We start from the raw sequence: 62,250 nt of genomic DNA on the forward strand, positions 1-62,250 counted from the left end.
AAGGCAAGGGCTTGGACAGCCATCTACCACCCCACTCTCCGCAGTTGCTGGCATCTAAAATAAAGCACACTTTCCTTTCTGCCAACCTGGCCTATTTATTGGCTTTTGAGCAGCGAGCAGCCAGACCCCACGTACTCTTTCAGTAACATGCTGATTCACAATTGTTTTAATAAGTAATTAGGTATTGGTTTAGGATTATTTTATTGTTAACTATCAGTGGGTTTATGCATTCTGATATAAGCTTTATGCAAGGAGAAACATTTCTTGTTACTAATATGAACAGTATTGCTTCTATTAATTAATAAATTCAGTTTAGTTCAGTTGCTCAGTTGTGTCTGATTCTTTGTGATTGCTGCACACCACACCTTCCTGTCCATCACCAACTCCCAGAGCTTGTTCAAACTCATGTCCATTGAGTCGATGATGCTATCCAACCACCTCATCCTCTGTTGTCCCCCTCTCCTCCCACCTTCAATCTTTCCCAGCATCAGGGTCTTTTCCAATGAGTCTGTTCTTCACAACAGGTAGCCGAAGTGTTGGAGTTTCAACTTCAGCATCAGTCCTTCCAATGAATATTCAGGGCTAATTTCCTTTAGACTGGACAGTGGGATCTCCTTGCAGTCCAAGGGACTCTCAAGAGTCTTCTTCAACACCACAGTTCAAAAGCATCAGTTCTTTGGTGCTCAGCTCTGTTTATAGTCTAACTCTCACTTCCATACGTGACTACAGAAAAAACCATAGCTTTGACTAGACAGACCTTTGTTGGTAAAGCAATGTCTCTGCTTTTTAATATGCTGTCTTGGTTGATTATAGCTTTTCTTCCAAGGAACAAGCAGCTTTTAATTTCATGGCTGCAGTCACCATCTGCAGTGATTTTGGAGCCCAAGAAAATTAAAGTCTCTCACTGTTTCCACTGTTTCCCCATCTATTTGCCATGAAGTGATGGGACCAGATGCCATGATCTTTGTTTTTTCAATGTTGAGTTTTAAGCCAGCTTTTTCACTCTCCTCTTTCACTTTCGTCAAGAAGTTCTTTAGTTCCTCTTCACTTTCTGCCATAAGGGTGGTGTCATCTGTATATCTGAGGTTATTGATATTTCTCCCAGCAATCTTGATTCCAGCTTGTGCTTCATCCAGCCTGCCATTTTGCATGAGGTACTCTGCATATAAGTTAAATAAGCAGGGTGACAACATACAGCCTTGATGTACTCCTTTCTCAATTTGGAACCAATCTATTGTTCCATGTTCGGTTTTAACTGTTGCTTCTTGACCTGCATACAGGTTTCTCAGGAGGCAGGTCAGGTAGTCTGGTATTCCCATCTCTAAGAATTTTCCACAGTTTGTTGTGATCCACACAATCAAAGCCTTTGACATAGTCAATAAAGCAGAAATAGATGTCTTTCTGGAACTCTCTTGCTTTTTCTATGATCCAACAGATGTTGGCAATTTGATCTCTGGTTCCTCTGCCTTTTCTGAATCCAGCTTGAACATCTGGAAGTTCTCAGTTCACGTACTGTTGAAGCCTGGCTTAGAGAATTTTGAGCATTACTTAGCTAGCTCGTGAGATGCGTGCAATTGTGTGGTTGTTTGAACATTCTTTGGCATTACATTTCTTCGGGATTGGGTTAAAAACTGACCTTTTCCAGTCCTGTTGCCACTGCTGAGTTTTCCAAATTTGCTGGCATATTGAGTGCAGCACTTTCACAGCATCATCTTTTAGGACTTGAAATAGCTCACCTGGAATTCCATCACCTCCCCTAGCTTTGTTCATAGTGATGCTTTCAAGGCCCACCTGACTTCGGACTCTACCACGTCTGGCTCTAGGTGAGTGATCACACCATTGTGGTTATCTGGGTCATTAAGATCGTTTTTGTATAGTTCTTCTGTGTATTCTTGTATAATTAGTAAATTAGCCTCGTATTAGTTAGTACGTGATGTGTTTATTATTCACATTTAGGTGATTGTGTGGTTGACCTTGAAGGCTTTCTTAATTGATGACTGCTCTTAAACTAACTGTGGTGTTGTATATGCTTATTCTCTAGAGACATTTGTTGTTGTTTAGTTGCCCAGTCATGTCCAGCTCTTTGTGACCCCGTGGACTCATGGCCCACCAGGCTCTGACCTGCCCTAGCCCACCAGGCTCGTCTGCCATGGAGATTCTCCAGGCAAGAACACTGGAATGGGTAGCCATGCCCTCCTCCAGGGGTTCTTCCCGACCCAGGGATCTTTGAGTCCGCTGCATTGGCAGGTGATTCTTTACCACTGAGCCACCAGGGAAGCCCAGAGATATTTGTACCCTGTAACTAAAAACCTGTATCTAAAAACTTATATCTTTTAAAATAACACTGAATGTTATGTTAAAAGTTATGTTTTTAAGCAATATTTAAAGTTGAACTAAAGTTCTTTTCAGAACAGCTATCACCAGGCTTATAAGGTTTATTAGCTCTACTCACAAATGACAGGATGAGTTTGTTCTTATAAACTGTCCATAATCATCTCCTCTGGCTCGAGGGTATGCAACTTCTTTCATCATCCTTTATGGTACTTTATCCACAGTACCAGCTTTAAATTTCTGTCTTCTACACATAGATGCTAAATGAGTCTTTTATTTACTTATGAGAGTTGAACCTGGTGGGAAGTTTATTCTGGTTTTAGCACAAAGTGTTCTTAGGTTTAAAATATCCTTTAGGCTTCACTTTGATCCATCCAAGCACAAGGATGCTCATCTTGCCAGAACTTATCTCCTCTTGTATGTTAGGAGCTTATTAATGGTTTATGAATTTATTGATATTGGAGGGGCTGACTGTGTGTGCTTCCTGACTCAATCAAGCTCTCTATTCTTTATTTTCTACTAAACTCTCCTTTGGTTTTTTTATTTCCTAAAAACTTTTGTAAAAGTTATGTTCCTGTGGTACAAAATGTAGCCTACAGCTTCCCCTCCCACAGGCTATGCCTTGGCCGAACATCTGATAATTATGGTAATTATGCTTTCTGCTGTTCCTCACCAGGGTTCCCCAAGGATGGGGTTTACCAGAGTCTGTCGATTATCAAACAGGCTCCTCTAGAGAAGTGTGAATCACCACCAAGTTCTCTGACTTTTAGGCTGATGCTCATCTTATTCTGGTGAATAATTTTGTTGTTATAATTATGTGAATGTAGGGCTAAGCATAGAGGGATATCTAATCCCAGTGTGGATCTTTGTTGTGGTGTAATCAGAAGTGTTAAAGTCCGCTTCATAGCTTATTTATATTTTTTATTATTTTATTTTTTAATTTAAAGGCTTGTCTTCCACTTTTATTGATATGTAATTGACATAAAGAGACTGTATAATTTAAAAATATACACCATAATAAGTCGACTTACATACATGATGAAATGATTATTACAAAAAATTTAGTGAACATCCAATCTTATATAAATACAACATTAAATAAATAGGAAAAATATTTTTTCCTTGTGTCGAGAACTCTTTAAGATTCTCTTAGCTTTCATATGGAACATATACAGTGTTAATTTTTTTTCTGTAGCTTATTTTCTTTTAGCTATGGATTTTTACAGCTTTGCTAGGACTCAACTTTACTTTGAGGTAATCCTTAACATGCTTTACACTGGCTTTCTACTGATATGAGTTAATCTTAGGACCAAAGTGGCTGACAAGGTGTGCCAACCCTAATTAGCTAATATAACTTACTCAGACTTCCTCTTGCATGTGCTTGGTCTCTAGTCATGTCTGACTCTTTGCTCAGTTGTGTCTGACCCCATAGGCTGTAGCCTGCTAGGCCCCTCTGTCCATGGGATTCTCCAGACAAGAATACTGGGGTGGGTTGCCATTTCCTCCTCCAGGGGATCTTCCCGACCTGGGGATGGAACCTGCATCTTCTGTGTCCCCTGCATTGCAGGCGGGTTCTCTGCCTGCTGAGCCTCCTCTTACGGCTCACGTTTCATCCCTGCCGTTTCCCATGAGGCAGAGTTATATAAGGCGTACTTTTTGTGCACCTGGTGTCTGCTCCTCTTAATCTTCTATCTTTAGAGACCATTCTCACCGGATGCAGATAATTGCATGTGTAATTGTATCAATATTAGACATTAGTAAACTGGAACTTGTGTGTTTATGGGATTATTAAATCCATCCAGGTATTTACAGGGCTTCACTTTAATTATTAAGTTACATCACCAGATTGAGTAGAACTTTGTATGACTAAGTTTTATGCATTTAAGTGATATATTGGTATTCAGTGTAGTAGTTTGGGTTAGGTTAAAATTAGTCCATGGGGTTGCAAAGAATCGGATATGACTGAGAGACTTTCACTTTCACTTTGTCAATTTATTACAACTGGTACACTCCACAACACTGATATACCATGGGTATCTCTGCCGTTTGCTATTGTAAACTCACGCAGAACCTATGGTGATCCAGCTCAGCTCAAGTGTGGCTTTCCATTAAACAGCTTCAATTTACTCATCCATATGATAAACTTTTATCCATGCTCAGAGTGGGCCTACCCAGCTCACCAGATAGTTTTAAAAATCAAATGAAGTGATTCATTTTTAATTAATTAATTAGCTTATTTATTTCTGGCTGTGTTGGGTCTTCACTGCTGCTCAGGCTTTTCTCCAGTTGTGGCAAGCAGAGACTACTCTCTGGCTGTGGTGTGTGGACTTCTCACTGCGGTGGCTTCTCTTGTCGAGGAGCTTGGGCTCTAGGGCGCAGGATCAGTAGTTGTACAGGCTTAGTTACTCCACAACATGTAGGATCTTCCTGGACCAGGGATTGAACCCATGTCCCTTGCACCGGCAGGAAGACTCTTCACCGCTGGACCACCAAGGAAACCCATGAAGTAATTTATACACAAGAGAATTTTATGGAAGCCATGTATGCAAACAATTCCAGTAGGTGAAATTCTTCAGAAGGAAGTAATGAACCTATCATTTCAGCTTTATATGTAAAGCTTTGCTTGCATAATAGTTGAAAATTGCTTCTTAAAAACACAGCAACACACTTGCCTCTAAGCAGGAAGTTGATGTAGTGGAATTCTGTGGAGAGATAGCAAGGAACTGTGTGTATACCTACACACACACTAATCAGAAATATCACTAGTGGCTGTTTTCTCTGGGTAGTGGAATCACAGAAAATGATTAAAACATTCTGATTGCTTTGCAGTAAGTTATGAATTTTTTCCCATATATGTAAAACTTTGACAACTTTAAAAAAAAGAGTTTTCTTTCTTGGGGAAACAAAAAAATCAATGCTCCCCTGTAAAATAGAATTTAGATAGCTCTCTGCAGAATTTTCATTCTACAGAATTCCATTATTCAAAGCTTGTATCAGTAAGTGCAAAGCCATTCCTGAGTGCTATCAGAAAATCCATTCAGCAAAATTACTGCCTTTCCAAGTAATCACACCAGCAAAAGAAAAGGATATCTTTTCCATTTCCCATCATTATAAGTTTAAATTAAATTCTGTCTTCTCTTTGTTTCCTTGTTCTCTTGTCTGTGTTGTTTCTTTGCGGCTTAGAAGAGGATCATTTTGTGAGACCATCTCTATGGAAACTCTAAGAAAATACAGAAAGAATTGGCCAAGTTGGAACGAACACAAACAGTGAAATCCATTTCATAGTCCTCTTGTGGACTGTGATTGTCCAGCGCATCTCTGTCTTTTCCTGTTCTGATGCTGAAACGCTTCGTCTCTCGTTTTTTGTTTTTTTTTTTTCATCTCTCGTTTTGTACAACCTCAGCCATCTCTGAGACACAGTGTCCCTCTGACCTCAGGAGGAAGGATTTGCTTCCTACATAACAGCACTAACAGGATAGTTGTTCTCATCCCTGCTAATGTGTCTGGGGATCCGAGGTAAAGGAAACGATGCTTTACTTGCTTCGTTTACTCCTTTTCTTTCTCCTTGATGGAAGCTAAGGCTCTGTAAATGTTATTGCATTCTATTTATTCTATAATGGCTACTTAGCAAAAGGTTTAGCCTTTCTTCTCTACTGAACCTCAAATGAGAGCCTTTAAGAAATGTAACTTCTTTCTTCAGGTAATGCAACAGCGACACATATATTGATGTGTGTGTAATATAGCATATACTTTGCCCAGATGGACAAAATCTCAATAGATTTTGCTAAAAAAAAATAGCACAAATCTCAATGAAATTATTTAATATGTACCATTTTTGAAAATATGCACTGGTAAGACCAACTCAGTGAAGACCAACTCAGTGGATGGACTGAGTAGAAGCTCCAAAGCACTTCCCAAACCACACTTGCAAGAAAAAAATGTCATGGTAAATGTTTGGTGGTTGGCTACCCGAACTAATCCGCTACAGCTTTCTGAATCCCAGCGAAACTACTGCATCTGAGGATCATGCTCAGCAAATCAATGAGATGCACCAAAAACTACAAGGCTTGCAGCCAGCACTGGTCCACAGAAAGGGTCCAATTCTTCTCAATGACAATGCCCCACCGCAGGTCACACAACTAACACTTCAAAAGTTGAACGAATTGGGCTACGACATTTTGCCTCATCTGCCATATTCACCTGACCTCTCGCCAACTAACTACCACTTCTTCAAGCATTTTGATGACTTTTTGCAGGGAAAACACTTCCACAACCAGCAGGATGCAAAAAAAGTTGTCCAAGAGTTCATCATATCCTGAAGCACAGATTTTTTTTTTTTGCTACAGGAATAAACAAACTTATTTCTAATTGGCAAAAATGTGTTGATTCTAATGGTTCCTATTTTGATTAATAAAGGTATGTTTGAGCCTAGTTATAATGATTTAAAACTCATAGTTTGAAACCACATTTATGTTTGCCCCAAACTAATACATGGACAAAAGGCACATAATAAGATGCTCAGCATCACTAATTATTAGAAATGCAAATCAAAATCACAATGAAATAACAACTCACACCAGTCAGAGTAGCCATCATCCAACCTTCTCATAGACAGGACACAAGTCTGGGATCTTATGTATCTTTGTACCTATTTGTATCTTTCATTCATAAAAATGATTAATGGCAGAGAGGCTGAAAGTAGCATGATGCTTTGAAAGGTTCTTAATTCTCACCAAATGAGAATTTCTAACAAAGTATTTATTTTACATAAAACTGAGAGATGGTATTAAATGTAAAATTATGAAAAAGAAGGAACTAAAGAAGCTCTGATGCAAACATTGTTGAATTCTTTTGTCAATCTCAGGGAAAGAATATTAAATGTTTAATGGCATTTTAATGATGATAACCTCGGAATTAGATTTCTCCAGCAGTGTTAATGCTGAGGGAGGCTATTTAATACATTTTTTAAATGTCATGTAGGTGGGATTTACATAAATAGAAGCAGTTATATACACATACAGATAACTAACATTTGCTTTGCTAATATGTATCACTGTAAATCTAATACAGGGCACAGAACAATAGATTAAAACATTTGTCCAACCAACAAAACAGGCAAATTGGCTAGTTGCCCTGGGATTTTTAATTGGAAAATTCCTGACTAGATCCAGGTATGTTATGGTATTTTAAATTAGTGTCTTCCTTTATCAGATAATTTCAATAATTTGAAGATGTTGAGAAAGAAGTAGCATGTCTTTTGTCTTCCATAGTTGGTGAATGCATGAAGAGGATGTTGGATATTCTACATCCAAAAGAGTGGAAGTCTCTTAGTCCTCAAGGCAACAAGCAGTATGCTGTGACTCTGTCCCCTTGGGCACATGGAGCTTTAGAACTTCCTGTAAACCCAAGTTCAGTGCGGTTTGTTTGCTTAAGTTTCATGTCTCTGGGTAAGACAGTCGCCATGCTACCATCAGGGAGCATGGGTAAGCCAGTTACATCTAGAGAACTAGAGTTCATGCCCACAGAATTTCATGTAAAAGAAAACAATCCCTCAGATCTGTCAGACCGGCTTTTACATGGAAGTTCCTGCACATGAACATGTGTGATTTAATCTGCTTCTTGAACTCAGGACATCTGAACATTTGCTTGAGATCCCCAAGGAAAACAGAGATCATGAAAGGACAAAGCAAGCTTCATCACCAACTCCGTTATGATGGTCTCTGGTGGTAGACATGACAACATGGAGAACATGCCTGTATCAGATGGACATGAGTCTGAGTAAGCTCGGGGAGTTGGTGATGGGCAGGGAAGCCCGGTGTGCTGCAGTTCATGGGGTCACAATGAGTCGGACATGACTGAGCAACTGAACTGAACTGATTGTGGTATATAACTATTTTTATACATTGTTGGGTTCTATTTGCTAATATTTTCATGTAGATTTTTGCACTTATGTTCCTGAGAGATATTGGCCTGTAGTTTCTTTTTTTAGAATTTACTTTTGGCTGTGCTGGGCCTTCATTGCTGTGTGGGCTTGTCTCTTGCAACAAACGGGGCTTACTCTCCATTGGTGGTACATAGGCTTCTCTTTGAGGTGGCTTCTCTTGTTGTGGAGCATGGGCTCCGGAGCACAGGTTCAATAGTTGTGGTGGATGGGCTTAGTCGCTCTGTGGCATGTGGAATCTTCCCGGACCAGACATCTAACCTGTGTGCCCTTCCTTGGCACATGGATTCTTATCCACTGTACCAACAGGGAAGTTCATTATATAATTTCTGCTGTTTTAAATTTGTTAGACTGTCTGTGGCCCAGAATGTGGTATGGTATATCTTTGTGAATCTTCCACATGAGCATGAGAATAACGTGTGTTCTGTTGTTGCCATAATTCATAGATGTGAATTGTATCCAGTTGACCAATGTTATTTCTTAAATATTTATTTGGCTGTGTCAGGTCTTAGTTGTGGCATGCAGGATCTTCATTGCATCATGTGGAATCTTCTGTTGCAGCTCACAGACTCTCTGGTTGTGATGTGCAGGCTCAGGAGTTGGGGGGTGTGGGCTCCAAAGCATGTGGCTTCAGTAGTTACAGCACATGGGCTTAGTTGCTCCTTGGCATGTGGGATCTTAGTTCCTGAACCAGGGTTTGAACTCGTGTCCTTTGCATTTCAAGGCGGATTCTTAACCACTGGACCACCAAGAGTTTCCTAGATATTATTGCTGAGTTTAACTCTGTCCTTCCTGATTTTCTGCCTGATGACCTGACCATTTCTGATAGACAGGTGTTGAAATCTCCAGCTCAGATAGTGGGTTTACCCATGTCCTTTGCAATTCTATTAGCTTCTTCTTCATGGTTTGTCTGTTGTTAGGTTCGTTCATATGAAGGATTGTTATGTCTTCCTGATAATTGGCTTCATTATTTATCCCTGATACCTTCCCTTGAAGTTTGTTCTCTGTGAAACTAATAGGCTGCTCCTGCTTTCTTGTGACTGCTGTTTACATGTGGATTTTCTTTCATCTGTTTGTCTTTACACCCAGCGTGAGCTTCCTATAGACAACATATGACTGAGTCTGCTGTTTTGATCTAGCTTACAATCAATTATTGGTCATTTAGATCACTGACTTGCAAAGTGATTATTGATATAGTTGGATTAGTATCTACCATATGTTACTGTAGTTTATTTGTTGCCCTTTTCCATCTAACTTTTTTTGACACTTTTTCTGCCTTTTGTGATTTTTACCTGCGCATTTTGTATGATGTCATTTTCTCCCTTTTATTAGCATATCACTTAAATATTCTTTTTACTTTTTTTAGTGGTTGCCCTAGAGTTTGCATCATACAGCTAATCATAGGCCACTTTCAAATAATGTCAAAATTCAAAGGTTCAAATACCTTAAAATAACAAAATAATCTTAGTCCCTTCCTTCAATCCCTAGAATCTTTGCTGTCACTTAAAAAATTTATATACAAGCATATTGTTGTTGTTGTTGTTTAGTCATTAAGTCATGTCTGACTGTTTGTGACCCCATGGACTGTAGCCTGCCAGGCTCCCCTGTCCATGACATTTCTCAGGCAAGAATACTTGAGCAGTTTGCCATTTCCTTCACCAGGGGATCTTCCTGACCCAGGGATTGAACCTGCATCTCCTGCATTAGCAGGCAGATTCTTTACTGCTGAGCCACCTGGGAAGCCCATATACAAGCATACACAAGCAAATATAAGTATATAATATATGCTTACATAATTGAATATATTGTTGGTAGCATTATTTAACAAAGTGTTATCTGATAGATACATAAGAACTAAGAAAAATAAGTTTATTTTGACTTCACTTATTCTTTCCTCAATGCTCTTTCTTCCTTTCTGTAGGCCTGAGTTTCTGGCCTTCTCTCTAAACAGCTATTTTTTCCTTCTGTCTAAACAACTGATAATTTTTCTTCTCTAAACAACTTATTTTTGCCATTTCTTCCAAGGCAACAAATTCACTCAGTCTTTGTGTGTCTGAGAAAGTCTATATTTCTCCTTCATCTTTGATAGATAATTTTTCAGGATATAGAATTCTAAGTTGGTCGTTTTTTCTCAACACTAAATACTGTTCTCTCTTCTCTTCTTGCTTTCATGGATTCTGAGAAATTAAATGTAATCCTTAGCTTTGTTTCTCTAGGGTATTAGAGAATGATTAAAGAAAATTCAGGAAATACAAACAAACTTTAACCCTTCATGAAGCAAACAGTCTCCATTTGGAAAACTGCAAAATGGGGGAGAAGGCAAGAAGCTTTTCTAAGAATGAATGAAGAACAAGATAGAGACAAATAGAAAAATTCTGATTGGTTGGGCAACACAGTAGATCTTGTTTAGGACAAGAAGGAGCAAGGTAAGAAGTATAGAGCCCAGAACTAGCTCAGCCTTTGGGGACTGACTGACTGGATATTGCAGTGTTTTTGGTCAAGAGGAACATGTCCAGAGACGCAAAAGTCATATAAGTTTCAATTTGCTGCCACAGCACCCTAGGCAGAAGCAGCTCCGTCTTGGACCTAGAAAGTTATTTCAACACCAGACAAGGTGTTTCCCCCCTCTGGTATCTCTCAGGATTTCTTGTTTATCTTTGGTCTTATGTAGATTGAGCATAAAATTCCAGCCAGTTTTCATAACCCTAAAAACAATTATGCTATTAAAGTGCTGCACTCAGTATGCCAGCAAATTTGGAAAACTCAGCAGTGGTCATAGGATTGGAAAAGGTCATTCCAATCCCAAAGAAAGGTAATGCCAAAGAGTGTTCAAACTACCGCACAACTGTGTATTTCATATGCTAGCAAGGTAATCCTCAAAATCCTCCAAACTGGGCTTCAGCAGTGTGTGAACCAAGAACTTCCAGATATACAAGCTGTATTTAGAAAAGGCAAAGGAACCAGTGGTCAAATTGTCAACATCTTTTGGATCACAGAAAAAGAAAAAGAATTCCAGAAAAACATCTACTTCTGTTTCATTAACTATGCTAAAGCCTTTGATTATGTGGATAACAACAAACTGTGGGAAATTCTTAAAGAGATAGGAATACCAGACCATCTTACCTGCTTCCTGAGAGGCTTGTATGCAGGTCAAGAAGCAATACTTAGAACCAGGCACGGAACAACAAACTGGTTCAAAACTGGGAAAGGAGTGTGTCAAGGCTGTATATTGTCACCTTGCTTCTTTAACTTCTATGCAGAGAACATCATGTGAAATGCTGGGCTGGATGAGTCACAAGCTGGAATCAGGATTGCTGGGAGAAATATCAATAACCTCAGATATGCAGATGACACCACTCTAATGCCAAAAAGCAAAGAGAAACTAAAGGGCCTCTTGATGAGAGTGAAAGAGAAGAGTGAAAAAGCTGACTTAAAACTCAACTTTCAAAAAACAAAGATCATGGCATCCAGTCCCATCACGTCATGGCAAATAGATGGGGAAATAATGGAAACAGTGACAGACTTTATTTGCTTGGGCTCCAAAATCACTGCATATGGTGACTGCAGTCAGTCATGAAATTAAAAAACACTTGCTCCTTGGAAGAAAAACTATGACAAACCTGGACAGCATATTAAAAAGCAGAGACATCACTTTGCCAACAAAGGTCTGTCTAGTCAGAGCTATGGTTTTTTCAGTAGTCCTGTATGGATATGAAAGTTGGACCATAAAGAAAGCTGAGCGCCGAAGAACTGATGCTTTTGAACTGTGGTGTTGGAGAAGACTCTTGAGAGTCCCTTGAACAGCAAATAGATCAAACCAGTCAATCCTAAAGGAAATCAACCCTGATTATTCATTGGAAGGACTGATGCTAAAGCTCCAATACTTTGGTCACCTGATGCAAAGAGCCAGCTCATTAGAGAAGACCCTGATGCTGGGAAAGATATAAGGCAGAAGGAGAAGGGATGATAGAGGATGAGATGGTTGGATGGCATCACTGACTCAGTGAACATGAGTTTGAGCAAACTCCACAAGATGGTGAAAGACAGGGAAGCCTGGAGTGCTGTAGTCCATGGGGTTCCAAAGAGTCAGACACGACTTAGTGACTGAGCAACAACAAGTTGTTTCATCTATTTCATTTGTTTCTTTCTCTTTGCTCCTTCAGTTAGGCTCTGATGATCCCCAAGTGGGTTAGGTTCTCATTCCTAGGTTTCCCTAAGTGCAGCCTTATTGAGAACAGAGTGCTCGCTCTGTTAGAGCATAAAGGGTTTTCTCACTGACATTTACTGTGAGGACCTGGTTGAGCTCCTCAGGGTAAACCCCACAATCTTGTGGGTGTCCCCCCCATCATTAGGTCCTTCTGGAGTTCTTAACACAGGTTGTCTCCACTGAGCCTCTGGCAACTCACAAATTACAGTTAAGGCTTTCCTATCCCAGGACTGGCTCCTGGGGTAATTTCCACTTGTGTGTCTCCACTCCAGATGTTTTGTTCTCACATGTGGGATGCAGGAGTGGGACAGAGGTGGGTAGTTCCTGGCCCTGGGGCAGCTAGGCAATGAGGAAACCTGAATAGGTTAGCCTCTGTAAAGCGGTTTCTCTTGAGGTCAGGTCTGGTGAAGACCTGGAGCTCTAGGAAAAAATGATACTCAAACATAAAAGCATCATGAAGAATTCCTTGGACCTTATAAGCAAAAGCAACATTCCTTAGTGTCAATAAAAAGGGCACATTAGGTTTTGACTTGATTTACTGATCATCAATCCTTGAGTTGAGAAAATCCCTTGGAAAATGGAATAGCTACCCACTCCAGTATTCTTGCCTGCAGAATTCCACGCACAGAGGAGGCTGGTTGGCTACAGTCCATGTGGTTTCAAAGAGTCAGACATGATTGAAGTGACTGACACACTTTTGCTTCTTATCCAGTGTAATGGAGCAAAAAGTCACCAGTGACATGTTTCCAATGATACTTATAATAACTTTTAACGCTTTGAAAATGCAGTTTTGTTAGTCTGACTTCATCCTCTCTATACTCAGAAACGACACCTTATAAGCACAAGCTGGGAGGACATCTGTGCAAGTAATTCAGGAAAGCTTGAGAACATGACTGTGTCAGCAGGATGTGAAGAACTCCGTGGCAGACAAGTGTGTGTGTGGTTGTCTTGGAGATGAGACATTCAAGGCCACATAGGAAGACAGTGCAGACATTGTCTTGACCGACGCCTTCCCAACAGGGCGATTCCAAATGACAAACTCTGAATAATAAGTAGCCTGTTCCTGGGAACCACACGAACGTCTCCTCATCAGATGTTTGTTTACATAACAAATCGTTGCCTGAGATACTGAACCACCCCGAATCCATGACACACTGTTTTTGTGCTACATAGAAACTCACAAGTGTTGTCTTACATGACTGTACAAGCCACCTAAAATATTTCAGCAGGTTCAAAGCCACTTCCACCTGATTCATTCTTTTTAGAGAGAGAGAGATCTGTTTTTAAGGTAGGATTTAAATGGTGCCTCTGGAGAAGGAAATGGCAACCCACTCCAGTACTCTTGCCTGGAAAATCCCATGGATGGAGGAGCGTGGTAGGCTACAGTCCATGGGGTTGCAAAGAGTCGGACACGAATGAGCGACTTCACTTTCTTCTTTCTTTCTTTAAATGGTGCATGAGACCAGAATCTCTTTAAGAAAAAAACAAAAAAACATTTATTGGAGTTTACTTGCCTTACGGTGTCTTCTGTTTATTTCTATTGTGCAGCAAAGTGAATCAGCTATATGTGTAACTATATCCCCTCTTTTTGGATTTCCTTCTCATTTAGGTCACCAACAGGGACAGAGGGGTGGGATGATTTGGGAGATTGGGATTGACATATATACACTATTGATAGTATGAATAAAATAGATAATTAATAAGAACCTACTGTACAGCACAGAAGCTTTAAAAAAAATTTTAATTTTTTTTACGGCTGTGCTGTGTGGGCATTTTTCTAGTTGTGGTCCATGGTGGCTTCTCTGCCGTGACTCCCAGGTTCTAGAGCACAGGCTCAGTAGCTGTGGCATAGGCTTAGTTGCTCTGCAGTAGGTGGGGTCTTCTCCATCCAGGGATCAAACTCATATCTCCTGCATTGGCAGGTGGATTCTTTAGCACTGAGCCTCCAGAGAAGCCCCCAGAATCTTTTTAGAATACTCTTCTCTCAGCCATTAACACATTCTGGCAATCAGATGGATACACTTTTTAAATAAATTTAAGTTTCTTTTTCTTTGAGTAGGGGAAGTTAATACTGCTTCAAATATTTTTTCTGAAGTTAGGTTTTAAATTTCACATTCATGTATCCCAGGAGGTAGGCAGGACTTTCTAATATATGACAGTAAGGGTCAATAACACTTAAATTCATGTTCAATCATAACATGCTTACATTGTGGAAATGTGCATAAATTATTAATTACTGCTCATTAAATTTTTACAAATGGCAACCCACACCAGTATTCTTGCCTGGAGAATCCTATGGACAGATGAGCCTGGTGGGCTACAGCCCATGGGGTTGCAAAGTGTCAAATGCAACTGAGCAACTAACCCTTTCACTTTCAACCTTTCTCAAGCAAAAAAAATCTAGGTATCTTCCGTTCGTACTCTCATAAATGAAGACTGTCTTGTTAAGATCTGTTGGGCCTGTATCTTGGTCTTCATGGTCTGAATTTCTGCAGCCTCTTCTCAAAATGTTTCCCGCTGTCGCCAGAGCTACTCCTGGTCTCTACTCAAAACTTGCCCCCTCCACTTTTAGCAGGAGTGAGTATACATCTTTAAGTTAAAGGGTCCAGAGATCTCAAGCCAGGCCCCTCAAGGAGTTTATAGTCAGTTTTTCAGGGGCTGTAAGCCTAATCCCAGCACACTGCCCAAGATGACGACTCATGCAGGAGACAGCTTCTCCAGAAGACCCAGGAAGCAAGCTCCCAGCATCAGAGGCAGGTGGTCCTCTTTCAGTCTGCTCTCCTGTGTTCTCTCCTTGCGTCCTCGCTTTCTTCTTCATTTACTTAAGAATCTAGACTATTAACAGATATGCAAAACTCTTACCTACAATGTGTTTGTTTCCCATCTTTAATTTTTCTTTTGATGCTTTGAGTCACCCCTTTGTGTGTCTTTTGATTAAGAAGCACATTCAGTGTAACTATTGTTTTTACTTGTGCTCCTTTGAATAACAACCCGCTTCCTCTGATGCTACTTCACTGCAATAAGAAAGGTGATATTCTCTGTAATTGGAATCAAGCAATAAGTGTTTTGGAAATGACAAAACACTGGGTCAAGTGGCCAGAAAAATCAAACTCCCATCAAACCTAGACATGAAGATGTCTGCCTGAACAATAACAACACTTAGCAACTTTGTAGCCCCTGTTTCACAGAAACAGAGCTTGGGCACCCTTAGCTTCTGCTGAGTACAGGACCACAGACCCCGGAAAGATGTCTTTCTTCGTATTATTCCATGTCACTTTGCTCAGAAGTGTCATCACCAAAATCTGAAATACTGAGAAATGGACTTTGTCCCTTCAAGTGATCCAACGAGTGATCTTTGAGCAAAAAGAAATAGCAAATCTGACAGTAATAGATTCTGGAAAACTGCTAGCAGAGCCTTATCATATATCTACAACTCACCAAAAAGCAGGGAAGATGGAAATTGCTTCTGTTTGCAGACAATGGTGTTATAATCCCCACCCTGGGCTGACATGGATATCAAGGGAGAGGGGCTGAGAGTTTAAACCCATGTTTTGGTTTTCCCCGTGATTAGAAACTATTCATCCCCAAGATACATTCCTGTCACTATGTGAAGGCTGAGAAAAATGAAAGACAGGGTAAGTCTGGCTCTGGGACATACTTATCCCTGAATATCAACTGTAAATCAGTAAAAACACCTGAATTATCAAGATTATTGAGCAAACTCGGCTCAGAACTTGATCTCGTATGCACATGAGTATAAAGCTATTGTGTCTTACACACTGCCAGGTCCCAAAGAGTTCCCGATCTCATAATACTCATCTGAGAATCTGTCACCTAGTCAGACCCTACAAACCCACCACTCCACTCTTTCTGTCTAAGCTGTTAAGATTCTGCCAGGGTGTTTTCCTTTCTTATTTCAGTAAATCCAGCAAAGTAAGCCTTGCCTGCTCAGTGAGGTTTTTTGACACTGTTTTGCTAAAGCCTAAAGTTGACAAAAGCTATAAACACAAAAATCAATAGTATATCTATAGGATAGCAAGGCATGCCTAGAAATAGAATTGGGAAACAATCTTTCCACGATATATAGAGCAATAATAAAATGCTTATAAACAATGTCCACAAGAAAGGCACAGGATCTATATAAATAAAGCAATCGAGTCATTCTGAAAGAAGTAATGGAAAATGCCAACAAAATGGAAAAGTGCGAGAAGAATAAAAGTATCAATTTCTCCCAAATTATCATAGAATTCATACAGTCTTAAAGGACCACAATACTTTACAAACATTTTGCCATGTTAAACAATTAGCACTGTTCTCAGATTGGTAGATTTAGATGGAATATGACTAGAGTGTTACATCTTTAATTTATTTTGGCAGGTAAATGATATTAGACTACATAAGCATTAGTCTTATCTTTATAAATATAAATAAGATTTAATTACATCTTCAAAAGCATTTACATTCAGCTTAATTTAAGTCATTCTGATTTCTTTATAGTTTTCATTCTAATTTATCTTTTAATTTTAAAGATAATGTTGAAGTAATATAATTTTCATTGAACAAATCTAGGTGATCTATTGAAGGGAAAGTAATGTTTAGAAGGAAAAAAATTTAGTCATATTTTGTAAAGTTTTATTACCTTCATTTTAGCAAAATCACTGTTTTCAATTATTTATATAAATATCCCTTCCCTTCAACAGAATATGAAAGCTATGCAGTGATAGTCAGCGGTCTTGGATATTTTGTCAAATTTCAGTCACATAGCACTCATAATTTCACACATTTTAAAGTCTTGTCTTGAAGATTCACATATTATTTGATAGTTTATTGGCATTTGTAATTTTATCTTTAAAAGTGTAAACACATCACACACTCACCTCACTTGTACTGTTGCTCACGACTGTTAGGAGGGGCTGCAGGAAGGTTCCTGGATTCATCTGAAAAGCTGGCAGGGGAGTGAGGAAGTGCAGGCATTCCAAGGAGGTGGAGTGGGAACGGGGCACAGGTGGAATCTGGAGGAGCTCTAGGTCCAGAGAAACTATGGAGGGACTTTGACCATGGTTTCTTGACCCCAGCACTTATTTATTTTATTTTTACTGTGGCATCTTTATGCTTTTATTTGTACATTTTACTACTGTAATACAGACACAACAAGATGGAAGACCAGTATTGGACTGTGATAAATTCAACAATGTCATATCACTTAAGATCTATCGGGTCTTTGGTGAGGATTATTTTCAACGTCATGCTCTATGAAGCTATAGCATCCATTATTGAAGAACCTGTTTTACAAACATATGAAAATACAGTATCATGGGTCTGAAATGTTTCTGGAACAATCTCATAAGAAATAGAAACTTTTATTTATTTTTTAAATATTTATTTTTCTGCACCTGGTCTTGTTTGTGACATGTGGGATCTAGCACCCTGACTAGGGATTGAACTGGGGCCCCTTGCATTGGGAGAAGAAATACTTTTTTCCCTGATTTTTATTTAGCTGTTAGCTCTGAATATGGCAACTAAGGCTCTATATAGGAAGAGTAGTTCTGGATATGATGAAGAATTTAAGCATAGAAGACTTACAGAGGGGTTTTGTTGTGATAAATAAAGCAAAACAGGGAAAAGGGCAAGTAAGACTGCTTTAAATGTGAGACAAGTGGGAGTTCAAAAACAAGAAATGTGGTGGAAAAGGCCACTCCAGTATTTATTGAGGAAATATTGTGTGATGGGCCAGGCAGGTTCCCATCCCGTGAACTGTACATTCTAGTGGGCAGATGGGACACCCCATTTTCTGAACCCCAAGCATGCCCTTGACATGTTTTTACTAGCAAATGTGGTTGGACCTATCTAAGTTGTTGTGTGAAGCAGCAGAATCTGGTGAGTAAAAAATGTGCAAGTTCTGACATTCTGCAGGTTATGAGGAAGGCCTTACAAACAGGTTTTAGTGAACAGATTTCACTCCTTGTGTTGTTTTCATTAAATATTAACATTTCTGTGATGAGGCAGAACTAAACAGGGTCAAAATCATGCATGGATCATTGGAGTTAAGACTTTTTAAAATATGTTTATTTGTGTATTTATTTATTTATGGCTGTGCTGGGTCTTTGTTGCTGCCTGGGCTTTTCTCTAATTGCAGCAAATGGGGGCTACTCTCTCGTTGCAGTGCCTGGGCTTCTCATTGTAGTGGCTTCTCTTGTGGCATGCAGGTTTCCGTACTTGTGGCACGTGGGCTCAGAAGCTGCGACTCCTGGGGTCTATGGTTTGTGTGCTTAGTAGTCGTGGCCTACAGGCTTAGCTGCCCCACCGCATGTGGGATCTTCCTGGACCAGAGATGGAACCCATGTCTCCCAAATTGGCAGGTGGATTCTTTACCCTGAGCCACCAGGGAAGTCTTGGAGTTAGTCTTTTAATAAGTAAGCCTCAAAAAGAAACAACAGAGCCTCAAGGATGACAATGGTCATCTTGCATTCATCTCCCTAACAATAATCACTGGTAATTATTGAGTGCTCTTTGTGTACCACACATCAGTATGTACTTTAAATGCATTATCCAATTTGTTATGGAATTGTACCAAAGATATGTTGGATATTGATGTTTAATGTCCCATTTTCAAGTAAAGTATCCTCACCACCATCTATTAATACTATGTCTGTTTCCATGAGCCCAGTTTCTCTGGCTTAATCCTGTTATGGAAGGCTTGCAAGACACACATCTCAGCAGGTTATAGCTGAAGGCTTTTCTTCTAATGTATTATTTTATCATTTACACTTAATATTTTTGTGTTATATCTACTGGTGTTGTTTCTAACTGAAATTAGTCCATTTTTATGTAAGTACATCTCATGATGTCAACATATTAGTTGTGATTCTTTTTCTCTGTTAAATTCTATAAGCATACTCTTTTATTTGAGGCAATTATAGAATTCTGCTCTCACAATGACACATTTAAACTGTTTAAATAGATACCCACACAAATTCTCATTTATACCAAGGAGCTGGTCATTTCTGAAGTCATGGAAAAATAAACAAAGAACAGCTGGTTGAGCCGTCCTATAAAAATGTTGACTTTCAAAATTTTCTCATATTTTCCTTTAAGTTCTCCATGTTTCCCATCCATGATAAACCAGATTATATAACAGAAAATTTCAAATTAGGCCTAAATTCCAAAATCAAGTTTCAGTTCAAATTCTTTCTCCAAGAGAACTAGTTTTCCAAACTTCTCTTTTTCTCAAATCTAATCAAAACATTTGAGATAGTTAAAATTCAAAACCTCAAGGTCTCATCAAGGTTACTTTTATGTGTCTGTCTCAATTAGGGAACCACAATTCTACCTCTGCATTTCTAGTGGAAGGACTTGCCATCAAAGGGCTATATCACAGGTCCCTTGACTAGGAGTATACAGCTTAAAATCCGGTGTTTATTAAATGTGCACAATATTGGGATGTAATTGGCATTTTAAAAAATTCAGTAATGCCCATTACAAATATCTGGACAGACTCAAAAATAACTGGTTAACCTTAAAATAAAGAGAACCACCATTTAATAACACATTTTTACCTTGGTAAGAATGAAACAGTGTGACCTAGGAGAGTCTAGAAATTCTTGGATTAATTATAATAACATGGTGATAGGTATCTCAAGGTACTTTCTAAACTCAGCAAGCCACTGGGCTCCAACTGCTCCATCCACAACCCGATGATCACAACTAAGTGTAACAGACATCATGCTAGCCACATCAAATCCTTTTTCATTATCTGCTGGAACCCGTTGATCCTCTGAAGCACCAATTGCCAAAATACATGCTTGGGTGGGTTAATAATAGCAGAGAAGTTCTTAACCCCAAACATTCCTAAATTTGAGATTGTAAAAGTGCCACTCTGGAACTTACGCGGCAGTAGTTTACCTTCTTGTGCTTTGGTTGCTACAGAAACAACGTCATTAGCAATGGTTTCCAGTCCTTTTATATGTGCATTAAATACAATAGGTGGGATAAGTCCCGCTGGAGTACTGACGGCAACACTGATATCAACAACATGATTTTGTCTTACAACTGTGTCCAGCCAAGAAGAATTTCCTTCAGGAACTTTTAAACATACCAAAGCTGAAGCTTTATAATGAAGTCATTGATGGAAATTTTGCTTTTTCCTTGTAACATCTTCTTTCCTACCAACAAAACTTCTCCCATATTTACATCAATAGAAAGGTAATAATGAGGTACTGTTTGCTTAGATTGCATTAACTGCTGTGCAATGACTTGGTGAAGGTTGGTGACTGGGATATCTGTGAAGACACCGGTAGGAACTGGAGCCACTCTTCGACTCAGGGGAGGCACAGCTGCTGCTGGAGTAGGGGCAGTCTTCATAGGCACAAAGGAGTTGTCCTTCTTAATGATTCTGCCGTCTGGTCCCTTTTACTTGTGTAAAGTCAACCCCTTTCTCTGCTGCCAACTTCTTTGCAAGCAGGCTAAGGAGCACTCTTTCCTTTGGTCCAGCTGGAGCTGGGTGGGGCGGGGGCGCTGAAGGTGGATGGGCTAGGCGGTTTTAAATCAGTTACTTCAGTTGGCCGATAGTCAGCAAACGCTGGTATATCTGCCTCTTTTTCTACAATGATACAGAGTAGGGTTCCTACAGGGACATCTCGTGTGCCTTCAGGGATCAGGATTTTGATCCCTTCTTCCTGTACTTCGAAACCTATAGAGGCCTTGTCAGTCTCTATCTCTGCCAATAAATCTTCGTTTAGCTTCTCACCCACTTTCCACCCCCACCCCCCACCCCCCCATCTCTGAATGTGTCCATGGTCACGATGGGAGAGAGGGCAGGGAGAACCACCTGCATGTGAGTAGGAGATGAGCTACCAAGAGCCTGAGCAGAGGGTGCACGTGACGGAGCAGCGGCGGCAGGGGTTAGTGCAGGGCTCCTTGTGGGGCAGGTGCTGCCAAAGAATCAAATGTGTAATTTTTAAAGATTTCAATACCTTCAGGCTCTTCAACTGTGATACAGATGATTGCTCCAACTGGAACATCTCTGTTACCTTCAGCAACAAGGATCTTTGCCATGTAGCACACCTCCACGCTCTCAAATCCAACAGTAGCTTTATCAGTTTCAACCTCTGCAATTAGTTCACCCTCATTGATTTTTTTCTCCTTCCTCCTTTTCCCAGCAGGCTATATTGCCTGCCTGCATTGAGGGAAAAGTGAAGGCAATGGAACCTTCTGATGCGGGGGTAGGCTATGCAGCGGCGGCTAGGCGATCCCCAGAGCTGCAGCAAGACGCGATTCCGCGGTGTGGCGCAAGAGATGGGGTTCCAGCCGCAGAGTGCCCGGACTCTGCCATATCCTGTGGTCTTGCTGCTGCAACGAGCCAGAGCCGAGCCAGCCTGCGAGGTCACGCACGGAGCTCCCGGCTCCTCCCGCAAGGCCATCCACCGATCCCCGAGTCTTGCCCTTGGGGCTGCATTCTGAGCCCGTCGCGCACGGACGCGCCACAGAGTGCCACGGACCTTACACCCGAAAAGCAGCGCCGTCTCCGGAGTGACCTCTCCAAGAGCAGCGCGGCGTTGCCGTCAGCCGCGCCGCGCGGCCGCAAGTTGCCGTAAAACGGGCTGCAACGATCCCCCACCCCCCTCCCCACCGCGGCTCCGCGGACCAGAAATGCGGTGAACGTACGGTCTTTCTTCGTGAAATGGGGCTAAGGATGACCCAGAGCGGGTCAGGGAGGCTGCTATAGAGCCACGCGGGGCAGCAGCGTTCCAGCAGGCCAAATCTGGGAGAATTAGGCTTAGAGAGGAGTGGAAGGTGGTGGGCTCTGTGGTGAAGGCGTCTCTGAGGAGGACAGGACCTGAGTGCTGTGATCCTTAATTGTAGCTTAAATTATGGATGATACTTTGGCGTGAATTAATTTTTAAAAATTTTGTGATCCCATTTTAATTTATTTTTTATGCAAAGACTTCCTCTCCTGATCCTCACTTTCTCCTTTCCTAGCTGTCTGTGATTTTTATCTGTTTCTTACAACTTAACTTGATTTGTTAAAAAATCACATCATCCAGGTGGTATGTAAAATACTTTCTATTATTTTTAGATAAGAAAAAAGAGAAATGAATTCCCTGGTGATCCAGTGGTTAGGGCCCCATGCTTCCCCATGCAGGGGGCTCAGGTTTGACCCGGGTCAGGGAACTAAGATCCCACCTGCCCGCTGGACAACTATGCCCACGACCACAACTATAGCAGAGCCTTGACCTGCAAGGAAGACCCAGCACAGGAAAAATATATAAAAATGTTCCCTCCGTCCTGCACCCCAGGGCATCCCACCTCTCTAGGCTGATACCTACCTATACTCATGGCTGATTCACATTGTTTTGGGGCAGAAACCAACACAACATGTAAAGCAATTAACCTCCAAACAAAAATAGGTTTTAAAAAGTAGTATCAGGCCCCCCCTCAAAAAAAAAAATCTGTGGAATATGTAATGAAGGTATACAGGTCAAAGTTCAATTATTTGAAAAAAATAATTTTATATAATTTAAGTGAAAAAAAAATTTTTAAGTCATGAACTTCGCTTTATCTTCCTGGCTTATGCATTAATCCTTTCCCTGCCCAGTGGTTGGAGGTGGAAATCTCACGAACTAAAGGAGAATATATTCGAGAACGGCAAGTATTTGAGAAGAATTGCATCAAATTTGCAAATATTTATTGGCTTGTGCATTCAATAGCTAAATCACTTTATGAATTTTTCCTTTTTCTCTCATGCAGCTGCTGCTAAGTCACATCAGTCGCGTCCGACTTTCTGTGACCCCATAGACGGCAGCCCACCAGGCTCCCTTCCCTGGGATTCTCCAGGCAAGAACACTGGAGTGGGTTGCCATTTCCTTCTCCAGTGCATGAAAGTGAAAAGTGAAAGTGAAGTCACTCAGTCGTGTCTGACTCTTCGGGACCCCATGGACTGTAGCGTACTAGGCCCCTCCATCCATGGGATTTCCCACGCAAGAGTACTGGATTTTCTCTCATGAAAACTTTCTAAATAACTCAAGACACTGTCATTGGTAGCTCACATGGAGCCTGACTGTTTTTAAACATTGGATCAGAATTCAGAAAGGCAAGTAAATACATATGCAAGTGTTTGTGTATTTATTAAAACTTTTAAAATTTCAGAATCAATAGCAAATGAATACATTAACTCTTTTGCTCTAGGGAGTATATTTCTATTTTCAATATTGGTGTTGGTTGCTTAGTCGCTAAGTCGTGTCCAACTCTTGTGGCCCCATGAACTGTAGACCACCAGGCTCCTCTGTCAATGGGATTCTCCAGGCAAGAATACTGACTTGGGTTGCCATGCCCTCCTCCAGGGGATCTTCCTGACCCAGGGATTGAACTTGCATCTCTTGCATTGGCAGGCAGATTCTTTACCACTGAGCCACCAGGGAAGTCCATTTTCAATAATAAATTTCTACAATTACTGTGCATTTTTTAGCTGAACAGGTAACACAGAATCAAATTTAGTTGTTTTTCTATTAATGAAACAATATTAATGTGATGAACTAAGGGTAAAGTCATCTTTGTAACTGTGTATCAGAGAAGAAATATCTAAATAAATTAATTTTTAACACAAGAAATCCCTGCAGTGGTGACCTGACATTGATTAAAGTTGTATTAAAACTACAAAGTTTTTGCACAAACTGTTTCAGAAGAGAGAAAAAGTTGTAACTGTGCATCTAGGGATATCTTCCCTTCCTGAAGTTGCAGTGCCTTTCAGAAATGCATGTCTTTACCCCTGTTCAGAGTCGATTTTCAAAAGTGCACAGTTTCAGTCATTAATCAATATGGAATCATGGGAAATAAATCCTTTCTTAGACGCACTCATCTTAACCACTAACATGGTTAAGATGACTGCAGTACGTCTTTAGTACATCCAAACATCAACCTTTCACCTCATTGTCATCTACCTTTGGATCCACATACATTTCTGGTATTTTTTGAGACCAGAAAAACCTAAGAAAAAAGAAAGCCCAGCAAATAAGTAATTATGTTGTTTTCTCCATGTATACTTGTGAATTTCTCATTTTTCCCATGACCTGAGTTTAGTTTTCCCTTAGTGACTTTTTCTTCACACCTTTAATATGTGCTGGGTTTTATCACAGAAAATGCTGCTTTTCAATGAACTCCAATCTCTTCTTTGAAAACTCTCCGAAATGTTTGGCCTTGTGTGAACAAAAGAGCAGAAACCACCTGGAACAAATCTGAAACTGTAATACCTGAATACTGTTCTCCACAAAGAACAGTAAGAGAACTGCTCTCCACAAAGAAATAAACAAGTGTTTTAGAATAGGAAAATGGTAATATAGTAAAAATAAGATTGGGAGTCACAGACAAATCAAGCAATAAAATTAGAAGACACTTTTTAGCTCCAGAAAGCAAACATAAGTCATGGATAATCCAATGTCTGTGCTCAAACAAATTAGTTAGTGTACTTTCAGGGTGAAATACAGATTGCTTTGTTTAAAGATGCTTCTTGTTATCTAGACAGACATGTTGATACTGAATCCAAGTGGAAGATACCTAAAAGTTACATTATGTGGGCACTCTAATGATATCATCTCCATAGTTTGAATAATTCTGGGTTTGTATATTTGCATAAAAAGTTTCACTGGAAATCCAGAACCACAACTAAATTTGTCCAAAAGGTCAGTGGTATTGACAGGTAAGAAGTAAAGTCAGGTGAATCATCTGGAGAGCAGAGCAGAAACTATTTTAAAATAAACACCAGTTTAAACTGTTTGACTATGGCATTTGGTTTGCATCAGTTGAGTTCAGTTCAGTCGCTCAGTTTTGTCCGACTCTTTGGAGCCCCATGGACTGCAGCACGCCAGGCCTCCCTGTCCTTCACTGTCTCCCAGACTTGCTCAAACTCATGTCCATTGAGTTGGTGATGCCATCCATCCATCTCATCCTCTGTCATCCCCTTCTCCTCCTGCCTTCAATCTTCTGCAGCATCAGGGTCTTTTCCAGTGAGTCTGTTCTTCACATCAGGTGGCCTTCAGCATCAGATTCAGCTTCAGCATCAGTCCTTTCGATGAATATTCAGTACTGATTTCCCTTAGGATTGACTGGTTTGATCTTCTTGCAGTCCAAGGGACTCTCAAGAGTCTTCTCCAATACCACAGTTCAAAAGCATCGATTCTTCGGTGCTCAGCTTTCTTTATGGTCGAACATCCATATGTGACTACTGGAAAAACCATAGCTTGACTAGATGGACCTTTGTTGGCAAAGTAATGTCTCTTCTTTTTAATATGCTGTCTAGATTTGTGTCGGGAGCCGCCGGGGTGCACCCAAACCATGACAAGGTCACGGGATGAGAGAGGAACCTGCAAGGCAGCTCTTCCTCACATGGGGCTGCCCCGGGAGCCCGAGGTTGTCCCGGGGACAAGGTCATGGGACGAGAAAGGAATCTGCAAGGCAGCTCTTCCCCTCAAGGTTGTCCCGGGGGCCCGGTATGTCCCTTTCTTGCTTCTGTCTTACTGTTTTTGGGCTTTCTATTAATTTTTGGAAATATAATATATGGTAATAAGGCCTCGCTGGAAAAGTCCAAGCCTTTTTGGAAATGCTCATGATTGCTCTGGCTCAGGACACAACCATAAACATCAAGTCAAAAAAAGAAAAGGCCACAGGTGTAGTTTGGCTGCTTGCTTAAAAGATTATAATGTTCTAGAATAGAAAAGAGTAGAGGCATTTAGATTTAGAAGTAGATATACTGCTTCAGTTTACTTGCTCCTTGGTTGAGAGGGTTTTCATTATTGCTATTTCCTTGCTGCTATTTGTTCATTGTTTCCCTTTCTTTAAACAACATGGAAAATTATGGGTATTTTTGTAGAGTTAGGAAATGGAGTACATAGGATTTCAATAGAAGATTTATATTAACCAGCTTCACTGCCATTATCTCACTATTAATAGAGGCGTTTTGCTGCTTTAGAGGTGTTTTTGTTGTTGTTTAATAGTTAACCATTGTAAATTGAGATTTTGTGGTTTCAGGTAAAGAAAAATATCAGGGTTTTCTCATGGTACTACTCTCAGAAATGTCAAACATGTTACTGTGACCCTTCCCATGTATTGTTTTATTACCCAAAGAATTCCTACTATATCTGGAATCTATGGAACATTGTTTTTGTTAGAGTGAAAATGTTAGGCCATTGAGGCAAGAAGACTATGTATGGGACATTTAAGAAAAAACTCTGTAATCAGAATAGTTCCAGATGAATGCATAGGGGAAAAACATGGAGAAAAAAAATATTGATGGAAGCACAAAACAATATCTGATATAATATGTGGTGACTTAAGGGGGAGGTAACGCTCATTCTATAAAAACTGAACTATCTAAAAATTTAAAAAAGCTACCTCTTCTACACAACCTTCTGTGTGTCTGTCTGTCTGTCTTCTTCCTCGCCGAGGCCACTCATCCCTTGGGTATTCCTGGTCCTGCCGGGGCTGGACCTCGGCAAGTGGTGCCACGAACAGGGACCCAAAGGGTAAGCCCCTTAATAGTGCATTTTCAGGGTAGCTAGGACTTCACCTAGGGTGCTGCAGACCCCCCTGCATAAGATAGGTAGGGTGAGACGGGTGAACAGTGAGATATTTATTAGAGACCTTAATTAGAGATTTCAGAACATGGGTAACGGAGAATCTAGGGAAAGACAGTTATTCATTGATATAATTAAGCATTTATTAATGAAGAGAGGAATTAAGATTTCAGTCTACTTTATCATCTTTCTTTTGTACAAGAGCAATGCCCTTGGTTTCCTGAAGAGGGCACCGTAAGCTTGGACATCTGGCATAAGGTGGGAGAAACACTTAAACAGTATTATTCATATCATGGCCCTGAGGGTATTCCAGCTGAGACTTTTTCTTTCTGGAATTTAATTAGGGATACACTTGACCCTACCCCAGAGGTTGAAAGAGTTTCATCTAAAAAAGATAATTTGGATTCCAAACAAGAAGTTTACAAAGAATTTAGGGAGATAGTGGCTGCGGCATGCTTGAATGATGATGATCAATTGAGCCCTCAAGATGAGGAAGCTGCAGTTAGATATTATGAGAAGGAGGGAGATTGTACTTTTTCTGTGGCAAAGCCTCAACCTAAGCCACGCATTCTTAAAAATCCTTTAAAGTTAGAGGTTCCTAAATCCGGTCCAAGGCCTCCTAGACCACCTAGACCTCCTTCAGCTCCTCCGCCTCCCCCGTATGCTGGTAATGGAGCGCCGTACCCTCATAGGAGGTTGAAGGATGCCAATGAGGATCCCACTCTTTCAGCATGCTTTCCAATAGTGTTTGGTGAGTTTGAGGATGAACCGGTCTGGGAGCCCTTACCTGTGAAGTTACTAAAGGAATTAAAACAGGCTTGCTCTATGTATGGGCCCCAGGCTCCATATACACAAACTCCATTAGATGCTCTCACTGCCAGATGGGTAACACTTTATGATTGGGCCGCAGTTGCTAAAGCTTGTCTTACAGGTCAGTACTTACTTCGGAAGACAGATGGGGCCAGATCAAGAGTCTCTGTCATCCGGCTGTGGACGTGGTAAAATCTCAAAAGATTCCAGTTACTCCTGAAAACCACTTCCTTGCCAACTTGGCTGTACGTTCGTGTCAGGTAATATTAGTCTCTTCTCATGGTGCTTATTGGGCTTATTTTCCAGATCCACCAGTTTTACAGGTTGTTACTTGGGATGAAACGCCAATAAGGGTAACGTCTGATAAACCTAAAGTGCTTGGAGGATCCTATTCTCCTTATCGTACAGGGAAATATCCAATTAATTTTAATTTTACATATTATGGGCTAACAACAACCCACCAATTTGCTTTAATTTTCCACACAATGAGACTAAAAAAAATGATGATTACACAGTCTAAAGTCGGCTGTGTGGGAGCCTCTAAAAAAGCAATTGTAACTGACTCACCAGCAAATGGCCAAACGACCAGATATGTTTGGTCGATGTTCTTGAGATTGCCGGGAATCTTGGATCCTTGCATTCAAGCTAAAGACAAGGCTCCACCACCTTATTCTAAGTGTTCAGGACCTCCATCTAAATCATTTAATGAATCTGATAAAGTGTGGAATACAATTAATTATGATATAGGATACCCACCATGGAAATTGTGTACTTATGACTCTCACATTGACTATAAAATTGCTGGAGGTGGAAATGTTGCAATAAATGATTAGAGTAATCCAAATCCTGAATATGATCCTAAAACTATTAAAAATTACACTAACAGATTTATAAATTGGAAAAATGCAACGGTGCCCTGGCCAGTGACTGCCTCTAGATGGCACCACAATGCCGTAGTCCCTCCAATGCTAGCATAGCGGAGGGACGGGCACGGCTTACGGAGAGCTGTGGCAGCAACCAGCTCTACACTTTCAACTCGACCCAGTGGAACTATATTATACTATATTCAGGCTTGGTTACCATCACCTTATGCTTTCATGTATACTAATGGCTCCAACAAACTGCAGATATATCCTAATTACACTGGAGGACCTACAATAGTTACTTGTGATCAATGCATATTATCTACCTCTGTAACTTCTTCTTTTAATATTCAAGCCTTTGTTATTCTTAAAAGACCTCCTAATCTTATGATACCAGTCAATAGTACGGGTATCTGGTATGATAATTATGAATTGCTAGTTCTGCAGCAAGTTAAAGAATTGCTTAGACCTCGTAGGCTGATAGGACTGTTAATTTTAGGGATTTCTGCGTTGATAGCCTCTATAGCTTCAGTTACTGTTGCCGCAGTTTCACTTTTGCAGCAAGCGCATACCGCTTGGCATGTTAATGATCTATCTAAGAATGTTTCACTTACTCTTGCTACTCAAGAAACTATTGATAGAAAATTAGAAGCTAAAGTAGATGCTTTAGAAGAGGCTGTATTACATATAGGAACTGAGCTTCAGGCTTTACGTGTCCGTTTGTCTCCTAAATGTCATGCAGAATATAGATGGATTTGTGTGACTCCTTTAAAGGTTAATTATTCTTCATATTCTTGGGACCAAGTTCGCAATCACATTGTTGGGATTTGGAATAGTTCTGATACTAGTATAGATTTAACCAAGCTCCATCAGGAAATCAAAGACATAGGTCAATCTCACCTTGACTTTTCCACTGCTCAAACTGCCAATGCCTTTTTTACTAGCCTTTCAAATTTCATCTCTCACAACAATCTGCTGTCGTCTGTCTTGGGAATTGTGGCATCTATTTTTATAGTTGTAATTTTATTTCTTCTACTTCCCTGCACTGTTAGGATCCTGATCAAGAGCATCAAAGAGGTCTCTCTGGAACTCCATTCTGCTCTTCTGAAAACTAAAAAAGGGAGAGATGTTGGGAGCCGCCGGGGTGCGCCCAAACCGTGACAAGGTAACGGGACGAGAAAGGAACCTGCAAGGCAGCCCTTCCTCACACGGGGCTGCCCCGGGGGCCCAATATGTCCCCTCGGGAGCCGCCTGGACGAGAAATGAATCTGCAAGGCAGCTCTTCCCCTTGAGGTTGTCCTGGGGGCCGGTATGTCCCTTTCTTCCTTCTGTCTTACTGTTTTTGGGCTTTCTATTAATTTTTGGAAATATAATATATAGTAATAAGGCCTCGCTGGAAAAGTCCAAGCCTTTTTGGAAATGCTCATGATTGCTCTGGCTCAGGACACAACCATAAACATCAAGTCAAAAAAAGAAAAGGCCACAGGTGTAGTTTGGCTGCTTGCTTAAAAGATTATAATGTTCTAGAATAGAAAAGAGTAGAGGCATTTAGATTTAGAAGTAGATATACTGCTTCAGTTTACTTGCTCCTTGGTTGAGAGGGTTTTCATTATTGCTATTTCCTTGCTGCTATTTGTTCATTGTTTCCCTTTCTTTAAACAACATGGAAAATTATGGGTATTTTTGTAGAGTTAGGAAATGGAGTACATAGGATTTCAATAGAAGATTTATATTAACCAGCTTCACTGCCATTATCTCACTATTAATAGAGGTGTTTTGCTGCTTTAGAGGTGTTTTTGCTGTTTAATAGTTAATCATTGTAAATTGGGATTTTGTGGTTTCAGGTAAAGAAAAATATCAGGGTTTTCTCATGGTACTATTCTCAAAATGTCAAACATGTTACTGTGACTCTTCCCATGTATTGTTTTATTACTCAAAGAATTCCTACTATATCTGGAATCTATGGAACATTGTTTTTGTTAGAGTGAAAATGTTAGGCCATTGAGGCAAGAAGACTATGTACAGGACATTTAAGAAAAAATTCTGTAATCGGAAAAGTTCCAGATGAATGCATAGGGGAAAAACATGGAGAAAAAAAATATTGATGGAAGCACGAAACAATATCTGATGTAATATGTGGTGACTTAAGGGGGAGATAAAGTTCATTCTATAAAAACTGAGCTATCCTAAAAATAAAAAAAGCTACCTCTTCTACGCAACCTTCTGTGTGTGTGTCTGTCTGTCTGTCTTCTTCCTCGCCGAGGCCACTCATCCCTTGGGTATTCCTGGTCCTGCTGGGGCTGGACCTCGGCAGATTTGTCATAGCTTTTCTTCCAAGGAGCAAGCAGCTTTTAATTTCATGGCTGTAGTCACCATCTGCAGTGATTTTGGAGCCCAAGAAAATAAAGTTTGTCACTGTTTCCATTGTTTCCCCATCTATTTGCCATGAAGTGATGGGGCCAGATGCCATGATCTTCATTTTTTGAATGTTGAGTTTTAAGCCAGCTTTTTACACTCTCCTCATTCACTTTCATCAAGAGGCTCTTTAATTCCTCTTCACTTTCTGCCATAAGGGTGGTATCATCTACGTATCTGAGGTTATTGATATTTCTCCCAGCAATCTTGATTCCAGCTTGTGCTTCATCCAGCCTGCCATTTTGCATGATGTACTCTGCATATGAGTTAAATAATCAGGGTGACAGTATACAGCTTTGACATACTCCTTTCCCAATTTGGAACCAGTCTGTTGTTCCATGTCTGGTTCTAACTGTTGCTTCTTGACCTGCATATAGGTTTCTCAAGAGGCAGGTCAGGTGGTCTGGTATTCTCATCTCTTGAAGAATTTTCCAGTGTGTTGTGATCTACACAGTAGAAGGCTATGACCTAATCAATAAAGCAGAAGTAGATGTTTTTCTGGAATTTTCTTGCTTTTTCTATGATCCAGCGGATGTTGGCAATTTTTGATTTCTGGTTCCTCTGCCTTTTATGAATTCAGCTTGAACATCTGGAAGTTCAACAGTTCACGTACTGTTGAAGCCTGGCTTGGAGAATTTTGAGCATCACTTTGCTAGCATGTGAGATGAGTGCAATTGTGCGGTAGTTTGAACATTCCTTGGCATTGCCTTTCTTTGGGATTGGAGTGAAAATGGACCTTTTCCAGTCCTGTGGCCACTGCTGAGTTTTCCAAAGTTGCTGGCATGTTGAGTGCAGCACTTTCACAGCCTCATCTTTTAAGACTTGAAATAGCTCAACTGGAATTCCATCACCTCCACTAGCTTTATTTGTAGTGATGCTTCCTAAGTCCCACTTAACTTCGAATTCTAGGATGTCTGGCTCTAGGTGAGCGATCACACCATCGTGATTATCTGGGTCATGAAGATCTTTTTTGTATAGTTCTTCTATGTATTCTTGCCCCATTTTCTTAATATCTTTTGCTTCTGTTTGGTCCTTACCATCTCTGTCTTTAATTGTGCCCATCTTTGAATGAAATGTTCCCTTGGTATCTCTAATTTTCTTGAAGAGGTCTCCAGTCTTTCCCATTCTATTGTTTTCCTCTATTTCTTTACATTGATCACCGAGGAAGGCTTTCTTATCTCTCCTTACTTTTCTTTGGAACTCTGCATTCAAATGGGTATATCTTTTCTTTTCTCCTTTGCCTTTAGCCTCTCTTCTTTTCTCAGCTATTTGTAAGGCCTCCTCAGACAACTGTTTTTGCATTTCTTTTTCTTGGGGATGGTCTTGATCACTGTCTCCTGTACAATCATCTGGAGAACAGAGCAGAAATTATTTTAAAATAAACACCAGTTTAAACTGTTTGACTATGGCATTTGTTTTGCATGAATAAACATGATATTGTTTCAGAAGACAATTTAAAAACAACATGAAAAAGAAAACAGCCTTACCAAATGAACGGCTTAATGTCCATTTTATAGTACTAAAATAAAAAGGACAAAGATTTAAAAAAGAGAAGAATCAATAAAAACATATTTGTGAGGAGATGAGAGTGCCCACTTTTTGTTTAAGTAGTGTATAGACTGAATATTGGCTCTAATTACTGCATTCAGCCTTTGAAACAGTTTCATCCACAGTCTGACACTGACTTTCAGTGTAATGTCAGGGCTGAGTCACCAGAATCGGGTGGTGGAATTTTACTAGTAAGGCTTTGTGCCCCATTTCACTGGGGACCACAGGAGAATGTGGATGTCATTGCAGGGCCTCAGGCAGGATAGGGTTAGGATGAACATGGTTGCTCTAAGTTGACGTGCTGGTGGTAACTCACATTCTAAGGTGCGACTTCAGAGGCAGATAGTGAATGGTTAAAAAAAGAAAAGGGTATTTAGCATTGATACGATATTAACCCTCAGCCCTCATTACTATATATAAAATAGATAAGTAATGAGAACCTACTATATAGCATAGGAAACTACTCAGTGCTCTGTGGTGACTTAAAAGGGAAGGAAATCCAAAAAAGGGGATATGTGTATACATGTGGCTGATTCACAGCAGAAATTAACACAACAGTGCAAAGTAACTATATACTCCACTAACAAAGAAGAAAAATAATGACTGTTAAAATTCTGCTTAAAGGCATTAGAATGAGCACAGCTCAGCTAGAGATATATGAATCTTCTAAAGCCTTATGAAGTACTCAAAGCATAACTCATGAGGTAAGAAAATGATGAATGAGAAGATGGATGTTAGCTGAGCCTACTGTGGTAATCATTCCACAATACATCATATCAATCAAAACTGTCATGCTGTATGCCTTAAACTTCTACAGTTATGTCAATTGCTCATTGATGTATGTCAAAGTTCATTGATGTATGTAAATGAACTGAACTGAATGTCAATTATTTCCTAGTAAAACTGGAAAAGTAATAAAATAAATTTTAAAATTGAAAAACAACAACAAAAAAATAGGTCTTACTGGGGTCATTTAGATCAGCCCCATGAGAAGCCTTCTGTCTTCAGGGGGTCTTCCTTCAAACATCAACCACCCCTTTGGAAGTTTCAGTGTTTCCTCAGTTCCTATGTGCAAAATTCAAAGCCTCTGAAATGATACACAGAAATGCTCCTCATCTAAACCTTGTAAACCCCCCTCATCTTCTCTTATACCCAAACACTTCTTCGTCTTAGGTATGCAGAGTCATTTGTGATTATTTCTGTTCATCACCTCTGCACACGTTGATCTTTCCTGACTGCCTGGAAAACTCCCAATATCCTCTAAGAGGCAACTTCTCTAAATTGAATCCTATTCAGGGAGTGCACTTGAGCATCTCCCCTGAAGGACTTTCTTCTGGACCCTGGACCTGCTTTCCCTGCCCTGGAGCCTGGCCCAACCTGGCGACCCACTGCGTTGAAGCCCCACAGTGAGCTGTATGTACCATGAATGATATGTATCATAACGTCGGACACCACTGAGCGACTGAACAAGGACTCACAAGCATAACTTTTACGGTTGCTATTTCAGGGAATGGCCACAAGGGGGCAGGCTTTTCTCAAGCCCAATTGTGATTACCTGGTAAATGAACGCTTTTGAGAGTTTTAATTCAGGGCTGTAATTTAGTGTGGAATGGACCTGAACGAACGCCTAAAAGCTTTTGTTTTTCTTGAGTATTCTTTTAAAATTGACCTTTATTCCATGTTATAGTGACATAGATACACAACGTGTTGTCGGTGGCAGGTGAACCGAATATATTTTCTATTTTGCTGTTATTTCTGCTTTCTCACCATTGTACTCTGATTAAATTCTAGAGACATAACTTCTGTTTCTTTTTAATTTACCGGCTAAGCCACTGGGGAAGCCCCTCATCTGCATTAGCAGAACAAAAATTATACCACCAAAGTTAGAAATCTGATCATGAAATAGCATGTTCCAAATTATTTGGAAGGAGTTAGGTCTTTATTTTTGAAAGGAATGATTTTGAAATAACCCAAACTTTGGTCGATCTTGCATTTCTGTGTTAAAATAGCAGAGGTATTTGAAACAATCTTTCCATTTATTTTGAACTCCTCTCTGAGAAACTAAACCACAATGCTTTTGCCCACTAAGCTCAGGAAGTTTGATAAAAGAGGATGAAAAAAAGAGACACCTGAGATGTCCTAAGACAGTCTGGTAAGTGATTTGTCTCACAAGAAACTGCGAGGCTTGAGTTCACTGCTGCTGACACATAATACACATCATAAGCTTGAAAGGGTCACTGATGTACATGTATGTCATTGAGCATAATCTTCTATCAACCAGAGAACAAGGGTTTCAGGACTGACAGGAAGCTCTCACCTCCTAATAACTCAATCTCTGTGACTCCTTTAGCTCAGTAGTGTCTGGCTCTTTGCAACCCCTTGGACTATACAGTCCAAGGACTGTATAGTCCATGGAATTCTCCAGGGCAGAATACTGGAGTGGGTTGCCGTTCCCTTCTCCAGGAGATCTTCCCAACCCAGGGATCGAACCCAGGTCTCCCGCACTGCGGGCGAATTCTTAACCAGCTGAGCACCAGGGAAGCCCAAGAATACTGGAGTGGATAGTCTATCCCTTCTCCAGGGGATCTTCCTGACCCAGAAATCGACCCAGGGTCTCCTGCATTGCAGGCAGATTCTGAGCTCCTTACTTTAATGAATTCTGTCCCCTTGCCCTTCCTCTCTGTTGACTGATGGTGACAACAGCCCACAGAGCTGAAGGTCTGGTCCAATAACTGACTACGCGCTCTTCTCTTCCCTTTCCAGTCCTGCCTTTTCACCACTTTCTCTTTTCTCTGCTTGTTGCTCACCTTTGCCATTATCACTGGGAAGCAGTGGGCAGGCATTATTCTTCACTGTTCGATTGTGTCTGACTCTTTGCAACCCCATGGACTGCAGCATACCACACTTCCCTGTCCTTCATCATCTCCCAGAGTTTGCTGAAGTTCATGTCCATTGAGTCGGTGATGCCATCCAACCATCTCATCCTGTGTTGCCCTCTTCACTTCCTGCCCCCAATCTTTCCCAGCATCAGGGTCTTTTCCAATGAGTCAGCTCTTCGAATCAGGTGGACAAAGTATTGGAGCTCCAGCTTCAGCATCAGTCCTTCCAATGAATATTCAGTACTGATTTCCTCTAGAATTGACTGGTTTGATCTGCTTGTAGTCCAAGGGACTCTCAAGAGTCTTCTCAAACACCACAGTCCAAAAGCATCAATTCTTCATCACTCAGCCTTCTTTATGGTCCAACTCTCACATCCATAAATGCCTATTGGAAAAACCATAGCTTTGACTAGATGAGCCTTTGTTGGCAAAGTAACGTCTCTGCTTTTCAATATGCTGTCCAGGTTGGCCGTAGCTTTTCTTCCAAGGAGCGAGAATCTTTTAATTTCATGGCTGCAGTCATCATCTGCAATGATTTCTGTCATCTGCAGTGACAGAAAATAAAGTCTGTCACTGTTTCCTTTATTTCCCCATCTATTTGCCATGAAGTGATGGGACTGGATGCCATGATCTTTGTTTTCTGAATGTTGACCTTTAAGCCAACTTTTTCACTCTCCTCTTTCACTTTCATCAAGAGGCTCTTTAGTTCTTCACTCTCTGCCATAAGGGTGGTGTCATCTGCATATCTGAGGTTATTGATATTTCTGCCAGCAATCTTGATTCCAGCTTGTGCTTCATCTAGCCCAGTATTTTGCTGATGTACTCTGCATAGAAGTTAAATAAGCAGGGTGATAATATACAGCCTTGATGTAGTCTTTTCCTGATATGGAAACGGCCACTTCCTCCATCTCCCCTTGGCGCCCTTGTTGAGGGAAGTGGCTGCCACATGAAGGGGGACACAGCAGCTCTGGAAAGGCACAGGTGACCCAGAAGTGGGGCCTCCCTCCTGCCCTCACCCGTGAGGCTGGACCACACAGAGGTGGATGCCCCAGCTCCAGCAAGCCTTCTGATGCCCTCCGCGCCCATGATATTCCATCTGCATCCCGCAGACACTGAACTCCCAGAGAACCTGCCCCAAGCGTCTTATCAAGAGAGAGAGTGAGAAAACTCTTTCCTAAGCTTCTAAATTCTGTCAGGAAGCAGTGATGATGGTAGCATCCTCACAACTGAGCTTCTATCCTCAGCCACTCGTCCCTGTGGTCTGGTCTGGCCACCTCCACGCCTGTGTCTTCAGCTACAGTGGCCTTCTCTTAACCCCGTGTGTTTCCCGTAAATCCCACTCTCTTGGGACTTTCAAAAGCCCCCTCATGTGGTGCAAGGAAATCAGCTCTTTCAGAAACGTATTAGCTCACACAGATTTCAAATGTATTATTCTTCGAAACGGCTGAAAATTTTCACCTTTTTAAAGAATTTATTTATTGATTGTGTGTTTATTGGGGTGCATCAAGTCTTTGTTGGGGCACAATGGATCTTTGCTGTGTTATGCAGGATCTTTTGAGTTGCTGGGCGAACTCTAGTTGTGGCTCTTCAGCTCAGTAGCTGTGGCATAGAAGCTCAGTTGCCCTTTGGTGTTTGGGATTTTAGTTCTCCAATCAGCGATTGAACTCGAATCCCACTGCGCAAGGTGGATTCTTAACCACTGGACCACCAGGGAAGTCCCTGAAAATTTCATTTTTAAAAACTGAGATTAAAAAAAAAAATGAGATAACCAGTTTGATTTGTGGCGTTACCTAAATGTACAGTTGAGTGCATTTGCCAAGTCACACAGTTATTTCAACAGGTTTTAGACACACACAGCCACAGCACAAAGCGTTTCTTCACACATCTGCAGAAAGCATACACTCTTACCAAAACTCCGGCTTACAGGTTTCAAAGTGATGACTGTAAAACTGCTGTCAACGTCATGAGAATCACTAACAGATTCCCAGCTAGACTTTGACACCATCTTTGTTGTTGCCTTGGGGCTGTTGCTAACGCTGAGCACAGATAAGATCTAGTTCTTCAGTAGACAGTTCTTCCATGCACTGAGCCCTGTCTCCATGGTGCTGGGCAGAGAGATACGGCAGCACAGAGTTCTTCTTACTTCTCTGAAAGGCAGTATTAGGGCCTTTCTCAACTGTATCCTAATTTAAAATAATCTAAACTAATATTTCTCAAAATAAAGCCATAATACAATTGCCTGTAGGTGATGAATCATTTTTCAAAAACATACAATACAAAAGTCTAGTCACCCTATTTATGGATCAGTTGGTGAAAGTTCCTGCGAGATACGTAAAACAGTAGCTAGGAGCCAAAACTGATTTATTAACACTTCAAATTCAAAACTATGTGTATTAGCTCTATTTTTGATTTGGACCAAATCATCTTGAAGAAATCAGATCATCCTTCATCAGACTGAAGAAACTAGAAGACAAAAAAGAAAAGACGTTTTTACCGACTCTCTAAGACTCTGATCTTCAGTTCTGGTATTGTAAGGAAGTACTTTCTGTATTAGCCAAAACAAGTCTTCATATTCCAGACTAGCTTTTTGAGGGCATGAGTATAACGCATTTAAGTGAGAAAGAAGCAACAGAAAACAGATGTTCAGGAAAACTTCAAACAGCAAGAAAGACTGCAGTGTTTTGCTCTGCCCCGTTTTCCCTAATTGTTTTCTGGGCTTTCAATTTCCTATTGGGAAATGTGGATTTTGAAAATAAGCAGATTTGCCTTTTCTAATTGATTAAATGGAGTGGAAAGGGAGAAAGAAGAACTGACTCTTTGAAGGTAGAAATCTATGAAAACCCTTGGCATCTCCCAAAGGTGTTAGTCTTTTTATTTGTTAATAATAACACTTGATTTATGTTTATTAATGCCGGAACAGTTAGGTTTCCATTTTAATGGAGGTGCACAGTGCTCTTTGTACTTAATCCACACAGAATACATGGAAATGGCCTGTCCAGTGGCTCCAGTGGAAAAATGCTGGCCACAGGATGCTCGGTGAGGCATGATGGCAGGGGAGATGTGAGCTGCCCACTTGGCCTGCTGACTGAGGAGGGGCAGGAGGCTGGCTGTGGTTTCCATCTCAGCTTCCACCCAATATACAGACAGCAGGCCAGAAATCTCGGCTCAAAGCGGTTGGGGGGCTCCCCAGGTAGCCCAATGGTAAAGAATCTGCCTGCCAGTGTAGGAGACATGGGTTCAATCCCTGGGTCAGGAAGATCCCCTGGAAAAGGGAATGGCAACCCACTCCAGTATTCTTGCCTGGAGAACCGCATGGACAGAGGACCCTGGTGGGCTACAGTCCATGGGGTCACAAAGAGGTGGACACGGCTGAACTACTGAACAACAGAGAGCTCTCAGCTCAGAGGCTCACACTGCCCCTGACGGCTGACATGTGAATTCAGTCCACACCATGAACACTAGCTTATCATTTTTATGTGTTTCAAGTGTTCACATAATTAATTTATCAAAGACATTTCACTTTTAATTTAGTTTTTTGTTAAATTTTAAAAATTTATCAAAAAAAAACAAAAATAAAAATTTATCTTTAGAAATTGAGATTCAAATGTAACTTTCAGAAAACTTCCTGTCAAAGATGTACCTATTATAAAAATACATAATTTTTATAATTATAAAAATACATTTTAAAAAATTACACTTTCTTTTAGTCCCACCTTCTTTCAACCTTGTTCTGTGTAGCTCTTGGTAACTCTTGTCAGTAGTAAGATGGTCTAATTTACTTTTGAGACCATGAATAAATCAGAATGAAAACAATTTTAAAATTGTCCTGAGAGGAAGAAAATTGAGGAGTACCATTCATTTTCCTTTGAAGTCTGCTCTGTTATATATAAGACACTCAGATGTAAAACACTCTGGGGTGAACCCCAAAGCAGAAACAACTCATGACATTAATGGCCATGTGCTCACACAGCCAGATTATGGACTCCCAGCAGGCTCCTCTGTCCATGGGATTCTCCAGGCAAGATTACTGGAGTGGGTTACTGTTCCCTTTTCCAGGGAATCTTCCCGACCCAGGGTCTAACCTGGATCTCCGGCATTGCAGCAGATTCTTTACCGCCTGAGCCACCGGGGAAGCCGCAAGATTATCTCGGGCTGTCGTCAATTTGTAGAGGGTCCCCATCTGTGTCTCCTGAAAATTTATGATCAAGGGGAAAGGCGCATACAGCTCAAGGCTTCTCACCGCTCCCCCTCGGCTTTAAACCCTCCATCTTGTGCTGGGACCAGAGACTGATTTGTCCTCTTTGCACGTCAGTTGTTATGAGAAGCCAGTACAGAAGTCCTTGGGGTGCAGGATCTGTCTTTACATTTTGGCAATTAGGACTTTATTTTACCTCTGCTATTTTATTATTCTCTTTAATTTCAGTATGCTCTTATTTCTCTGCATGACTGTATAATTATAAAAAATGTAATTGCCACTAGTTAGTAAAAGGTACCTGGTGCATTTTCAAAAACCTTCCCATGCAACTAGTACACTTTTTAGAACTTTTTTTTAAATCATAAGTGAAGTTTTTACTCATCAGCAGTGAAAATGACAGTGATAATAAATTGAGAATTTGGGATTTAATTTTAAGCATACTACTTTACAACACAAACTGAAAATATGGGAATGGAGATGGAAATGAAGATTTTTGCTTTATTTTAAGCACATCATTACTCAGATTGTTTTCGTAATACTCTTGTGACTCATGAAGTACTTCTGTAATGAAGAATATCTGCTGTGAAATGGTCAAGTGTTCAGTACTTATGTTTGTGCCAAGACATAAGACCTTTTCAAAGGTCAGTCGTTTGAGATTAGCATCTGAGGACTACCTAGCGTTTATCCTTCTTTATTTTTGTATTTCTCTACGCTTGTGTCAAGGCACTTTACATCCATCTTAGCAATGAGTTGCTTAGCAACTGACTGGTTGATGAAACCTATTGGATCTCTCTGCCTTTTTGAAATATGTCAGGAACTAAATGGAGTAGGTTTGATTTTTCACTATGTTTTAGCATTCTACCATCTCAATGTTTATAAGCAGTTTCATTTACATGTTTTTGAATAGGTTTTATTTTTATTCTTCAAACCCAGACTTGCTTGTGACTTCCACTACTTGGAACTTAATTATAACTTTTACTATATCTTCAAGAGATATTGTTCCTAATATTTGAAGATTTGTTTCATGTATTAGATCTTAGAGAGCTCAGTCTTGATCAGTCTTTGTAACTAACCAATTAAATTATGCTATGTCCAAAATATAATGTTAGATTATTGGTAAATATGCGTGATTTCTACCTCCAGCAAAGGGGTTTAAAATTCATCTGGAGCCACACAGCTTTATACTACACTTGGTGTCTCAGTTGATAAAGAATCAGCCTGCAGTGTGGCAGATCCAGGTTTGATCCCTGGGTTGGGAAGATCCCCTGGAGAAGGGAATGGCAACCCACTCCAGTATTCTTGCCTGGAAAATCCCATGGATGGAGGAACCTGGTAGGTTACAGTCTGTGCAGTCACAAAGAATCACCTCATTAAATACCACACAGTAAAGATGTCTATAGCAAAAAGACTAATAATGTTATAGTTGAAGTTATAGATATTTTCTACAAAGAAAGAATGTGATACTCCAATTCGTATTTTGAGTTAAACCACTGTTTCATTCAGTTAACAAGTAGTTAGTACATATCTCAAAGAGTCAGACATGACTGAGCACCCATGCACACATCATAAACAGAAATGGAGAAGCAATGTAATACAACAATGTTTATGGCATATTTAACACTCCCAGGTAGTCACATGATTCCATGTTTCCCTTTTACACCTGGAATACATTGGACAACGATATTTTTTTATGCTAGGTCTCAAGGCATTTTGTTCCCCTACAGTGAGCCAATCAACCCAGAACCATCATTAAAAAGTCACTCTTTCCATTACACTGTACCTATTATCATAAATCAGGTAATTCTCTGTGTGTGTGTATTTGCTTCTAAATTCTCAATTCTCTTCCCTTAGTTGGGTTTTCTCTCCATGGATCAATTTTTTACTGTGTTAATTACTTTACAATAAAAATTCTCCATAGATGATGATGTAAATTCTCCAAGTTTGTTCTTCTTGCTTGGACATGCTAAACCCTTTGACTTACATGATTTTCCACAACAGCTTTTGATAATTTCCACAACAGCTTTTACTGGGATTTAAAAAAAAAATCATTGAAGTATTCTACTGGGATTTTAATTAAGATTGAATCTATGGATCAATCTGGGGAGAACTTGATAATTTCCACAACAGCTTTTACTGGGATTTAAAAAAAAATCATTGAAGTATTCTACTGGGATTTTAATTAAGATTGAATCTATGGATCAATCTGGGGAGAACTGATAACTTTACAATATTAAAATTTTTAGTCCACAAATCTGATATATCCCCTATTTAGGCCTTAAAATGTTTCCCCCTTTATTTTCGTCAATAGCATTTTGTAGTTTGTGGTCTAACTTGTACTAGATTTATTCCTAGGTATTTGGTCTTTTATGCATTTTTGGTAAATCATATTTTAAATTCTTTTGTTTCCAATTTCTTTTTGTAAAGGAATACAATGGATCACTGACCTATGTCCAGTGATCATCTTAAATTCAAATTTATTTTAAAAATTGTTTGGATTTTTGACACAATCGTATTGTATACAATACATGATGGTTTCGTATTTCTTACTTTCCAATTCTTATGCCTTTCATCTCTTCTTTGTAGATGGGTCAAGTGTACAGTGGTTTCCCCCTCTGATCTTTCATGTGATAGATCGCTTTGGTTGCATTCCTAAAGATAAGCCACTCTTACTCGCAGAAAGTAAAGAGGAACTAAAGAGCCTCTTGATGGAGGTGAAAGAGGAGAGTGAAAAAGCTGGCTTAAAACTCAACATTCAAAAAACAGATCATGGCATCTGGTCCCATGACTTCAAGGCAAATAGGTGACTTCCCTATAGCTCAGGTGGTAAAGAATCTGCCTGCGATGCAGGAGACCCAGGTTCGATTTCTGGGTTGGGAAGATCCTTAGAGAAGGAACTGGCAACCCACTCCTGGACAGAGGAGCCTGGTGGGCTACAGTTCATGGGGTCGCAAGAGTCGGACACAACTTAGGGACTGAACCACCAGAAGGGAGAAAAGTGGAAGCAGTGACAGATTTTATTTTCTTGGGCTCCCAAATCACTGCAGATGGTGACTGCAACCATGAAATTAAAAGATGCTTGCTCTTTGGAAGAAAAGCTCTGACAAACCTAGACAGCATATTAAAAAGCAGAGACATCACTTTGTGGTGTGCAGAGTGAGCTGGGACTCAATAAAATCTCTTTGGGTTGTAAATTAGTTCTTTTTTTCACTTCCTTTTTATTTTGCCCAGAAGGGACATCTTGAGTTTTTGCCTTGCTCTGTCTAGATGAGTTCCCTTAGTGTATGAGTATTCTAGATCTTTCCCTGCGGCTACTGTAAGGCAAATGCAGAGAAAAGAGAGCAAGCCGGTTAGTCAGGCAAAGAAAAAGGAAATTTATTAGAGGGAAACGAGAGGGTGACTGGCCCTTAAGGAAAACCAGTGTCCTCCCTTTCTGATGGGGTTTTTTGTATACCCCACCAATGAAAAATTCTCTGAAGGGATAGTTAATTTTTAGCCTGTAGTTGAGTCCTGTGGTCATGTAGCCGAGTGTAGGGAGTGGTAGGGTCGATATAAGGGACTTTCTATCGGTAGTAGTATATCTTTTTGTTGGTGTTAAAAGGACTCCAAGATGGGTAACTCTAGGAAGAGAAAGCTGAACCTTAATGGGAGATGCTCGATAGCCTCGCTCAGCTAGAAAATTGAGGAGTTGTATAGTGTGTTGTTGAGAGTGTGTAAGCGAAGGACTACAAAGGAGGAGATCGTCCACATATTGGAGGACAGTTCTCAGAGTAAGGTCAAGAGAGGTTAGGTCTGGTGCTAGAGTTTGGCCAAAGAAATGAGAGCTATCACAAAAGCCTTGTTGGGGGACTGTCCCTATCAGCTATTGGGAGTGATGACTGGATCAGTCCAGATAAAGGCAAAGAGGTCTTTAGAGTTTCGGTGCAAAGGGATGGTAAAGAAGGCATCCTTGAGGTGTAGAACAGTGAAGTGCGTAGTGGAAGAGGGAATGAGAGAAGAGTATAGGGATTTGGAACTACAGGATGTATGGGAATAACAGCCACATTGATAAGTTGCAGGCCCTGGACCAGGTGATGGGAGCCATTTGGCTTTCTGAGGGGGAAAATAGGGGTGTTATAGGAAGAGTGGGTTGAGCGCAAGAGGCCCTGATGTAGCAGTTTAGTGACAATAGGCTTTAACCCTTGTTGATGTTTTTGGGAGATTGGGTATTGTGGTTGATTGGGTATTGTGGTTGATTGGGGAATTTAGAGGCTTCCCAGGTGGCTCCGAGGTTAAAGCGTCTGCTTGCAATGCAGGAGACCTGGGATCGATCCCTGGGTCGGGAAGATCCCCTGGAGAAGGAAATGGCAACCCACTCCAGTATTCTTGCCTGGAGAATCCCATGGACAGAGGAGCCTGGTGGGCTACAGTCCACGGAGTTGCAAAGAGTTGGACAGGACTGAATGAATTCACTTTCACTTTCACTTGAGGCAGATATGAATTGGAACATGGTGAGAGGTGACAGATCGGTTGTCTGTATCCCAAACTATAGGATTTATGGTTGAGAAGGGCAATGGGGTGGGGGAAGAGGAGGTGGGGTTGAGGAGCAGTAGCCAGGCTACATCAGAAGATGGGCTTGGGATAGTAACAGAGGCTTTGAATTTTGAGAGAAGTTCTCTCCAAGAATAAGAATGCGGCATTTGGGGAGTATGAGAAAAGAACAGGAAAATGGGGTATGTTGAAGTGTGCAAAGTAGAGGCTTGGTTATTCATGGCGTAGACATTAAACAGTCATCCCCCGTAACAGAGACCTGAGAGGGCTTGGTTTTTCCAGATTAGGCAGGCAGAGCAGAGTAAGTGGCCCCGTGTTGATGAGAAAAGGGACCGGCTTACCTGCCACTGTGAGAAGGCCTTTTGAAGGCCCACAGTGAGGCGAGCAACCATATGATTACGGACTGCTTGTCCGGGTCTCCCTGCCTGATAACCCCACTTGGGATCATCTCGGGGGACAGCCGTTGCCCCTACGGGCTTACTGTCAGTCTGTATCTCATCAGCGTGAGCCTGAGGGGCTCGCCACACTCCTTCTCTTCTGGGAGAAGAGTGGAGGAAAGTATGATGTAAATATCATGCCAGGTTAAGTCGTAAGGCTGGGTAAGATATCTGAATTCTTTTAGATAATTATCAGGGTCTGAAAAGAAGGAGCCAAGATGCCTTTCAATTTGAGACAGATCGGTGAGGGAGGATGGAACGTGAACCCGAACAACGCCTTCTGCTCCAGCTACTTCCCATAAAGGGAGAAGTGGATCGGGGAAAGAGCGAGGTCCTGCTGTGAAGCTTCTGGCTCTAAAGTTGTCTGGACCTTTTATGGGGAGGGGATCTAGGGAGGTTGGGGTAGAGCCTTGGAACCCTCGGGGTAGAGAGTGGGGCTGAGGTCTCAGAGCTTGCAGGGAGGGGCCTGCCCTTGAGAAGGAGGGAGGGAGGAAGGAAGGGATGTAAGGTGGAGGTTGTGAAACTGGATCTGGAGAGACTGCAAGGAGATTGGAGCGACAGGGTGTGGGCTGTGGTCGGAAGGGTTAAAGGAAGAAGAAAAGTCTCAACAGGAATCGGGAGACATTGTATCAGGAGGATGTGGCCCAGAGTGGGCTAAGAGTATTTGAGAAGTAGAACAGGATTCACAGAGGGAGGATCGAGAGCGAAGAGCCAAGAACACCTGGTCATGAGGGATCTCTGACCACTTCCCATTGCGGCGGCCTAAGGCACTGAGGTCCCATTAGAGTATTATAATTGAGAGTTTTGTTTTCTGGCAATTGGAACCTACTATCAAGTCTGTATTGTGGCCTGACAGTGTTAGAATAGTAAATAAGTCTTTTTGGTCTTATGTCTCCTCGGAAGCCCAAGGCTTTTAGGTTTCGGAGAAGGCATCCTAGAGGAGTAGATTTTGAGGGCTGGGATTGAGAATTTCCCATTGTGGCTGAATAGGAAGGGTAGACAAGGGTGACTTTCTTTTTTTTTTTTTTCTTTTTCTTTAAGGGTGACTTTCCTCGTAGCTCAGCTGGTAAAGAATCCACCTGCAATGCAGGAGACCTGGGTTCAATCCCTGGGTTGGGAAGATCCCCTGGAGAAGGAAATGGCAACCCACTCCACTATTTTGCCTGGGAAATCCTGTGGGCAGAGGAGACTGGTGGGCTACAGTCCATGGGGACACAACTTAGCAACTGAAGTACCAGACAAGGGCGAGGGAAAGCAAGGAGAAAGGGCCGAGAGAAAAGGCATCCCCGTTTTCAGGACCTTCTCAGAGGGGAATAATAGTCTGCTTTGAAATGGGCATCCCCTGTTTCAGAGTCAGACGGGGCACAAGGCTGAGGCCCCGAGGGCCGTGGGGCTCCTCCCGCCTAGTGCTGGGACTTGGAAAGGAGGCGCGCGAGAGAGGAGCCCGGGGAACACTCACCCTCGTAACCGATGGATGAGATGTGGGCCGATGTGTGGATGTCAGTCCAGCAAGGCAAGTGGAGAGCCCCGTCCTGAGCTCGCCTCAGTTTCTCGGCAAGGTTCAAGGGAGGGCTTGAACCGGAGGCGGGCTCCTGAGAGGGGCCCACCCCACCCAGTTGCTGTGGATCTTCCCTCCCGGGTTTTGGCACCGGAGTGTAAGGCGAGTGCAGAGAAAAGAGGGTGAGCGAGTCGGGCAGTCAGGGAAGAAAAGGAAATTTATTAGAGGGAAACGAGAGGGCGATTGGCCCTTAAGCAGAACCACTGTCCTCCCTTTCTGACAGGGTCTTTTGTATACCCCGCCAATGAAAAATTCTCTGAAGAGATGGTTAATTTTTAGCCTGTAGTTGAGTCTTGTGGTCACATAGCTGGAGGTCTGGAATGAGGTGGTCTCATAGCCTTGAGAACGTAGGCACCCTCGGGAAAACAGAGTGTCGTTTGGGCAATTTGGTCAGTCTCAGAAGTCATGTGATTTTATTCTTTGTTTGCGAGGTCAACATTTCTACCATGAGCCCCCAGGTAGGCCGAATCAGCTCCCAGGGGCACAATTTCTTTGTTTAGTGTTTTTTGACAGGACTGAGAGTCCATCATACATAAGGAGCAGATCTTGCTGAAGCTTAAAGCTGTCGGTGAGGATTTTGCTGTTTATGGGCATTGCCTCTTGTAGGTTGTGCTGCAGTGCTCGTTGGGGTGCATGTGTCTTTTGAATGATGGATTTCTTCGGACCTAGGACCAGATGGGGGAATATTAGATCCTAGGTTTAGCCTCTCTCTCGATAGTTAATTTTCAGGCTTTTGGAGAGTGTCAGTTATCCTTCGTGTTGCCAGACGACCTTTCCACCTACTGTGTAGGGGTTCTTTTTCCTCAAGGCTCCCTCCCACATTTATTGTTTGTAGATTTGTGAGGATGCCCAACCTGAAAGGTGGGGTATGATTTCTGGTTGTCATTTTTTGATTGACATTCCTGCAGTAATTAGGGATGCAGAGCATCTTGGCCTGTGGTGGAGATTTGGGTTTTGTATTATTTTGTTTATTCCTTAAAGGGTGTGTGGAAAATTTCCCTTTCCTCTTGGCTTCCTAAAAGCCTGTTGTGTTTGGAATTTCTTTCGGCAAAGCCCACCCAAGTAAATGGCCTGAGGGCAGCTGTCATTAAAACCCCCCAAGACATTTGAATGTTAGCTTAAAACTCTACATTCAAAAAATGAAGATCAGGGCATCCAGTCCCATCACTTCCTGGTAAATAGATGGGGAAATAATGGAAACAGTGACAGACTTTATTTTCTTGGGCTCCAAAATCACTGTAGACGGTGACTGCAGCCTTGAAATTAAGACACTTGCTCCTTGCAAGAAAAGCTATGACAAACTTAGCGTATTAAAAAGCAGAGACACTATTTTACTGACAAAGGCACGTCTAGTCAAAGCTATGGTTTTTCCAGTGGTCATGTATGGATGTGAGAGTTGGACCATAAAGAAGGCTGAGTACCAAAGAATTGATGTTTTGAACTGTGGTGTTGGAGAAGACTCTTGAAAGTCCCTTGGACTGCAAGGAGATCAAACCAGTCCATCCTAAAGAAAATCAGTCCTGAATATTCATTGGAAGGGCTGGTGCAGAAGCTGTAACTCCAATACTTTGGCCACCTGATGTGAAGAACTGACTCACTAGAAAAGACCCAGATGCTGTGGAAGATTGAAGGCAGGAGGAGAAAGGGATGATAGAGGATGAGATGGTTGGATGGCATCACTGACTCGATGGACATGAGTTTGAGCAAGCTCCGGGAAATGGTGAAGGCCAGGGAAGCCTGGCGTGCTGAAGTCCACGGGGTCGCAAAGTGTCGGACAGGACCTAGTGACTGAACAAGGAGGACGTTTGAAGTGGAAGTGCCAGTAAGCGCAGGTGGTGCGGTTGTCATTACAGGACGTCTCCACAAGGTGGCGGCAGCACGTTCCCCCGCCCGCCTCTGGTTCCTCAGACAACCAGAGGCTTAGGGAAAGTGAGCTTCCTGGGCTGTGAATGGGAGTGGAATGTGCCAGAGCAAAATGCCTGCAGCCTTGTGTCTCACTGCTGCTTCCCCCAAAAGCTTCACACACCCGACCCCCAGACTAATCCCGACTGGGGCAACAGCACCCAGCTGAGGTACTTAGGTGCTAGGAGGCTGCACTCTGAGGAAGTGTTTAATCTCAAGAGGAAGAAGGCTTGAGTTGAGAACCCCAGCACCGGGAGATGTGCAGGCTAGGTGACTATTGCTTCCACGATCCTCCAAGCTTTGATCCCACTCAGGACTCTGGTCCAGCCGAGACAAGCAGACACTGGTGATTTTCAAAGGGGGTCAGAAATAATAACTAAAAAGAGGCTCAATGAAGGACACCCTGCCAGGCTGTCTGGACCCTACCTCAGTCCAGCCTTGGGACTCAAGCCTTCTCAGGCTCCTGGGATACCATAGAAGCCCAAATGAGCGAGGCGGGAAGGAATAAAGTTGACTTTCTCTCCTTTCCTTTGACTTCATGCGATGCTATGTAGGGGTGCAGTCCATCTGCCACCCTGTGCTTGTCAGTGTACAGTCGGCTGATTCAGGTGTGACGTATCCATGGAGCATATCTGGTCTTTTTTGGGTTCTTTTGCCATAGAGTTTATTGCATAAGGTCAAGCAACGTGCTGAGCATCTGGTCCTTGTGGGTTATCTATCTCACATACAATGTTCTGTGTATATGAGGAAGGAAGCAAGAAAATAGTCTATGTGGAGTATCTCTTAGAGATGCATGTTTCTGTCTCTAGGTGAGAGAGATTTCTGTGTGTGTGTGGAAGGAAGAAAGGAAGGAAGCTGATAATCCTTGTGGATTATTATTGTTGATTTTATAATATAAAATCTGTGTTTATATTATTCCCAACCTAATTCATCCCAGGCCCTTCACTTTTTCCTTGAACTCTTGGTTCGAATATGAATTCTCAATCTTCAGGTTGTAAATTCTTTCTTTTGTTTCATTTTTTAAATTTTGCCTAGAAGGGACATCGTGTGTTACTGCTTTCCTTAGTCTGCCTGAGTTCCTTTAGGGTCCTTTAGGGTATGATCCTTCTAGATCTATCCCTGTGGCTACCAGTGGCATAATTTCCTTACTTCAGTTTTGTTTTTTATGGCTAATAGTCCATTGTATATATGTAGCACATCTTGTTCAAGTTTAATCTGTCGAAGATTTTGCTGTCTCTCTGTGTCGGCTATTGTGAGTAGCACTGCATTGCTAGTTGGGGTGCATGTGCCTTTTGAATGATGGATTTCTCGGGATCTAGGCCAGACGTGAGAATGTCTGATCCTAGACTTAGCCTCTTGACAGTGTGTTTTCAGGCATTCAGAGACTGTCCATTACATTGGGTGTTGTCGGTGTGCCGTCCCACCTACTGTGTAGGGGCGTTCCGTTTCCTCAGGCTCTCCTGCTGTTAGTGTTTGTGGCCTCCTGAGGATGCTCTGGTGGGACTGATAGGTCTTGATTTCTTGTTTTCATTTTGATTGATATTCCTGCAGTAATTAGGGATGCTGAGCATCTTGTCCTGTGGTGGAGGTTTGAGTCTTTTTTTTTTTTTTCCATGAACGGTGTGAGGAAAATTTACCTGTGGCAGTTGGCTTCCTGAAACCTGGTTGTGTTTGGAATTTATTTCTGTGATTCCTGCCCCAGGACGTGTCCTGAGGACAGCTGTCGTTAACAGACCCCAACGCTAGAGAAACAGAGCGGCCAGTAAGCCCCGGAGGTGCAGTTGTAGTTACAGAAAGTGTCCAAAAGATGGCAGCACTTCCCCCTGGCCACCTCTGGTTCCTTGGGCAACCAGAGCCTTATGGCAACTTGGCTTCCTAGGCTGTGAATTGGAGTGGAGTAAGCCTGAGCAACAACTTAAGGGGTTGTCTCACTTCTTGCCCCTCAAACTTCACCCCCCGCCCCAGATTCATTCCAACCGGGCCACAGCACCCTGCTGAGAGGGTTTAGGTGGCTGCACTCTTAAGAAGGAAGCTTGAGTTGGGGATCTCAGCACCAGAGGTCCTGGGGGCTAGGTAACATTTCCAAGGTCCTGGAAGATAGAGGATTGGGTCCCCATCCTTTGGGAGCACTAGGGACTTTGGTCCCAGTCAGAAGACCAGACAGAAGAAGTTTAAGAGGGGTCTCAATTAAGGGTTCGTTGCTCAGCTCCACAATCCAGCGATGGAACCCAAGCCTGCTCAGGCTCCAGGGATGGAATAGCAGTGCAATTCAGGAAGGTTGGAGGGAATAAACAAGGAAATGCTTTTATTTTAATTTCACGTCTATGCTATGTTAGAGTATATTAATTTTGTGGTTTTGTTTGTCGTCAGTGTACAGCTTTCTGGTTCACTTATGACATATACATATAGCATATCTGTTCTATTTGTTTTCTTTTGCCATAGAGGTTTTTGCAGAAGATCAGCATAGTTCCCTGTGCTGATCATCATGTCCTTGTGGAGTATCTAGTATAGACGCAAATTTCTCTGTGTGTGTTATTCCCAACCTCCTAATTAATTCCTTGGCCTTTCCTTTTTTATTTTATTTTTTTAAATTCTTGTGTTGGAATTCTCAGAGTCAATTTTTGTGTTGTAATTTAATTCCTTTGTATCTCTTTTTAAATTTTGCCTAGAAGGGACGTCATATAGTCTTATCTTCCTCTGTCCGGCTGATTTCACTTAGTATGTGATCCTCCAGCATCCATTTCTATGGCTACAAGTAGAATGATTTCACAATTGCAGTGCCAGTTTTTCATTGCTGAATAATAGTCCATTGTCTGTAAGTACCAGGTCTTTTTTAAGCTTTACTCTGTCAGTGGACATTTTGCTGGGTCTGTGTCTTGGCTGTTGTAAGTAGTGCTGAAGTGAATGTTGGGGTGCATGTGACTTTTTCAGTAATGGTTTTCTCAGGATATAGGCTGAGATGTGGGAACGTCAGATCCTAGGGTTAACTCTCTTGGATTTTTTTTTTTTTTATGCCATGCAGAGGCTGTCAGTTCTAGTGGCTGTTGCCCGTGTTCCTTCTGCTGACCATGTTGGGGGTTCCCCATTCCTCCCTGCTCTCTCCCACATATATTGTTTGTAGACTTCTGAGATTGGCCATTCTGATTGGTGGGATTTGATTTCTTGTTGTCGTTTTGATTAGCATTCCTCCTACAATAATTAAGGATGTTGAGCATCTTGTCTTGTGGTGGTTAGGGTATTTTTTCTTTCATTTTTTTGTTTCTTTTAGGCATGTGTGGAAAATTTATGTTTCGATTGGCATCTTGGAGGTTGGGTGTGTTTGCAATTTATTTCTCTCATATTTACACCAGGACCTTTCTTGAGGCAAGCTGTCTTAACAGCACCCCTCCTCCCCGCCCCCTTGTGAATTGGAGGTGCCAGTAAATGCCTTTGGTCAAGTTGTAGTTACAGAAAATGCCACAAGGTGGCAGCACTTTTGATGACCACTCTGGTTCCTGGGGCAAACAGCATAAGGGAAAGTCGGCTTCCAGGGTTGTGAAACAAGAGTGGAATGTACCCGAGCGAGCATTTAAGGGCTTGTGTCTCACTATTTATTCCCCCTAAAGCATCACACACACACACACACACACACACACACACACACGGCTTCCAGCCTAATTCCGACGGGAGCCACAGCACCTTGCTGACAGAGCTTCAGTGCCTAGGAGTCTGCACTCAGCAAGGAGGCTTGAGCTGGGAACTCCAGGACCAGGAGACATGGAGGTTAGGTGACTATTGCCCCCAAGGTCTTCGAGGACTTGATCCCACTCGGGTCTCTGGTCCCAACCAGAGTACAGCCGACTGTATATGTTTAAAAACAGCTCAACGAACACCCTGCCAGGCTGTCTCAAAAACACAGCAGCCGAGTCTGGAGACCCAAGCCTGCACAGGCTCCAGGCTGGATCACACCCCAAGTCAGGGAGATCGGAGGGAATAAAGCACGCATTGCTTTTCTTTCTTTCTTTTTTCTTTTTTTTTGTACTCATCATTGCAGTGTTATTTATATCTGACAGGAGAAAAATGGTTACATAAATTATGGTTGAGCGTTTGATGGGCTTTTTACCTCTTCATTAGAACAATGCTTTTCATACAGTTAATTCTTTCTTTTTCTTTAACGTCATGCCGATGCTATGTTCGAGTGTAGTCAATTTGCAGTGTTGTGCTCGTCCTCAATGTACAGCCACCTGATTCAGGTATAACATATCCACGGTGTGTCTCTATTGCATTTTTTAACTTTTTACCGTAGAAAGTCAAGAAGAGTGCCAAGCATCAGGTCCTTGTGAATTATATATCTCAGATATACTTTTCTGTGTACATAAAGAAGGAAGTTAGGAGATAATTTTTGTGGATTATCTCTTAGAGATTTCTGTCTTTATAGATACAGATTGCTATTTATATATGGAGGGAAGGTAGAAAGGAAGGAAGGGGATAATCACTGTAGATTAACTATTACAGTACAGATTTCTTGTGTATGTAGGCACCGACATTTTAATTCATTCCTGGGCCATCACCTATGTTTCTCTGGAACCCTTCATTTGACTTTGAATTCCCAAAGTCTCTTTTGAGTTTGGGTTGTAAGTTTGTTGCCTTGTATGTCTACTTTTATTTTGGCTGGAAGGTACCTCATATACCATGGTCTTTCTCTGCCTGACAGATTTCCCTTAGTGTATGATCCTTCAAGGACCATCCCTGTGGCTACTACTGTCATAATTACCTAATATCAGTGACGGTTTTTTATGAGTGAGAAATAGTCTACTGTATATATGTACCACACCTTGTTTAAACTTTAAGCCCTCGTTGGAGATTTTGCTGATAGCGTGTCTAGGCTATTGGAAGCAGTGCTGAAGCTCTGTAGGAGTGTCCATGCCTTTTGATCACTGGTTTTCTCTGGATATAGGCCAAGGTGTGGGGATGTCAGATTCTTGTTTTAATCTCTCTGATAGCTTTTTTTCAGGCATTCAGAAACTGTCCATTATACTGACTGTTGCCAATGTATATTCCCAGAGAGAGCTTAGGGGGATTCTTTCTCCTCCAGGCTGTCTCCCGCGTTTGTCAGTTGTAGATTGGTGATGATGACCACTGTTTCTGGTGGGATTTGATTTCCCGTTGTCGTTTTGAATGGCACTCCTCCAGCAATTAGGGATCCTTAATATCTTGTCCTGTTGTGGAGGTTTGATTTTGTTTTGGCTTTTTTTTTTCCCCCTAAAAGGTTGTCAGGAGAATTCACCTTTGACAGTTGGGTTACTGAAATTCGGCTGTCTTGGAATTTATTTCTCCATCACCCACCCCAAGACATTTCCTGAGGCGGGTAATGTTAATTTCTGTCATTCACAGAAATCCAGCCCTCATGATTTGAGTTGCCAGTGAACACCCGAGAAAATGTTGTAGTTACAGAAAATGTCCACAAGGGAGCAGCAGCATTCAGGCCTACCTTTGGTTCCCGGGGTAACCAAAACCTGAGGGAAGGTTTGCTTCTTGATCAAGCAAGAGCTAACCCGAAAGGACTTGGGTCTCTTGAGTCTCAGTTATCTTTCCCCCTGAAGCATCACACAAACAGCCCACCCTGGCTCATCTTTCCAGGATCACAGTACACTGCTGAGGGTGCTTAGGTGCTAGTGCTAGGAGGCTGCACTCTGAGGAACAAGGTTTGAGCTGGGACCCCCAGCACCAGGAGAGGTTGAGGCTAGCTGAACCTTGCTTTCAAATCCCTTGGGGCCTTGATGCCACGCGGGACTCTGGTCCCAGCCAGAATGTAGGAGACAGTAGACCTTTAGAAGGGTCAACCAAGGGCACCCTGCCAGGCTGTGTCCACCACCCCCCGTTCAGCAGTGGGACTCAAGCCTCAAGGCTGTCCAGTCTTCAGGGATGTGATAGCATCCCAGGTCGGGGAGGTCGGAGGTAGGAAAACAGGCGCTGCTTTCCTCTCCTTTTCTCACCGTCTTGTCGATGCTGCAGTGCAACACACTTGATTTGCAGTCTTGTGATTGTTGTCAGCATACAGCCTCCTGACTCAGGCATGCATACTTATGGGGTGGGATCTCTCTCTCTCTCTCTTTTTTTTTTTTGCCATAGAAGAATGAGAAGAGTCCTGAACACCAGGTCCTTCTGAATTATCTATCTCAGTTATACTTTACTGTGTATACATAGAAAGAATTTAGGTGATAATTACTGTGGATTATCTCTTAGAGTTACAGATTTCTGTGTATCTCTGTGCAAGGGAGTAAGGATGGAAGGAGAGAAAGGAATATTTCTTGTGGATTATCTGTTACAGATTCACATTTCTTGTCTTTGAGGGTAAGGACTGATAGATCCACATGCGGGCTCATTGTTAAGATGGCTCGTTATGTTGACCTCCCAAACAAAGAATAAAATCACAGTGACCCTTGAGACTGACCAAAAATTGCCCAAACGACGTTCTGTTTTCTCACTGGTGCCTACCTTCCCAAAGCTACGAGACCACCAGATTCCAGACCTCTGGCTACGTGACCACAGGGCTCAACTACAGGCTAAACATTAACCATCCCTTCAGAGAATTTTTCATTGGTGGGGTATAAGAAAGACCCCGTCAGAAAGGGAGGACACTGGTTCTCCTTAAGGGCCAGTCACCCTCTGGTTTCCATCTAATAAATTTCCCTTTTCTTGCCTGACTGCCCGGCTCACTCTCTTTTTCTCTGCACTTGCCTTACAGTTCTGTTTTATGAGTGAGCAGTTTTCCAGCATCTAGCTGCCTCACTTTGTCTTCATTTTTCAGTCTTTGGCCTTGTTGGTTGATTCTCTATCTCGGCTCTAGTAAATAGTTGCTCTGGATATAGGGGTGACGAGTTATTTCAAATTATGATTTTTTTTTCCATGTCTGAGCCCAAGAGTGGGATTGCTGGATCACATGGTACCTATGTGTTGAGTTTTTAAAGGAACCTGCATGCTGTTTTCCATAGTGGCTGCACCCATTTACACCCCCACCAAGAGTGTAGGCAGATTCCTTTTGGTCTCCTACCTCTGCAGCATTTATTCTTTGTGGATCTTTCTGATATGGCCATTCTGACCACGGTGAGGTGATTCCTCAGTGTTTTGATTTGCATCAATTTGATAATTAGTCATGTGGGATATGTTTCTGTGTGCTTTTTGATCTTATACAGTGTGAGTACGGATTACCTGTTGAAATTGGCTTCTTGAACACCCACCCTATTTTGAATGCTTTTTGGTGATTTACCCCCAAGGACTTGAGGGCAGGTGTCCTTTCCGACCCTGCTTGCATCCTGAGTATTCAATCATTAGCACCAGTTTGAAAGTTGTTGTTACAGGAAATGGCCACAAGGCGACAGCATTTCTTCCCACCCAACTCTGGGTACTTAGGCAACCAGAGCCTGAGGGAAAGCCTTGTTCCTGGATTGTCCAGTTTCAGCTGTGACAGAAGTAACAAACAGCCAGGGCTGTATTGTGTCTCTTGATTTCTTCCCCCTTAACCTTTATTTCCTGGACACATGCTAATTCCTGCAGGTCCATTCTACGGAGGGTGATGTCATCCGTAGGTGGGGTGACCCTAAGAAAGGAGGCTGGACTTGGGATCCCCACCACCAGGAGTCTGGGAGCCCAGGGGACTTTTTGAAACTCTTCCATCCCAGAAGTTCCAGCACCCTTTGGGTGCAGTAGGCTTAGTTTAGCTGCAGGAGGACCTCCCTCCACCCCCCAGAGCTGGAGATTCTCCAGGTCCTTTGGTAGAGGGCTCATTGCCAGGCATATCTTCCTTGCCCACTCAGATCCAAGACACTCCAGCCTTGGGACCCAAGTCTGCTCAGGTTCCAGGGATGTGACACCAGCCTAGGTCACCAGGTCTGAGGGGCCTAGAGTCAGCATTTCCATGTTTTTTTTTTTTAAATTGTATCATTTGAATTGGGGAATATAAGTGATTTACAATGTTGTGGATTTTTTTCCCCCAATAGATACAACTTTATTCACTTATTGGTGAAGGAAATGGCAACCCACTCCAGTATCCTTGCCTGGAGAATTACACTGACAGAGGAGCCTGGCAGGCTGCAATCCATGGGGTTGCAGAGTTGGACACAACCGAGCAACTCTCACTTATTCACTTATGTCTAGACATCTATATGTTCCTTTTGGGTGCTTTTCCCATATAGGTTATTGTAGAGTGTTGGATAGGGTTCTGCATGCTATACAGTGGACCCTTCTGGATCTTTTTATAATTGGGAGTGTGTATATGAACCAGCTAATTTCTCCCCACACCCTTTCCTTCTTGGTAACCATAAGTTATAAAGCTGTATATTGTCCCCTGCTTATTTAACTTACATGCAGAGTACATCCTGTGAAATGCCGGGCTGGATGAAGCATAAGCTGAAATCAAGATTGCCGGAAGAAATATTAATAACCTCAGATATGCAGATGACACCACCCTTATGGCAGAAAGCAAAGAGGAACTGAGGCACCTCTTGATGAAAATGAAAGAGGAAAGTGAAAAAGCTGGCTTAAAACTCAACATTCAGAAAACTAAGATCTTGGCATCCAGTCCCATCACTTCATGGCAAATAGATGGGGAAACAATGGAAACAGTGAGAGACTTTATTTTCTTGGGTGCTAAAATCACTGCAGATTGTTACTGTAGCCATGAAATTTAAAAAGACGCTTGCTCCTTGGAAGAAAAGCTATGACCAACCTAGACAGCATATTAAAAAGCAGAGACATTACTTTGCCTACAAAGGTCTGTCTAGTCAAAGCTACAGTTTTTCCAGTAGTCAAGTATGGATGTGAGAGCTAGACCATAAAGAGAGCTGAGCACTGAAGAATTGGTGCTTTTGAACTGTGGTGTTGGAGAAGACTCTTGAGAGTCCCTTGGACTGCAAGGAGATCCAAACAGTCTATCCTAAAGGAAATTGGTCCTGAATATTCATTGGAAGGATGGATGCTGAAGCTGAAACTCCAATATTTTGTCCATCTGATACAAAGAACTGACTCACTAGAAAAGACCCTGGTGCTGGGAAAGATTGAAGGCAGGAGGAGAAGGGGATGACAGAGGATGAAATGGTTGGATGGCATCACTGACTCGATGGACATGAGTTTGAGTAAGCCCTGGGAGTTGGTGTGGTGGGTTGGGAAGCCTGGTATGCTGCAGTCCATGGGGTCGCAAAGAGTCAGACACGACTGAGCGACTGAACTGAACTGAACTGGATCCAAACCCCCACGGACTTCAGTCATCCCCTGGGTCTGGGCTGAGTCAGAATTCGGCCACAGATGGGAAATGAGGTTCTCTCCTTACTGCATTTCCCTGTGATTAAGGTCACAGGGTCAAACATGACTTGGTTGTTTTCTGTATTTCTTTCAAGCAGCTTCCTTGAAGTTCCTGAAAGTCAAAGATAAGGAGCTGGTCTGGTGGAGTCTTCCATAATAACAACTAGGCTTTTGATCATTTATCAGTTAGGTTGATAAACTGCTTGCCCAAGGTGGGGGTTGTTGACTGATCTTTAAAAATCTTTAAGATTGTTTGAATTACTAAAGTAAAACCCTGCAGTGTGTGAGAATAACAAAGCCTTAGTGGAGGAGCTTCCATTGATAACACAGTAAATCTGCCCATAGTGGGCATCTAGGTTCCCAACCGCCCTACCCTGCCTTACTGCTTTTAGCTTTGGTTCTGATCCATCACAATGCTCTGACTCATGCTTTCAGATTCTGCCCACCCACCAATGCCCTTTTTTTCCCCCACCAATACCCTTAATACTCTCTCCAAGCCTTGACTCTTCTTTTTTTTTTTTTTTTTTTTGTTCTCCATCTTGGTTATTTATTTTCAAAATTTTATTTATTTGTTTTTGGCTGCTCTGTGCCTTCCTTGCTGTGCAAGGGCTTCTCACTGCAGTGGCTTCTTTTGTCTCAGAGCACGGGATCTAGGGCATACATATGGGCTTCATTAGCCGTGGCCGTAGTCGCTCTGTGGCATGTGCAGTCTTCCCGGGCCAGGGATTGAACCTGTGTCCCCTCCATTGACAGGCGGATTCTTTACCGCCAGACCACCAGGGAAGTCCAAGACTTGACTCTTGGTATTCCCTTTGCCAGGAATATTCTCCTCTTTCCTTTATGCCCCAGTGTTTCATGATCCATTTTTAAAAATGAAACTACCACGTGGATTCTTTTTGTTTTAATTAAGCTCTTTTGTAAGACATGAGGATTAATAGTCCAGCTCAAGTAATGGAAGCTTATTTTAAGATGGCACAAGTCAATAAAGGGGCTTCCCTGGTGGCTCAGTGGTAAAGAATCTACCTGCGATGCAAGAGAAGCAGGAGATGCTGGTTTGAACCCTGGGTTGGGAAGATCCCTTGGAGGAGGGCATGGCAACCCACTCCAGCATTCTTGCCTGGAAAATCCTATAGACATAGAAGCCTGGCGGGCTACAGTCTGTAGGGTCACAGAGTCAGACATGATTGAGGCAACTGAGCACGCAAGTCAATATGGAAGATAGGCAAACCATGGAAATCAAAAAACAGGAACTCTTCTAGGTGTAAGATGACTCCAGGAATCTCAGTGGCAGGAACTAAGGATCTTCAGTGTACTGTTCTGCATTTATGTGACTCATCTATTAGGGATGTTCTCACTTCTGTATACTCAGTTTCCGTTTCCTCATAACTTAGCCCTACTCAAGAAATACAACTTCCGTCTGGCCCCACAACTTCCTCCCTCCTTACATCCTTTTAGCTTTGACTTCTGCCCCTAATTTCCTGATTCTCTTCTTGTGTCCCATTTCAGATTCTAGAGAGCAACCTGCTGCTACTTTACTTTTTAGGCACAACCTTGTCCACTGAGCTGCCCCATTAGTATCTGATCAGCCCGTGGATCTGGCTGATTTTGGGGGACTGGCTGTCCACACATGGTCCTGTTAGGTAGTTAGAATAGGGAAAAGGAGTCCAAAATGGCGATGGCTAAAAGACCTGGAAGGGGAAAGCCCGTGAAAATAGAACAAAGGAAGGTCCGAGGACCAGAGTGAGAACCTCAGGTAAAACAAACAACACTCCTGCCTAAGCCCAGTTTGCATAGGAGAGGCCCAGGGGGAACAAAAAAAAACATATAAAAAGAGGAGCCAAAGCCCTCTTCTCTCTCTCTCTCTCTCCTGCACGATGGGGCCCTCCTCTCTTCCTGTCTTTGGATCGTCGTGCCCTCATGCCTCGAAGATGGATCCTGCTATTATCTAAATAAATAGAGCTGTAACACTGAGCTATAACACTGATTTATTTAAGAGCTATAACATGGTCTGTCTTCTAAGAGCTATGACCCGCCGAGGGGGCTTCAATGTCCGTCACTCCAAATTTTTGTTGTGACGAGACAAAGAACCGAGGAGCATACACTCGCGTGACAGTCCAATCAACTGTGGACCAACAAAGCTGCCCAAGTTTTCGCTTAACAAGGGCTGTGAGTATCCCAGTTACCGTGATTGCTATAAACAAGACACTTTCACTTGTATCATCTCATGTTAATCCTTATAATAATCTTGACAATAGATATCATCCTATTTTCTACAGATGAAGAATGTAGGGAACAGAGCTTACCCAAGGCAAAGCCAACATGCAATCTCAAATCTGTCATTAGAAATCACCATCCAGAAGCCTCAAGGAAGCATGTTAAGTGAATTTCTCTTGAAACAAAATTACAAGGCAGAGAGATATCAGAAAGGACAGCACTGCTGCTGCCCTTTGTTCCTCCCACGATGGCATAAAGAACAGGTTTTCTTTCTTTTTTTTTTTAATATATATTTATTTATTTATTTGGCTGCATGAGGTCTTAGTTATAGCACATGGGATCTTGTTCCCTGACCAGGGTTTGAACCCGGGCCCCCTGCATTGGGAGCACAGAGTCTTAGCCACTGAACCACCAGGGAAGTCCCCAAGAACAGGTTTTCCTAGGAGAACTCACCCATGGTTGATGAGTATGTGTTTGGACATGTGTTTGAGACTGTCCTGTGGGTTCAAATCAGGGATATTACTTAGAATAAAGTCTGATGGATAAAGTCTAAGACAGATCCATCTTGGACCATAATCTACCTTAAGGTACATGGTAGATACAGCTGTATTATCTTAACCTAATATTAAAAAAAAAAAATCCAGATTTACAAAACAAGTCAACAAAAATATAATTTTTTTTCCCCTGTTGCTACTTCTTTCCATCTTATTCTGGACCCTGGGTTATGGGATTGGTGTAGGAGTGGCTTGAAGAAAAACCCTAGGCTTAAGGCTCTTCAGATTCTTCTCTGTCCCAGAATAAAACAGTCAGGAAGATCTGCATGTGTGGCATGTGGGTATAGGGTGAATGTGGTGGGACCAGCAGTGGGGGTGGGGGGAGAGGAGGAGGAGAAGGGGTGGTAAATTAGTATCTATTTACTACTATACCTCTCCCTGATTAATGAGGAGATGGAAAAACATGAGAATTGGATGAAATAATATAAGGGAAGCCTTTAGAATATTTCCTGGCTATATTAGTTTACTATGGTTGCTCTAATCAGTTCAGTTCAGTCACTCAGTCGTGTCCGACTCTTTTGACCCCACGGACTGCAGCACACCAGGCTTCCCTGTCCATCACCAACTCCCGGAGCTTACCCAAATTCATGTCCATCGAGTCAGTGATGCCGTCCAACCATCTCATCCTGTTTTCCCCTTCTCCCCCTGCCTTCAATCTTTCCCAGCATCAGCGTCTTTTCCAATGAGTCAGTTCTTCACATCAGGTGGTCAAAGTATTGGAGTTTCAGCTTCAGCATTAGTCCTTCCAATGAATATTCAGGACTGATTTCCTTTAGGATGGATTGGTTGGATCTCCTTGCATTCCAAGGGACTCTTAAGAGTCTTCTCCAATACCACAGTTCAAAAGTATCAATTCTTCGGTGCTCAGATTTCTTTATATTCCAACTCTCACATCTATACATGACTACTGGAAAAACCATAGCTTTGACTAGACAGACCTTTGTTGCTCTAATAAATTACCACAAACTTACTCTCTTAAATCATACAAATTTGGGAGTGATATCAACAAGATGGAGTAGGAGATTCCTGCTTCCATCCCCAACAAAGATCAACAATTAAATAGCTATTCAGGAATAAATCACAGCTCTGGAGTTCACCTAAGAAATTTCAGCAACACTTGAAAATGACAACAACAACTTGAGAATAACCACACCAAAAAGGAAGGAAGGCAGCTTCATTTTGTCTGCATCAACCCATCCCACAAGCTGGCATTGCTCAACACCAAGACAGACCTCTCCAAATAGAACTCATTAGGAAAGGAAGAATGGGGTGAGCAACCAGCTTCTCCTGCCTTTGGGGGCCCCACAGGAAGGACCTGCTTCAGTTCACGCTACTCAGAGACTGGCAAAGCTGAGATGTATGAAGATAGCTAGGTTGGGGGAAGAAAAGTGGGTGATTCCAGTGGTAGTCACGCAATCAGGGCAACCACACTTCCCAGTAACCTGCTCTGCAGGTGAGCCCAAAAGCTTTCAACACTGAAGAAACTGACAGCCTGCAAAGCTGCTGGGGATGCTCTGCAGGTTTCACTGGCATTTGTCCAAAGGTAGCTGGATTTGCTAATGCCAACCTCCTGAGTCCCTCCCCTTGCCGCTGGAGCCCAGGAACCACACTGGCAGCCAGCCCAGGCCTCTGCAGCTGCATGAATCGAAGATGCCAGGCTAGACCTCTGCAGTTCACCCCCGCCACTGTGCATGCACTTGACAAAAGCCCCTCTAGCTGTGTACTTGCATGTCACAGGCCTGACGCCTGTCACCAGACTCCACTATTATATGGATGTCCATGGGGAGACTGTGCAGCCAAGGCAGAGCGTGCCAATGACCTGGGACCATGCAGCTGCTTGAGGGCCTGGATCAGGTTCTGTCTTTTGTCACTGGCCTGCACCAGGGCACTCACCTGCATCTAACCCCTCCAAGTGTGTACCTGTGTGCCCTTAGACCAATCCCAGGTGGGCCCCACTGCCACATGCTGGTGGTGAGACCCAGCAGCCATGGGAGTGCTCAGCCGGCCAGGCACACACAGTCGGCCC

The 62,250-nt window shown here is 42.1% G+C and overlaps 1 protein-coding gene, 1 non-coding gene and 1 pseudogene across 2 annotated transcripts; 1 reads left to right on the forward strand and 2 right to left on the reverse strand.

The window, feature by feature from the left end:
- Positions 1–19,362: 19,362 nt before the first annotated feature.
- Positions 19,363–22,048, reverse strand: LOC122705363 (annotated as a pseudogene).
- A 3,616-nt stretch (positions 22,049–25,664) lies between these two features.
- On the forward strand, positions 25,665–30,074 carry LOC122705563 (endogenous retrovirus group K member 7 Env polyprotein-like). The gene is made up of 2 exons (XM_043921001.1): positions 25,665–25,960; positions 27,975–30,074. Exon 2 carries the CDS (start codon positions 28,951–28,953, stop codon positions 29,875–29,877), a length of 927 nt encoding a protein of 308 aa, XP_043776936.1. The 5' UTR covers positions 25,665–25,960; positions 27,975–28,950; the 3' UTR covers positions 29,878–30,074.
- A 29,941-nt stretch (positions 30,075–60,015) lies between these two features.
- Positions 60,016–60,088, reverse strand: TRNAG-CCC. The gene has a single exon. It is a non-coding gene; the product is annotated as a tRNA-Gly (tRNA).
- Between the last annotated feature and the right edge of the window lie 2,162 nt (positions 60,089–62,250).

The sequence above is a fragment of the Cervus elaphus genome, chromosome 12, assembly GCF_910594005.1.
Source record: "Cervus elaphus chromosome 12, mCerEla1.1, whole genome shotgun sequence".
In the NCBI taxonomy this organism is placed as follows: domain Eukaryota; kingdom Metazoa; phylum Chordata; class Mammalia; order Artiodactyla; family Cervidae; genus Cervus; species Cervus elaphus.

What these genes read in the sequence shown, in the direction of transcription:
- LOC122705563 (XM_043921001.1), top strand. Translation starts at nt 28,951, where the DNA reads ATGTATACTAATGGCTCCAACAAACTGCAGATATATCCTAATTACACT.